We start from the raw sequence: 63043 nt of genomic DNA on the forward strand, positions 1-63043 counted from the left end.
GACGTGGCTTCAAGCTGCACCAGGGAAATTCAGGTTGGACATCAGGAGGAATTTCTTCATACAAAGACTTGTAAAGCACTGCAATGGGCTGCCCAGGGAGGTGGTGGAGTCACCATCCATGGAGGTGTTCAAGAAACAACTGGACATGGCACTTAGTGCCATGGTCTAGGTGACAAGGTGGTGATCAGTCAAAGGTTGGACTTGATGATCTTGGAGCTCTTTCCCAATCTAATTGACTCTGTGACTCGGTGACTGGGATTGTCAGTCCTGCTGCTTGGGCATGAAGTGCTGCTGTGCTGAGACAACCTCCTGTGACCTGTAGCATCTCCTTCTACAGCCAGCAGCTCCATTTCCTCCCATTTCCTACACTGTGAGCTGGAACAGCTTTTTGGTACCTCCCTGATCTCATGGGCTAGAATAAACATTCCCAGGGAAAGTCACCCCATCACTGTTGTGTAGTTTTTTCCTTTTCTCCCCTGTACCTGCCATAAACCAATTTATGCTGGCAAGAGGGTTTTGGAGTGGGTACTGCACCATTTCCAACATGTTTCTGTGGGGGGGAGCAGCAGAGTTCAGTCTCTGCAGGCTGGCAATCTGCTTCCTTTCCCCAATACTACAAACAGTTCATTTTTTAACTCTATGCCTTTACTTGCAGGCTCTTGGTATGAAATGTCTTTTGGTTGTTTGTCTAGTTTTTAGTTTCAAAACTAAAGAACAAAAAAACACTTTTAGACCTTCTTTAAAACCTGGGGTTTTTTTACTGTGAAGCAAAAAGCAGCCAAAAACACACAGTTCTGAGTAAGTCAAATTATACTGCATTCTTGTGGTTGAGTAAGACACAGAGCAACTAAAACAAACTAACATAAACAGGGAAGCCAAATTAAATACTTACATTTGTATAGTGCAAGAGGATCCTGGGCTCAGGAATGTAATTCAATCTTTATTTATTTTTTAAGTAGGCAGTGCATAAAATAGTTGAGGATCTCTGCAATGCAACTCTAAGGTAGTGGAATATTTTTGACTAAAGAATCAGCTCATACAGTATTGTAAAGGGACTAAGTGTTTGCTCAGCATGCAAGAGAGTTTTCACAAATCTAAAGAGAGAATCACTGAGTCAGCCACAGCTCTTCATAATGCAAAAGCAAATTATCAAATGGATACCTGACACCAAATGGGGAGAGAGCATTTGGGTGTCTAATGGGCACATACACAATCTGCTTAGCATTGGAAGTGTGAAGTTCTGCTTGAAGCAAAAATGATTGTGGTATGTAAGGAATGCAGATGTTTATCTATATATCATTGCCACTGGGCCTTCTCACAGCTCTCCTAATAACTCCAGAAAGAGCTTTTGGGCTTTTTCAAAACAAATCTGACCTTTCCATCACTCCGCAGTTCAACGTGCTTTGTACAAAAGAAGATACATGAAAAAGTAGCTGCAGCATAATATGGATGTTAGGAAATAACAGCAGCACTTTATTTTATGGCTGAAGATTGGGATAGAAAGATTCCATTTGTAGGCACTGCAATTCACTCACAGATTATTCACTCTCTGCCAGTAACTACTGTGCTGCTTCTGAGGTCTCCTAGCATTTTATCAGGTGCTGGCAATTGGTCCCGGAAGCACTGACAGAGAAAATGGCTATTTCCTGAAGCTAGGTTGAATTGAAGAAGATGCAATATATTAAATACTTTACTAGTTACTTTTCTGTGCACAGAAAGCCAGCAGCCACCAGTGGGACATTTTGGAAATTAAGGAAATGTGATACACATCCACAAATGAAATGGGAGCAAATCATAACCTTCATTAAACAGTGGTCCAGTTAAGGAATATGTGGGTGACTGGTACTTTCAGATTCATCTGCCTTTCTGAAGGGTTGTTAATCTCAGTAACAATATTGTCAGGAATTCCAAATCTGTGAAATCCACACCCATACTCCAGATTGCAGATGACACCAAGATGAGTGATGTGGTTGACACACCTATAGGATGGGATGCCATCCAGAGGGACCTGGACAAGCTTGAGAAGTGGCCCATGAAAATCTCAGGAGGTTTAATAAGATCAAGTGCTGGTGCTGCACCTGGGTCAGGATAACCCCTGGGATCAATCCAGACTGGGGGATGAAGAGATGGAGAGCAGCCCTGCCCAGAAGGATGTGGGGGTGCTGCTGGGTGAGAGGCTGGACATGAACCGGCGACAGGCACTCACAGTGCAGAGAGCCAGACGTGTCCTGGGCTGCATCAGAGCCCCGTGGGCAGCAGGGGAGAGAGGGGATTCTGCCCCTCTGCTCCGCTCTGGTGAGACCCCACCTGCAGCGCTGCATCCAGCTCTGGGGTCCCCAGCACAGGAAGGATGTGAACCTGTTGAAGTGAGTCCAGCAGAGGCCACCAAATAGGATTAGAGGAATGGAACACCTGTCCTGTGAGAAAAGGCTGAGAATTGGGACTGTTCAGTCTGAAGAAGAGGCTTTGGGGTGACCGAATTGTGGCCTTCCAGTGCCTGAAGGGAGTCTACAGGAAAGACGGAGAGAGACTATTTACAAGGGCCTGAAGTGACAGGACAAGGGGGAATGGCTTCAAACTGAAAGAGAGGAGGTTTAGATTGGATATGAGGTAAAAAATCTTCCCTGTGAGAGTGGTGAGGCACTGGAAAAGGTCGTCCAGAGAAGCTGTGGATGCCCTGTCCCTGTAAATGTTCAAGGCCAGGCTGGATAGGGCCTGTATAACCTGGTCTAGAGAAGGGTGTCCCTGCCCATGGCAGGGGGGTTGAAACGAGATGATCTTTAATGTCCCTTCCAATCCAAACCATTCTATGATTCCAAGATTTTCTGTGTTAGAGTTGTGTATGGAAATGTTTGTGTGGAATTTAAAAATGTTGTAATCCTAAATTATTTCAGCCTATCAGTCAATCAAAGGAATACCTGTTTTCTCTTGTTTCTCACACCCCAAGTGGCTGCAGCAAAGAAAATCTGTCAGGTTTCTCTAGAGCTTTTGTCTTTAATATTCAGTCTGCACAGTCTTCACGTAAAAGGTTACCAACCTTGGCTTTTGCTTACACAATTAATACTGGGTTTATGTTGTAATCCCACTTCAGTTTACTGATCAGCCTTACTCCATCCCCAGCTGTTCTGATATGTAAACCAAAATATCAAGATGTTCTTGTTAAGAACAGTCACCCAAATTTAGCTATGCTGGTGCATTTTTAGTCCCTCGTAAGAGACTAGATTTCTATACAGCAGTTTCTACAGAAACTACTGGAGACTCAATGGTTTTGGAAATCAGGCCCCTCATTAGAGGGGTTACATATGGATACATAGGCACATTATTACAGCTGAAAAAATGAAAAAAGTTAATATTGGAGTTATTACTAGGTATTTCCCCTCTTGCCCCTCTGTTTCATACTATGTGTTGTTGCTTTGGCACCTGTGTTACCCAACCAGCTTCAGGGCCTGAGTGGCTTTCCCACTGAACCAGGCCAGAAGTGAGTTGTCCTTTGGAAGTGAATCACTGATGACTTTTAAACAGAATCCAAGACTCTGGACTGCTCTCACCTCTCAGCTGAAGGTCATGCTGTCTGTGTATGTGTACCGGGGCTACTCAAGTGATGGACTCCAATGTGGATTTAGAAATAAGGCAGTTTTGCCTAGACATTGTGTAGATCCCATGTAAGATTTCCCCCTGCTTTTTTTTTTTTTTTTCCTTTTGGACTGATTGTGAGAACTTCTTCCAACATGGATCCTTCCCACGGGCTGCAGTTTTTCACAAACTGCGTCAGTGTGATCCTTCCCAGAGGGTGCATTCCTTCAGGACCAGACTACTCCCACATGGGTTTTCCATGGGGTGACAAGTCTTGCCAGCAAACCCACTCCAATGTGGGTTCCACACATCCACAGGTCCTGCCAGGAGCCAGTGTTCTAATACAGAAGTTTCTGGGGCTGCTGCAATTCTTGACAGGATTAAGAATTTCCCCCTTTTCTGTCAATTTCTTTTTGAGGGCCAGGGTCTTCTCATGCAAGTAATCTACACTGGTGGAGTGAGAAAGTCAATGGCTGGTAAGCATTCATAGAGTACAAGACTACATATGGACCATCACTCAAGACAGGAAGGGAAATGATTTACTGTAGTATATGCTGAGATATAAAAATTCCTGGTTTAACCACCCTCTACCTTCAGATCCAGTTAGACTCCTAGAGCTGAGTGGAGCTGATGGCATGAAGTGCATTGCACCCCTTGACACTGCATGTGCAGTGCATATGATGGGGCAGGCCATGAACACTCCTCTGTGGATACTGAGAAGTGCCAGACATTGTCCTCTCTGGAGGGCATATCCTTATACACAGGCTGAACAAGCTTCAGACCTAATGGACTTGCTGGGCCTCTATAGGTAACACACTTTTTATACTGGGTTTTGCTGTACGTGGTTTTGCTGCTGCCTGCAGGGAAAGGACTGTGCAGCACCTGGCTTGTCCAGCAGCACTGCTTCCTCTACACTGACCTGCTTCCCAGTAAGGAAACCTCCACATTCGACCCAGTGGACCATAGTAAAAATTAGCAGAGTGGATTTCCTCCTCCTCCTTGGCAGTATTCCTAGAAAATTGGGTACCTGAATTCCTCTAGGACTCAATTCTAGATATAATTACCAGTTTGTGGGGGGCTCACAGGATGTCCAGCATAATCAGTGCTCAAGGGAAAGCCATGGGAACATCTGGAGCCTTGCTCAGAGGGGGAGAGATCTATTCTGTGAAAGGTAATGGAAAACTTAATGTTCTCTTTTGGTGCTGAGGTACTTGATCTCTGTGATTATTTTTATTCTTTTCTGTTTACATTCTAAGTGCCCTTTTCTGATTTTTAGACATATATATACTTTTTCCTTCTCTCTCCTATGAGCTCCTCTCCTGTGAGGATAGAATTCTGCTGAAACCCTTCCCTCTAAAACTACAGACAAATGTAGATTAAAGGTATGTGCTTTTGCAAGAGGTCTGTATTCACATTGTCACTCTCTGGATTAAGATTGCTGTGGTTTATGTATGTACAGCTGCTTTCTAATTAAAGCCCACATCTGCCCCGGCTTTAACACCAGTCAACTGTAGTGAAACCATTAACCCTCTCTGTTACTTCCCCCCTTTGTCCTATGGGCACATGAAAGGATAAGTAGATTGAGAAATGAAAACCCAAAAGCACAGTTCTCTCTCTTGCTGGGGTTATGCTCAGTACATAGAAGAAGGAAGGACATGGAAGCCAGGTCTCTTTCTGTTGCCTCAGTCTTAATAAGATTCTGACTTTTAGTCTAATTTAGCACACATTCAAGGCTGGGCTGCAGTCCTTTATTCAGCTGCCCAAAGACTTTTTACATTATTATGTCTGCTCCCAATCCATTTAGTTGCTTAAAACTCCTGACAGGCCCCTTCTGGGAAGGATGTGCATTTGTTGAGTAAAGTGGGTTACCCTGCCATCCATCCACCCAAAGGATCCGCTGTGTCAAGGGAAGGAATCCTTGGTAATTTTGCACTTGCTCTGTGTTTCTTCAGCTGTACAAAAGGAGAACCCTGTGGTCTGGCCCTAGAGACTGTGGCCTTTGCTCACAGCCAGCTTGTACAATTCAGGAGGCCATGTCATCCAGAAGGGATGTTTGTATGATTCTCCTAAATGACAGAGAAGATAAATGAGTACCGATGAAAGTTTTCTCTCGTTTCCTTGGGACTGAGCAATAAAATAGGGAATCTGTAATACAAATTTAAAAAAAAAACCAAAACAACACCAAAACCCTAGAAGAACTATGGAAAATTTGGCCTCTCTGGCTCCTTGAGCACTGTTTAGGCTTTCAAAACTGAATCAACCCAAGTTCATGGCTTATTACGCAGGCTGCTCTTGATAACTTCTGAAACTCCATCCAAATGAACTATTCAGATCCTGGGTGGAGTAACACTAATGGTGATGTAACAGACCTGAGGTCAATGCATCCCCTCCCAGTGTGTGGTCTGTGAATAATATGTGGGCCTGTGGGTCCCAGAAGCAGTGATCTCTTTGTGAAAGAATTTGACAAAAAGGGTAGCTGTATCACAGTTAATACTCCCATTTCCTCACAGAATCCATTCACTGCAAAGAAGGAAGAAACAAGCTTTTTCGACATGTGTCTTTTCAAAAGCACTCAAAAGAAAAGGCACTCTGGCTGACTGGAGTTGTGTACACCTGAAGAAAGTCTTTTTGGAAATGAGCGCCTGCAAAATACACTGAAGTCAATATAAGATGTAGGTGGCTGATGGTTTCTAAAGTCAGGTTTTTGTTTTGATGCCTACAAATGGATTTCGTTGTAGCACATGAGGTGTGATAATCACAGACTGTAAGAGAGGGTATTGAACAATCTTTTCTCTCTAAATATACTGATGGATATTTGAATTACGGAGTCAACAATAGTTTTAATGAAGAATGCAAAAACACACCTGCTGCCTCAGTGAGGGAACCCAGACTGGAAAGGGCTTACTTGTGGATAAATCCACAGACCTTAGGAGAATGGCCACTTGTGTCCCATGAACAGGGATCCTGCATGACCAGGTTTTGTGAAATTTTGATCGTATAGCACCCTTTGAGAATTTGCTAATACCAGACTGCAAACATGGGGATGCCTTTCGCCCAGGTACAAACACTTAGAGGAATGTGAGTCAGTGATTAATAAGATTAATAAAAAGCATAGCAGCAAATGATTTTCTTTTCCTATTTTAGATAATAAAGCATAGCAGCAAGTGGTTTTCTTGTTTTAGATAACAACCAGATCAGCCCCCATTGGGGCTGGTATTTATTTCAAGAAAGAAAAGTTCCTAGAAATTTGTGATGCTTTAACTAGAAAAATTCACTGTGTTGCTAGTATTGATTTTTTTTTGTCTGTTGAAAGTATTTTTGAAGATATTTTCCAAGTCACGTTTTCAACTTTCAAAGGCTTGTTGTTGCTCTTGGTTCAAGTCTTGCCTCTTTATTGCAGACTGTCAAATAGTATATCAAATCTCCCATCCAGTGTATATTCACAGACTGGCTTTGGACCAAAAATGACCCCTTTATTTGCTCATGACACACCTTACTTATGCAAGAAAAGTGTATCATTTTCCTAATGAACAGCTGCATTTTAATTGCATGTTCTGGGAATAACCATCAACTGGTGAAATACAGTCTGCTCAGCCTTCAGTGTGTGAATGCAATCACCACTCTGGTCACAAAACCCCAAATTTTCTTGCATCTCTTTTGTCTGGAATGGTTGCAGCAACATTCCTCAAAAGAACATCCCTGGAGGGAACTAGGTCACTAAACTTCCTAACCCAACAGAAATAGCTAATGGCTTTTTGATGATTTTCAGTATTTTTTTTTCCCCTAAAGCCTTAGCTCCTAGAATAATTTAATTCTGCAAGCATCTTAGTTTTCAAAAAAAATTTCTCAAGCCCCTTGTGAGAAAAACTCAGAAACACAAACCTCAAAGACTTAAAATCTGTTTTAAAATGTCCTAGGTCAATGAAAAAGGGTGTTTGGATTTGACTTGTTTTTTAAATGCTTGAGACTGACAGTCCTTAATATCTCTCACACTTTATTACTGGTTAATTACATCCTTTCTAAAATTGTAAGAGATACTGGAACAGTAGCAGAATGTAACCACTGCCTACTTAAAACCTGCTGGCTGCACAAAAAGTCTGTTCATATATTGCCATGAGCAGTTGCTTTACTGAAGCAGAGCTGACTCACGGAGCTGAGACACCTTCTTGCAGCTGCTGAATGCAAAGGCAAATATCCCCATAACACTGCTGTGTTTTATGGGACTCTTCCAGTGCACTTACTGCCAAGAGCAAAGTAAGAGCTCTTTCCTTTAGCCTTTAATTGAACTAAGTTCTCTTTGATTCAAGAGTTAGTTTTGCCTGAGCAATGAGTGCAAAACTGGGCCATACAAGTAGTCCCAGTATAGATCAAAAGATTATTGTATGTAGATATTAGCAGCTAACATTATTGATATTAATGAAGAGACAGACTGTGCTTACCATCTGCAGATGTTGGAGTGGGTGGGTAAGATTTGGGTTTTAGGGAATTGGAAACATCCTGGGGGTTTTTTTTCCATTTGGTTAATTATGAAATGATTAAAACAGATAACAGTGACTAATTTGGCCAATGAATTTACTGGGATGAAAGACAAGTTCAGAAACAAAGCAAACAAAGAAAGGAGAAAAAAAATGTAGAAGCTTTAGCTTGTATTTAATGAGGTGTAATTGTTGTTTGTACTAGAATGAAACATTTTCCCCTACCTATTAAGGTCATTTTTCAGTTTTAAATGTTCAAGTTTCAATCAGCATTTGAACACATGATAACAATCATTGGCAGAGATTGTTGACTTGTACAAGGTGTAGAATACTTACGTAACCTGCATCAGCCAATAAATCTGTGGTTCAAAGAGGAAAATGTATCTATGGCTGTTGCTACCTATCTTATACATAACTAATTATTTAATGTTTTCTGTCCATAGGCTGTTGCATTTTAAAATTTTTAATACAGAAACAAGTCTTCATGTTGTCTTTTGTTTGGGGAGTTGCATAGATATTCTTGGTATTTCTTTCTTTTCTCTGCTGCTGTGAGAAAAATCTTCAATGTATTTCTTTATGTGCTAACTGTGGCAGAGTAGCTCTCCTGACATTTTGCCTGCTTCAAAGAATGGAAAAGTCCCAACCCAAGGAGAACACCTGTTAACCTTGGCTGCTGCTAGAGCAAGAGTCTTCTTCTAAATGGAAAGCTGACTGAATTTTCTTGGTGTTAGAAATCATGTACCATCAAACTTAGATTACAAACAGGTTTCTTTAAACACAGATAAATAAGAATCATAGCTAATTTGTAGCAGTTTCTGGCACACAGAGCCAATTTATCATTATGATTGTTTATGAGAGATTTTTGTGAACAGAGTCCACTTTGTCTTTTTTCTCTATGATTCCTCTTCCATCATCAATCCCTCGTCTTTTCTGGACAGCTTCCTTTCAGCTCCTTTGTCTTTTCTTAGGTTAGGTATCTGCTGTTTTGCTCCTTCCTAGATCTCACTGTGACTGTGCACCCTTGGGTGGGAAGGACCCACTCAATGAATACAGGTATTGCCTTGCTGTATTTTGCAGAGAACCTCTCAGTTGTAGGAGAGAACCAGTGCTGTGGTGACAGAGCAGCAAGTTGTGTCCTGGTTCTGCAAGGAACCCGACATCTTCCAGAAATGCTGGGACAACACAGCTCAGTTCAGCTTGAGCTTGGACTTTCCAGTTCAGTGAAAAATGTGGGACACTTGAGTGTATGTGGGACACCAGTTTTCACCTCTTAAATCTCACACTGTATCCAGGACTTTTCTCTCCTCCTGTACCAAGGTGAATTACCCCTGTACCTGCCATTGTCCTAGTAGACAGCTTGGGTTATTCAGGAATCACAGAATCACAGAGTCAGTGAGGTTGGAAAAGACCTCTGAGATCAGGGTCTAACCTTGGACTGATCACTACCTTGTCATCTAGACCATGGCACTAAGTGCCATGTCCAGTCATTTCTTGAGAACCTCCACGGATGGTGACTCCACCATCTCCATGGGCAGCCCATTGCAGTGCTTTACAAGTCTTTGTATGAGGAAATTCCCCTGATGTCCAACCTGAACCTCACTGGAACAGCTTGAGGCCATGTCCTCCTGTCCTGTCACTAAAGGAGTGGCACCAACAGACTCTGAAGAAGAGCAAACCAGGATAGGAAGGCAAACACAAGATGTACCGTGCTGTAGCATTGTGGGTCCGAGGAAAAAGCAGCTCTTGTTCATGTCCTGAGGCAGCTGAGAGACCTCAGCTAAGAGCAAGGGCCAAACCAGTCCCAAACCAGCAGCAGTGTGCTAGAACCCTTCCTTTCTTGGTCTGCACAGCACAAAGATGTCACAAAGATGAAGTGACCTGCTCGAGACTCCGCAGAAAATCAGTGACAGCACTGAGCACTGACTCTGCTGAGGCAAATGAGTGCTTATGCTGCAAACCATGGTGCTGCTTCATAGGCCTTCCATCAGCTCTTTACATAATGTTAGTTAATAACAATGACTGTTTTTATCTAATCAGAGCCAAGGAACCTCAGACTGCTTCGGGGAGGAGGGATGCATTACATGGGAATTACAGGATGCTAGAGCTGTCCAAGAACATTTTAAGTTGAATGTATTTGATATTATGCAGAAATAAAAAGACTGCAGGTGGCTGCTCTCTCTGCTTCACCTCTTGACTTTTGGACTGTGCCGCTACAGAGGATTTTCAAACACTCCTATGCCGCTACAACAGACAATGGAAAGCTGCCCAGATACAACTTGTGTCCTACTGGGAGGAGAAGAAATTACCATCTTCATGTTCAGCTTCTCTGTGCATGACTATTTCATTTTGGCCAACAGAAATGGAAAAGAAATAAACAAAAGAGCTACACTTTCAGTAAAAACTCCTACTTAGATATCTTGTCAGAACAAAGGGCTTTGAGCAGTATCCGTAATAAGCAAAAAGCTACTGGTTGACTGTAGGAAAAAACATTTACAATTGTGGAAATACATTACTCTATATTAGATGGATTTTTAGCTGACCTACCTAAAAAGGCACAGTATATCCATTAGGTTTTATTTTCTTTTAGGACTGCTAGAGGAGTGGGACTGAGAAAAACTGGTTTGCATTGCCTTTTTTTAAATTATTCTCATCAAATGTGTATGCTTTTATCATACTTTATTGTAGGAATAATTTTAAATTTTATATTAAAACTTCTTATATTAGACTAATCCAGTCTAGACATTGATTTCAGTGGGCATTGGAACTTTCTTAAATAATCTCAAGAAAGGTTTCTTTCATCACTGGTAAACTTGGACAGCAGACAAATGAAATGGATGAAAAATATGTATTTAGAGCATGTCATGTAAGAAAGAGATCTCAATGCAACAGCCTGTGACCAAGATATTTGCTTTTGAAGTAGTTATTTTTTTAGAAAATACTTAATTTGCTGTAAAATGTATTATTAGTGAGAAGCTTCAAAGCAAAACATTCTTGCCTCCCACTTTTGGCCATTTGAGAAAGGATTCTTAACATAATCATATGGCTGAACTGATTATGTAAAATAGCTTTTTAGCAATTAATATTTGCGTGAATGCCGGCTCTAAAGGGAAACCATAATGGATCTTTGTTGCACTCTCAAATTTACTAAAGAGACTGTTTAACTAAGCTTCTTCTGTACAAACAAGACAAGTGTGTAAAACTTATCATCTTAGGACTCTTCTGCTGTGAAATAACAGTCTCTTTGCTGGTACCGGGGCAGATTTCTCTATAATTCCCAATCTTTTATTTTGAAATATTTTAACATACTCAGTGCATTTTCACTGTGATCATAAGGTTTCATTATTTTTTTTTTAAAGAAGTTAAAAGAGAGAGTGGTACCTTCGCATGGATTTGCAACAAGCTTTGATGAGTTCCAGAAAAGTGACTGTTACACAAATATACAAGGAATGAAAAGAACTTGTTATCTTTAACAAGAGCTTGATTGGACATAATAAAAGTTCCTTGTTAATTTACTGAAGTTAGCAGCTATGCTGGTAATGAATTTATAATCAACAACATTTGATCTTCTGCGGAAGCTTTTGCCCCTTTCTCCCCCTCAAAATGTTTCTGGAGAGAGCCCAGATAATTTCCTTTAATAGGGATTAAAACTTTAAAGGAGTGTTTCTTTATAGTGACCCTTTTTGGCAGTTTATCAGAACACTTATGCAGCTGGTAAATGTAACTACAAAATTCTGTGGAGGGATGACTATTTTTCCTTAAACAATCTCTCCTCTCCCTCCCTGCCATGGGCAGCACATTGTTTACGGCAACACTGACAAAATAAAGAATTGCAAAAATGAGTTACGTGAACAGGAAAGCTTTGATTCTATGGGAAGAGCTCCAAAAATGTCTTGTGTAATGCATGTTAAATGAAGTCATTATCCTAGAACTTTGAAATAATTCTATCCAAATAGACATAACCTGTTTTTTAAAATAATAATGTTCCATTTAGAGCTCTGAGAAATTGTCTGTATTTTTAACGTGAATTAGGACTGACATTCACATGGGTCTCACACAAAGGCTGTTGAAGTGCTGTGCTGCATTTGTAGAGAAGTTTTCCTGTTGACTCATTTTGATTTTACAGTTCTTGTTACAAACTGTTATTGTTGGAATCAGTGTTTTAGTGGAGAGGTGGTTGTATGTCTGTTGTTGTTTAGTTATTTTTTTAGAAGTTGCTCAATCACCTTTTCCTTAACTTCCAACCCCTGCCAAGTACTATCCTGGTCTATGGGAGTGAACACCAATAGTGCCACAGATGGACAGGGTAGACAGACAGCCCATATAATCCATCCTATGCTGCTTTTATAAGTCTATAAAAATGCAATAAAGAAAAGAGTCTCATTAGGTAGAGGTAGGGGGTTGATCGATTTGCAGGCCACACTCAGTTTATAGCTGCCTTCTGTGTGAAAGTCCACCTTAGAGTGTGAGTTTACTCTGTTTGCCATAGCTTGTTTAGTTAGACTTAATTTACTTCTGGTAATGTTAAACATTATTCATGTTTGTGTGGTGACTTTCACCCCAATTTGGCACCTAAGAATGCACCCACTCTCATTTTGTCCTTTAGAAACAAAACCCCTTAAGCCAGAGGTCAGAAGAAAAAGCTGAGTGAAATGCTTCTACCAAGTGTGGGTTGTCTGGAAGGCAGGAGATATTTAGTTGAAAGGGAAACTTAATACTGTCAAAGCTCTCATTTCAACTCCTGTGTATTTTTCTACATTGCAACAAACACCACCTCCAAGTACTGAAAGAGGCTAAAAGAAAAAGACTTTGTACATAATCTCAAAGCAAGCCATTTTTTCTTTTGTTGTGGTAGTCTTTCCAGAGAAGAGTTTTTTCCTGTAAAAAAAAAGTAAGAGCATGTGATTTTTAAATTAGAGTTAATTTTAAATCTCTCAGTGGGGCTGGGAGAGCTGGCTGCAGCAGTGCTGAGGTTTTCTGCAAACCAGGCCCATTGTTCTCAATGCTGCCAAAGGCTGCTGCAGGTGGATTCAGGGAGAGAGGTGAATGTGATGCCCGTACTCAGTGTACTTTTTGGGAATCACACCTAAATAAATGACAACAAATTCCTAAATGTGAACTGTCGATCCAGCTTATGAAGCTGTTGATATTTTTATTCACTTATTTAATATTTCAGTAAATCACATTAACCTTTTTTTTAAATTATGTCCTATGCCTGTAAGTTCTAGTGATTCTTTTTCTGCATTAAACGTCTTTCGCTTGTAATTTTTTAAGTTGCTATGTCTAAGTTTTGTTACAGAGTCATAGAATGGGTTGGGTTGGAAGAGACCTAAAGATCATCTAGTTCCAACCCGTTTGTCATGGATATTACCAATTAGTGGATAATACCAATTCATAGTAAGAAGAACAGTTCACAAACATTTGTAATAATTTAAGGAAAGGACCAGTCTTAAATTAAAAATACTTTATAAGTCCAGCTAGTGGAAATTATTTCAAAATGTTTAGGGTTAATAAAGTTCATAAAAAAATCAACCTTAATCTGTCTGTCATTTGGATAGCTGAAAGTTCTCACCATTTACATTCAGATTTTAATTTTTTTCTTTCTAATGACTATCTAATAGCGTGTCTTTAAGAGATTAAAATAAGAAAATGAGCAAACTTAAAAATAGGTAACTGTATTCTTTCAATAATGATAAACAAAATTGTATCATCATACCAAAACAGATCTGAGTCTTGAGTTCAGTCAGAGAATTCCAGTTACCATTATAAAACCTTCCACAACGTTTGAAGTCCATTGGGAAAATCTATCTGGCTTTTTAGTTCAATCTCTATTATTATTATTATTATTATTGTTGTTGTTGTTGCTATTACTGTTATTACTGTTATTATTGTTGTTGTTTTTGTCATCCTTCTCCCCAGTTCCTTTTTATTCAAACAAACATGCAAGTGACTCCCATGTGATGCAGTGAACCATACAACTCATCCCTACTCTTTGATACTACATATTACTCCCACAGAGCTCATTCTTCAAAGCCATTGACTGGGTTTGAGGAGCCAGTTTCTGTTAATTTTAATGGGGATTAGACATCCATCCCCTAAGGCAGCTTTGAAAAATCTCCACCAGATTCTTTATGGCTCTTCTTGGAGGCAACAATATGTTTACCTAGTTAGGTAGCTGCGTTTCCATTTAATTTCTACTGAGTCCTCTAAATGACACAGCTTCAAAGGGATTAGTAGATTATCATTTTTGCATGCAAGAAAAAATAATACCTTGTATTTTGATATGTGCCTTGTAACAATCAGTTTATACCCTGTTCTTCTTTTCTGGAGAACACTGACAGCCTTCTTCAGAAAACTGATTTCTTTCCAACCTGCTCCGAATGATGTATTTAGAACATGTGTCACCTTAAATATGCAGGCTTTCAAAACAAAATTGCTGAGTGAGTGGGAGAGGAGAGGAGAATTACCTTTTCCAACAGAAACAAAAAGCAGCAAATGCAAACCCAAACCCATTTTCCATTCATTGACACACATCCCCCAGCAGCAGTCTGGATTCCCTTTCTCAAGCACTGCTACCCTATCTGAAGATTCTGGGAAATAATAAGAGCAAACCTCAACTCTTATGTTATGCAGATACTTAGAAGTATCTGCTCTGCAAACATTTCCTTTGAAAAAAGTAAGAAGTTTGCCGTGGATATAAACAGAAGTGTTCTTCGTTATAGCAACATGGACGGCTGCTAAATTGCATTTAAATTGTCCTTGTTTAATTTATGTTCTGTGCTGTCTGCCTTGTATAAATCCCTTAGATAGGTTTTTGTCAGTTTTGTTTCTTTAAATTTATTATAAATTTGTATTTCCCTCATAAACCAGTCTTGAAAAGGGCATCTGTACTGGAAACTGGTTTTAGTGACTTGACACTTTGGCTCTTTTATGTTGTGAAACGAGTTTTAATTTTCTTAACATAGGCCAGGCATGGTACATAAACCTCTACCCCCCCAGGGAGGCTTTTATGTTTGATTCCTTTAGTGGCAAAGCTTTTGAATTTCTCCCCTTGATTGACTTGATTATGATCTTCCCAGTATATATCCTTCATGCTGATGAATTCCTGGTAGGGATCCTCAAAGGACTTTACAAGCTTCAATACTAGATGAAACAGAAGAATTAAATTATCCTTGCAAAAGCTGCTCCTAGTGAAAATAGGAAGTTGAATATTAGTGCTGCAGATTTATTTATTCTTTGAGTGTCTAGTTTAGATACTGGGGAAAGATTCATTTTTAAAGAATAGGTGCACTGAGATTTCTGCCAGGTGACTGAATCTGCGCAAGCAGAACCCAGTTTGAAAATGTAGGACAAAACCCCTGTGAAAGTTCTTCTGGGTTACTCTGCTCTTGGGCTTTGTCAATGCTGGGATGGAGTGGATCTAACCATCCTTGATGGAGGTCTTCTTCTCACTTAGGAGGAAACTGTTGGTAGAATCTCACGCTAGATTGAGCAGCTACTGCATAATAGTCCATAAGAGAACTATGTACCATGTAGCCACCATTTTACAACTCTGAAAAAACCATTCTGCCAGAAAGGATCCTGCTTGGAGTATATGCATGGCAGGCAATGCTTCTACCTTGTGCTGCTCGACATGCTCCATCAGAAGAAGCTGGATTTTGCCCTGGGAGATATGTTTAAAACTTTGGAATATGTTCGGCTTCCTAATAATTGGTTCTTGGCAGGTCATTGCTGCCCAGCTTCCATTTGTCTGTAAGCATTACACACAAGAAGGCAGCTCAGGTGTGTGTGTGTTTCCCACCCTCCCCTCCCCCCCCTTACTTCTTCTCCCCAGTTTCTAGGGTGCCATTTGGTCTGAGATACCCCTTGGATCAGTTGGGGTCAGCTGCCCCAGCTCTGTCTCCTCCCAGCCTCTTGCTGGTGTGGAAAGGAAAAGGCCTTGACTGTGTGTCAGCACTGCTCAGCAATAAGGAAAACATCCCTGAATTATCAACATTGTTTCCAGCAGACATCCAAACCACAGCTCCATACCAGCTACTATGGAGAAAATTAACTCTACCCCAGCCAAAACCAGTACAGTAAGAAAAGAAAACCAAGTGGAGAAAGGCAGGATGAATGTAATATTTTTCACCCCTCCCCCCCCCCTTTTTTTTTTTTTCTTATCAGAAAACTACAGTTGGGGTTTTTTCAGAAATTAACCCAGATAGACTGGAGTTATTAAAAGAGAACTGGGAAGGCAGGCAGGAGAGACAGAGGTATAGATTTCCTGAAAACAGGCATAAATTTAGGAATGGAGGTCTGTGTGTATAAATTCTTCTATAAACATGTAAAATAGAAATGATACAGAAATGCAAATACAGGAAAGCATGAATCCCTCAGTGCAGAGCTCTCCCTCCCTCGTACACTGGCTTTAAGGCTCTCAGCTGTCATTTGTCGTTGAAGCTGGCTGAAAATTGTCTAAATTTTATGAAAACTATCATGACCTTTTTTCCCAACTTGACAAATAAAAAGGATGTTTTTTCAGGGTGGGGAGAAGTGTTATTATCTGTAGTGAAAGCAAGTTTATTTTTTTTAAACTGTTTTAATGGTAGTTGTTTCTATTTTGGTAGATCTGTGTATGGAAACTGATGCCAGAATGCTAACACTGCACATTGCCAGAAATCAGTTCAGATTTTCTTCTCTCTTGCTGTCACACTATAAAAATGATTAGGGGTTTAAATATTGATTTTTCTTATTCACATAAGTTTCTAATCTATTTTTAACACTCTGGACTCCTGTGTGGGGTCTCCTGCCACAGTGGTTTCAAAGACTGCTGGCAGAAGAGATTTTCTATTTTACCAGTTTTGAATTTGCTGCTGTTCTCTGGATCAAAGAAGGAGAGAAGCAAGGTTTTGCTGAGATCTTGGGGTGTAAATAGTTCTTGGTGGTGACTGCTTGACATAGTGAGACACTTACATCGCATCCATACCCGTTGTCCTGGGGATTCTCTTGCTGACTTTTGCTGTGTATTGAGGCAAATCCACACTACAGAGAACTGAGACTGTTCTTCCTTCCAAATTGAAGGTGATTAATTCTGAATTATAATCAGAACATATCTAATACAGAGCTGTATTTTCAGATGCCAGGATTAATAAATGATTGTGAATTACATAAAAATAACTTCAGTGGGAAAACTCTTTCATTAGCCAAATTTTTTTTTTTAATTTGTAAGCCAGAGAAATGGACAGTGTGAGAAAATATTTGTCTGTCCATTTTCTGGTGAGGTTCTGATGTTTCCAGACCTCCAGAGATAATTCTGGAGCCCCCCAAAATGAAATCCAGATAGATTCTGTGATTTGCATTTTTGGAGTGAGACCACAATGAAGTTTGAGATGTCTTGTTTGTTCTTCTCAGCATGTGCTGGGGATGATCTGCTCAACAACAGTGAAACATGAGCTGTAAAAGCTGGGGCTTGGCCCAGTATAGCTCTTATGATAGGACTGGTAGATATCTGCCCTTCTCCCCAAGGCATCATGCCATTACTATGCCATATATACTGACATTTGTGAACTGTTTAGGGAATGGCTTCTTTTGTTGTGACCAGTCTTGTGGCTGTGAATATTTCATAGTCCACTCTAATGGCTGTGGTAGGGGAAGGCTGTTTGGAAATCAGGTTCACCCTACCCAGAACTGTGCCAAACATGGGAGCCAAGACCACAGCTTGCATGAAAACAAACAATAAAGTGCAGCACAGGAAACTGCTCAAGAATTTGCAAAGTCAATCAACCATAGTTGTGCAGCAAGACACAAGACAAGACTGGTGTGGTGGTTTCTTTACCCTTTCTTTTCCATTACAGAGCCTTCCCTCGTGTTTGCTCTCTGCACAACTGGAAAAGTTTTACTTCCCTCCTTCTCACCATCTCCTATCAAGAGTGATTATTCATGTCTCAAAAGGGCAGATGTGAGGAAAGCAGACTAACCACTCACAAACAGCCAGCTCTCTAAAACCACAGGTGCGTTGTAGGGGTTTCAGTCATTGTTTTGCCTCATTTTATTTCTCCTTTCATTTTTCAGGCTTTTTAACAGCAGCCCTTGCCAATAAGATGAGACAAAAAAACCCACACTGTTCTCCTGTAGCCTTTGGCATTTCTGAGTTGGTGGCCAAAACTAATTGAATTTGTGGAAGGAGAAAATAATGAGGAAAAATGCAGATTAGGTAGGGGAAAACCTTCAGGGACTGGACTAGAATATAGATGAAGCAAGTAAGATCCTGGGAATAGTCAGCTCTGGAATGGCTTTGACTTTATTAATGAGTGGGAATTGAAAAATACATATTTATTATGGCTTTGTTTAATGATGTAACTTGTTAACAATATAACTGTCACCTCGAGACGCTTTCCTGAACAGCAGGATGGGCTCGTGGGGCTGGTGCCTGCCCCCTGTACAGTGTGACACCACACTTTCTCCCTTCAGCTATGCTCACTCTTTTTGGCACATGTTTATTCAAGAAGACCATGCATCATCACTGCCTTTTCACTGATTAGATCAATTGCATAAGTAAGATGTTTGAAAAGGAATGTGCTCTGCAGTCTGAGGGGCAGAGGAATTGAAAAGCAAGGAGAAATGGTAAGTCTAGGGAAAATGATAAGGTCTGTTAGCAGGAGTGATAGGGCAGGGAATGAGGGTGAATTGTACGGGACTGAGGCAGCTGGGCAGCACAAGAGGTAGATGGCTGAGTGCAAAACAAGAACACACATTCAGGAGTAACCTGTACTGAATAGCAGAAATATCAAATTGATCCACAGTGAACATGTGATTGAAGTAGCTGTGCTGGTGACATGGAGATTCTTTAGTGCTACAGCTTCTGCTAATTCACATAGATGAAACATATACTCCACAGGGCTGCCTTCAAGTACAGTAATCCCCCTATCCTCCCCAGTAAATCTGCCTCTCATATAATAAGTTAACAGGTTTTTAGAATTTCCTGAAGTCTTTCTTGTTGGTTATATCACAAACATTTTGGTATATTTTGACAGGAAGGTTCCTGTTTCATTGAGAAAATGAATATTTGAATAAAAACTCAACATAGAAATTACATAAATTCCCACCATGGTACTGGATGTCTCTTGTAGTTCTCTTCCCCCCATCTCTGATCTCAGTGGGGCAAGTGAGATGAATCTTTCAGAAGCAGCATGGAAGGTGCTCCTGTAGTGTGTCTTCTCTGTGAGAGCAGGTTCTGTGTGATGGGCAATGTGATCTGATGAGGGAGACTTAAGGAGGAAAGCAGGATCAGAAAGCACTTGGACTTCAGCTCTCACAGGGTACCACAGAGATCCTCCCATGTTGTAATACACCGACTGTTGGTTTTCCTCCTGTGCTTCCAGATTTTATGTGGAAAGCTTTTATAGTGGCAGAATGTTTAGCTTTTAAACCACGACATGTGTCTTTATTATTTTTGTGTCTTATTCTGTACAACTTTCTAGCATTCTTGGACTCTCTTTTTTCATGTATGTGGGTAGGCTCAGAGTGTTTACGTAGCTACCACTTATCTGATTCCTGGGACCCACTAAAAAAGGGTGTATTTCAAAACAGTCAGCTTCTGTTGGGCAAAGGAGAAATTAATGGTAAATCCTTCAAAAAGTGAAAGCTTTCACCCTTTGGTCCTTTAAAACCCAGTCTCCATTGGTGCTAACTTCCCTTTCATTGAAAGATAATGAACCTTCACTTCTGTGCTGTGTCCTCACCTTCAGCGTGGGTTCTCTGCATAGCTCCCGTCGGGGTCAATTATCTGGCAGGAGAGGCCCCTGAGAGCAGAGACTATTGCTTAATTGTTACTATGGGATCCTTGGGCAATGTGCACTTCTGGGGCTCATTTACAATTCTAACACATCCAGCACGCCCTGCATCAGGAGCCCTGTGAACTGGACAAAAGTTAAAAAGTGGCAGCGCTGTTCCTGGCCAAAAGCTCATTAAGATAGACATCTTCTGCTAGTGAACATCACACAGATGACACAGACAGCTCACTCCAAACGAGAAACATTCTTTTGTTCTGTCTTACTAGGGCTTTCAGATAAAAAGAATTTGAGGCCAGCTGTAATATGAAGGGAACAGGTTTAAAATAGCTCTCAGGGGCAGTAAATGCTTAATGATCAGATCTTTCATTGCTCTTGGAACATTTGAGGAAACTCAGCCAGCTAAAATTCTTGTTGATTACTTTAACAGAGGCCCTTTGTTCATATTATCATGCAGAATAATTAAGCCAATGCAAGCAAATCCTTAGCTATATACATAATTAAAATGTTAGGCTGTGATTAAACAGACAGTATTGGCACAGACAGAACCTATTCACTTCATAAAAGACTTCCATCATTACCTTAAGCTTGTTTTCACCCTATTTTATTTATTATTTTTGAAAAATAAATTTTATTAAGATTGTGGAAGATGATATGTTTCCAGTGAGGAGTTAATGAGATTTTATAATGGAGAAAAATGATACAAACATATCCAAAGTAGTTAGATTATAGGGCAGAATTAAAGTGAAAAAAAGAGCACTGAATCGGTTTTAACTTACTTAAAAGTTCATTTTTAAGGGGTTATGTCAAATTTTCTCATTTCCTCCATGAGTTTGGCATCTCTTGTGCAGTGGTCAAATCTTCAAATGGAAGAGTTTATGTGGCACCTGAAAGTTTGTCAGAAAAAACCCCTTTGATCTATAAAATTTTTTTTTTGAATGCACTTTCAACTTACTGGACTACCAGTTTTTAAGTCAAAAGTTTATTGTCAAACATTACATCATTCTGAGCTATCCTAAGCCTAATCACCAACTTTCTTTTGGGATTCTCTCTCAGATGGCAATTGCTGACAATAACAGTTATGCTGTTGGCAGGGGCAGACTGGCTTTTCACAAGCTTTTTTAGAAATGGGCCAGGATCCTTTGTAATTTCCCAGGCAGCAGAGATGGAATTTTACAGAGTTTCTCCCAGCGAGGTCATCAAAAGTTCTTAGGAAGCAGATTTTGGCTCTTCTGCTTTTTTGGGTCACAAAATCTTGTTTTACCAGGATTTTTTCACAGTGGAATAGGTGTCCCTAGCTCTGGGACTAGAGGGAAGCTGATAGAAATATGATATCTGATAGAAATCAGGTTATTTTGATGCCAAGGAGCAGTCTATAGTTCTTGACTATTTTTTGTTAACATATGTTAGGTAACATATTCCAGAACAGTAGCAGCAGTCAGGCAGTCGATACACCAGCTGATTGAGGCAGCCCCAGCAGTGATCCCGGGGTTCACCTTGACTACCTTTCATCTACTGGACCAGAGCAATCTTTTTTCACAAGCAAGGTCTTTGGATGTGATTTCTGAGATGGAAATAAAAGTTAGTCTGCTGTGTTCAGCCCACTGCCCTGAAGCAGAAGTCAAAGTGACTGCTGCTCTACTCTCTTTACTAATCCTCTGGGCTAAGCAGTCCCCTGAGAACCTCTGTTTGGAAATCTATTAAGATTTCACAAGTTGTTCAGTGGAAGTACCAATTAATGATTTGCAATTTAAAATGAAAATGGGAAATGAGAAAAGTCTTTCTCCTTACTCTTATAATAGACAATGTCATATTTTCCCTAATTTTTTGTGCCTTCTCTCCAGATTGAAGTGCTTCTTCCTCTGTTGGGTCAGATGTCCCTCTAATGTGCAAATAGACTGATTTGCACAGAATTTGATCTAATAATTTTGTTTGAAATCCCACTTGATGTATCTTTTTCCACTGAATTTCACTAAAACCTTCAGAGGCTATTATGTGGATTTATGGAGAAACGTATCTTAAGGGAACAGTGGCAGGCAGTGATTTTCTGGTATATTTGAGTTGTGTAATCTAAGGATTGGAAACCCCATTTCCCTGTTACTGAATTCTTGGCTTCAAGACTCTTCTAGTAGATAGATTTTTCTGGAGCTTCGTTCTAGAGGTATTGTTCTAGCAGAAGCTCCTTGCAGTATTTTAATCATAGCAAAAAACCAGTCTCTTAAGAAATGCACTGCTTGGTGGGGAGGCCAGGAAAAAGAGCTGCAGGTTGCAATGTTCAGTATTCAAATGCAGTTTTGAAGCTGTCAAGAGTTTCTCTGCTCCTCAGTTTCTCCAGGGTTTGCTTAACTGCTTGCTTGAAAGGTCTATTTTCCTAGACACTCTATGCATTAATGTGAGCCACAATCATCATGAGCATGGTGGTTATGATAGTTTTATCTTAATAAGAGTGATCTCATCATGGACATCGTTTAGATGGGGTAAATAATTCCCAACACATGCAGACTATAAAGACATTGGGAGCTTGTTACACACTGATGTCATGGGAAGACTCTTCAGCAGGGACTCATCAGTGCGAAGGTCTCTAAAAGATGTCTGACTTTGAAGTAAGAAGAAAAATCAGGGTGGAAAAAGTTGCTGTAAATTCTTAAGTCTGAATGGACTCTGATCATTATTATCAATTGAATATTTCAGCTCCTTATGATGGCAAAATAAAAGACTCTAGGCCGAATTAATAAAAAGTCGACTTTTTTTTTTGTTTTGTTTGTGAAAAAAATCCATAATTTATAAACAGAGTCTTTCAAACAAAACAGCAGGAGGAGTTTTGTTTCCAGAAGTCTAGCACATTTGCTGAAGCTCAAAACCACTCCTTTTTTCTTTTTTTTTCTTTTTATTTTGATTTCATAGTGTGAAGTGAGTGAGAAGGACTACTGGTAGGATTGATTGCATAATTTTACACCTGGTTTGCATTAATATAATGGCGAAGTTAAACAGTGGATAATCAGTTATGATTGTAAACATCCTCTAATGCTTTTTAGTGTTGTCATTGGACCATTTTTGAAAGGATGCCACTGCCTGGCTAGATGTAAACCTGAAGATTTTATGAGACTTAGCTTATATGGCTTTATAATATGGCACTCAAAGCAAGGAAATATTTTCAAATAACACAGAATTGAAAACATGATCTCAGATATGGAAATTCAGCTTTCTGGAATGTATCATCACTTGGATCTGTATATGTGTCTCTAAGAACATTTTTTTTTTGTTAACTAAATAACCACATTTAGAATCTAATCTTCCTTTTTCTAGGAAGACATTTGTGAAGATTGATTAGTTGGTGACTGTTGTCTATTAGTTTATGGATAGCTATTCAGCCATAACTATAAATACTTCTACATAGTGTCTTTTTATTTCACTAAGGATAAAGCTGGCCCAAGAGCTCATTTTTCTTGTTTGATGCTTCTATAACACTTCCCATTCCACCCTAAGTACACTAAGAAAAGTTTGTGTAGAAACTATTTCAGTCTCTATTGAACTGCAGCTACCACAAACTGTGTTTTTAACAGCATAAAACCTGGCCACGCTGTCCAACACTTTAGTACAGGAAATGAAAGTAAATGCCATGTTAATGTCAAACTCGATGTGTTAACTGGAACATCTGGCTCTTCCCTTTTAGAGATGTGGAACAGAAATACCCCAGTACATAAACCTTAAGCATCACTAGACTTCTATTTATACCTCTATAATTAGAACTCAAATTCATTGTCCCATCCTAGCTGTTGGCAGAGGAGAGAACTGAGCTGGGGAGAACCAGGCTAAAGCAACAGTTCTGGCTAAGGAACATGAAGTGACTGGGAATCTGTGAAAAGTATAAAATACAACTTTGGAATTTCTAGAGCAGACTGCAATGGGTTTAATGCCAGTACAGTATGTATCAGTATGACCCCTTCTTAAAGAGATTGGAAGTTTTGCTGTTTCCATCAGTGGGAATAGAATACAGTTTTAATTTATTGTGGCCTTAACACACCTGATTTTGTAGTGGTGTGATCCTGAAACAAACAAATAAATTAGAGAGAAACAGAAATATAAATCTGTAGGAGATAGATTTGATCTTGGTGAAGAGATAACTCTCTGTGTGCTGTTTGTAGTAGTTAGTTACATGTAAATCTTAGTGTGATGTACTATCTCTGTCTCTTGAGCTGAGGTCACTTGAGGACAGATTGGGAGTTTTTACTTTAAGTGGTAGTGCAATCAGGCTCACTGCATTTGCTGAACATGCTGAACTATCATCCAGTGTGTCTACATTAAAAACTGTTTTGCCGGGTGAAGATCAATTATTTGTTTTTGCTTTGGATGCTTTGCATTCTTGCTCACAGTTGGGTTGGTGTTATGTGAGAAGGGAGGGTTGTGGGTTCATACTCATATACTCATGTAGTTGCAGACATACTTTACCCAAAAAGTAAAACAGTCCAAAACCTCAGATCAAAAGATGAAGACATTTTTCAAACCTCAAACAAAAGCAATAAATGGAAATAAGGATTAACTTTGTCAATTTTCACCCCTCCCACAATAAATCACCAAAATCTTGGCTTTTATCTTAGATGGATAACACAATAGGCACTAGAGCACACCAACATTACGCAAATACTTCATGTGCTATCAATTATTTTGGAAGGAGTCATCATCTGAATTGTGAAACGCTTTGACCTTTTTTTTAATGAAGAGTGTAGGAAGATGAGAGTGTTAGTTAGGCTGACACATTGCTTCTCTTGTATTTGTGTGGGTATATTTCAAAGTATTTTCAGAAGAACACAGCAGTGAATAGGGCTCTCATCTCCATACCCAGCCCGTCCTGGCCTGTGGAGTCATGTGGAGCCAGAGATGATCCCTGTTACATGAGAGGGGGATAGGAGTGAAGTGAGAAATAAGATTTAGTGGGCTGCTAAAAAGAATTTGGTTGTTATGAAATCAAGAGAATACATTCAATGGGGATGTAGCTGTGCAACCCTGACTGTTAATGACTTTTCAGTCTGCAACTAGTAGGAAGGTGAATGCCCCTCACGGAGTTGGGAGGGCAGAGCAAGCCCATGTGCCTAGGGTGTGTTCTCAGGATTCTCCTAACAGATTTCTTGCTAAAATGAAAAGATGGTCAAAATGAATATACAGGGTGTGATGAAATAACAGAAATTAATTTCATTAGAAATTTCCAGAGATATCCTGGATTTCAGATTTGATGTACTTCCTGATTCGAACTGATTTACTTTGAACACTCATCTTTGCCAAGGCTGATACTCTCCATTTTAGTTACACTGCTAGCTATGTGTGAGTTACATTTTCTTTTCTTATGTTTCTGAAAACCATCTCATTTTTAGGCAGTAGCACAGATTGATTCCATCAACATTTCCCCAATTATTTTGAGCTTCAGAATATGTATTGCTTAAGAAAAGAGTAAGTCCTGTACTGTTCTCTCAGTTGGCAATGCTTGATTTCTTGTTTAGTTGGTTTCCATATATGGATGTCAATGCTTTGATTTTCAAAATTAATCTTGCTGGGTAGGTGAAAGCTGAATTGAAATGGGTATTTCCCAATCTGACTCTTCCATATCTCAGTATCGATTTCACAGCAGGCAGCCATGCACTGCACCCAGCTGGGCACATGGCTTCAGACTTTCTCTGAGGTGGCAGCAGCAGGACTGCAAACAGGGAACTGAAACCAAACATCTTGACCAAACAGCACCCTATGAAAACCACTGTATTTTATTATCAACTTCAGAGTTTATTAATTTATCAAACCAGGTCAAAGTGATACAAGTACATAAATAAGTACCATAACAGACATACATCTCATTAAGAGAATGCAAAACATGACACTGTGTATTTCGTTGTCTTTAGTGACCAGAAACTGAAAAACGCAACACTGCATTTTATTAAATGATGCTTATGATTGTTCTTTGCTTTTCTTAAGGAGTGTTTATTATAAAATAAATACACAATCTGGATTCCACCAGTCCTGTCACAAATACAAAAAACAGGTTGCCTTCTTTGTAAAAAAAATTACAAACGCTGTACACTTTCCACTTAGTCTTTTTTCACCAGCTACTTCTACAAACAGACAATGCCTGTTAGGTGAGAAATCAACTGCTGGTCTTCTCACCAGAACACTACAGTTCCTCAGAACCTCTTCCTAAAGATTTATAATAAAATTTTACAGTTTTGCAGCACATTTCAACCCATTAGATGCCATGTGCAATCAGTGATGCTCATGCCAAACTGCTTCTTCTACAGTTACACTGCAGCTCTGGTGCAGTGAGGTCTTAGGGCCTTGGTTTGGATTTGCTACACCCCTTTCCAACACCAGGACAGGACTTATGGAAGCTACAGTGCCCAGGAAATGTGGCGGGACAGTTCACTTAGCTCTCTTTTTAATGAACAGTGATAGAGCACTTCTCTTAGCCAGGTGTTCCTGCGTTTCAACTTGCTGTGCTTTCAAATGGCGAGTATGCTCAAATATTATCTGCTCTCTGTCCAGGCCTAGGGACAGCAGGGTGGTCCTGAGATCACCCTGTATGTTTTCTCCTAATTCCCTTCAGACTTTCCTTCACCTTCATGTCTGTTCTCCTCACTTGCTCCTCTTCGTTGAGAAGCCCTGCATCCCACTCGTCCTGAGGCTCAGGCAGCACAGGCAGGACCTGGGTGCCATGGAGAAGCCAGGTCATGAGGCCTGCACTGCTGATGGAGACTGCCAGGGTCTGCTGCCCAAGCCAAGGATCCCCTCACGATGGTGAAGCTCTGCCTGAATAGGCTTTTGGCATTCAATACCAACCTCTCCCACAACTTCACCCCTTTAGGAATGTGGACACCCTAGAGTACTGTCACTGGCAGAATGACAAACCTCAAAATCCTTGCTGTCACTGTTGATTTCACTCCCTGTGAAGCTCCAGCCCCTGGTCCAGGCCATTTCCATAAAGCTTTGTTTCCTAGCATGTGTTTAAACAGCAGTATTCCTGTCTGCTTTTGGAGTAGAAAATGGGAGCAAAAGCAGGCAGAGTCACTTGCATCTTGAGATTTAATCCAACATTGCAGCCACAGGGCAGTACAGGATTTTGGTGAAAACAGTTTTTAAATTGTTACAATTGTTCTGCAGATGAGAGTCACCTGTCTTAAACACACTGTAGATATGCTATACTAAATTTAACAGAACTGCTTAGATTTGGTTTTTTTCCCCAAAGATAACAGTTGTCACAACAAGCAGTTGCTTGTTGTGCTCTAGAAGCCTATAGCTGTTTGGTGTTTGTCATGGGAGAGAGCTGTCCTTGAAACATGAGAATTGAGAGGCCACTCTCAGAAAAATGCAGATTATGTTTGTAACAAATCAGAACAAGTAAATTAAGTTCTGTCACAACTTTTAAGGCATTATGAATTGTGAGTTTTAATGCTTTAGGTGTTTTGAAAACACTGCAAGTACTTCACTACCTTCTGCCACGTCACTTTAGAAGGTGGTTTACCAGCCAAGAGCATGTGTAAATAGGACCCAGAAGAATGAAGTTATTAGGGCTGTGATAGGGAGCTAACACTTTTAGAGAAGTGGGTGGAAGAAAGAGTGAAAACCACTTAAAAGTGAACATTTGCTCCAATTGCTACAAAAATATAGTGATTGCCACTAACACCTGCTGTTCAGATTATGGACTTTGTTTGCTCAACTACAAGACATCATCCCAAAGGCAGGCTGCTAAAGAGTTTGTTAGTTTAAATCTGGTTTTTATGTCTCCAACATGAGTATTGTATCACTTGTATTTTTCCTCCATTACTACAAGAAATCCATGAGTCATTTCAACATTAGAAATGGTATAAATTCAGCACAGGATAAAATGCTCTCCATAGCTCCTGCACATTTATTAGGTGTCCTTCTTTTCATTAGTTTGAATAACTTGCCAAATAATAATAGTAAAAATGTTCTGTTTTCTCTTTTTAACTTGTAAAGAAATGCAACTCTGGGAAAGCACAGTCTCTCTTTCTCCTTCCCTCACCAGTAACACAGAGCCTTCTAGTCTTTTGGAGGAGATATTTGAATGGTTGACACAGGCCACTACACATAAAGCAGCAAATTTGCTGTGCATGATGTGAATAATTACTGCATTATAGTTTTGGGGTTTAGGGCAACTGTTGACTTAAGCAAAATAAGCCTGCAGTCCAGCTGCAGATCCAAGTTTTCCTAAGTTTTCTTATGTTTCTCCCTCCAGTGCTGTCTCCCTTAACAGTGACCCTTTTCAGACTTTTCAAGGTACAAAACCTTTACCAAATCCTCGAGCTCAGTCCTGCACACTCTGCTTTCACACATTTGGCTGATCTGAGCTTCTCCCTCGCTAAATATTTTCCACTGGCCTGAAAACAAAAACACAAAGGAGAAAGATATTGACTTAGAAAAGGGCACAGGGACTTTGAAGACATTTATAAGAACTCTGTAAACCAACTGATTCACAATGGTCAAAGAGGGAATGTCCAATCCTCCCATGGAAAATATTCAAAGCATCTTACAACCATGTAACATATTCCATGCAAAATAACTTTGTTAAAAATATAAATATGGATCAGAATATTACTATTTTCTTTTAATTAAGTAATCCTGTAAGTTGGCTCTGTATATTCAACCCTTTATTGGCACTGGATACCCTGGTAAACCAAAGTATTTAAAAGTTGGGAAGCAACACAACTAAATGTTTCATGTGCTGTGAACTCTTCCTACCTGTGTATAATACAAAGTGTGATGGAAATTAACATTTCTACACATTTTTGATGGTATTAATAGAAATGCATGCTGTCCTGGTAAGTGGAATACTACATTACAGATAACAATGACAAGCTTACAGAAGGCTAACAGCAAAAATTTAGGGAATTTTTAATATGAAGACTTATCTCTATCTCAATAGGTCTGTAACGATTAAGAATATATTATTTCTGGGAAAAAGACTTCTTAACTAGGAAAAAATTATAGAAAAAAATTATAGAAAAACATTACGAGTTGTAATGCAAAAGAACTAGGAATTAAAAATATCTATATCTTAATTCAAGTAGCAAATTAGCTGAATTAGTAATTGTTAACTACTGTCACAATCCCAAACTGGATGAAATACAAAAACAAAATTGAATCAAGAGTGATAAAAGAAGTACATGTCTTTCATAAAACACTTTTCAATAATGAAGATATTGTTAAGAACATAGGAATAGTCTTTCAAATATAACATAAGTGTATGTAGAACCCCTTTAATAACATCTGAATTTTCTCCCTTCTAAATTACTTTCTAAAACACTGCGGTAACTTGACCATGTTACATAAATAAATCCAAATTTTGCTGATGTGCTGACGTTATTTCAGACTTATGCTAGCATGGACAGAAAAGACCCTATATTGTACTTTATCAAAATACAAGAGACTAAGACAGCATGGACATGAACTACTGTTATATGTATCTATATTTTAAATTGCTGTATTTTGATTACTTAAAACTAAACTTATCAAATATTGTGATCATGTACTGGAGGAAAATCCAGTACATCCATTTGACTGTGCTGAGTAAGAGAAAATTTTTCATGGCTATGATTATATGGAGAATATAAACTTCAATAGGTCAGAATTTTACTTACTAAGGGTTGTTCTTGTTATCAACTTGAAGTAAGGAAGTTCTTCAAATTCTCTCTTGGACAGTTTTTCAACATAGAAGTGACGCAGAATCCCTTCAGCAAAGAAATGAGAAGTGCATGTTACTGGAAATGTGCCCATTGTTCTGAAGCTGGTGTGCTGGCCTGCATTTTTGTAAAATTTTCAGTCTATTTTTTTTTAATTCTGTTTTTCCATCCCCCCCCACCCCCATTTTTTTGCTATTCCCCTGTAAATCCTCCTGTGAAATTAGGATTGCAGTGAGTTTGTGAGGGGTGTGAGAATTAGCCAATTCTTTTCCAAAATAGATGAATGCTTCCTTATTATGATTAAATGTAAGATTACAACAGAAGCCAAAAGTTCCAATGTCTTGGAGAAAACCAGTATAATTTTGCAGTCAGATACCATTTTGAGCCAGCAAGCAACATGACTGTCAAATCATTATGAGGCTTTGTGGCTTCTTAAGACACAGGGTAGTTGTGAACCATCCAAAGCCCTGTGATTTCTTTTCTGCTCCCACTTTGGCCTTGGCTTTCTCCTTTAAAGCATCTAGGGATGTATCACTTCCATGTAAAAGGGTGCTCTATGTGAGCACCCTTTTCCTATGAGGAGCATATGCTTTTTGCTTGAAGTAGATAGAGGAGAGAGGATTTTTATGAGGCTGGAGATAATTTTATTACACTGAAAGTTCACAACTTGCAGTAGTGCTTGGGCTTCTGAATGCTTCTCTATTTTGTTCCGATTTTACCAGTTAGTCTAGTAAAAAATACTGTTTCCATCCTTAAAACATTTTTTGCCCATATTCGATATATACCATCATGGGTGTATCATCAGTATGGCAGATAGGGCAGACTGATTTCAGTGGAAAGCTTTTTGGGTCATCCTAAGTAACAGCCTCCAGGCACTTGGTTCAAACCCTACTACCCACTTCTCTGCAATAAATTACACAGAGTAATACTGAAAACCTGTTTGTCATTGTGCTTTTGCTGCCAGTGAAGGGTAGGAGTTAGCAGAACTACAGCTTTGTGTGTTTCTGATGGGTTTTGTACAGAAAAATTAGAGTATGTTGGAAGTGGCTGTAATAGTGATATCCTAAAGAGCCAAAAGAACAGCAGTCTCAAAATCCTTGGATCTGTAAACTGTCCTGGGATGTTAATGGAAGATGATACACTGTTTAAAGAAAGAACTTGCTTAACTCACCTATTCTAATTGTCCACACATGTATTTCTATTTGAGGTGGCTTTTCAATCTCTATTGCAATTTTCCTGATGGTTTCTCCTTCCTCTGTGAAAATGGATTCATAGACAGGAAATGTCTCTTTCCCACAGAAGTAATCCTTGTTGTCAAAGGTTTGACTTGGCACTTCTTCTGTTTAAAAAACAAGAAGGACAGAACACATACTACAGCTATAATCAAGTCCTCCAGAACTTACTTGGCATCAATAGCCAAGCATGGCTAGTTTGAAAGTAGAATGTTCATTTGTATGGCCACACAAATCCATCTCCAGCTGTTAACACAGACAATTAACAGTGCTCTGTTCTGCCAGGTTCTGACAGCCTGTCCATGGTGGCAAGACAGTATTTATATTTCTAATCCAGTCTCCTAAGGAAATGAGCTGTGTGGTCTGGGAGACTCCTCACAATTTTTGAACCTGTTGTCCATGTTTCAAGCACATTTGAAATAGTGTTAGAAATCTCAGGGTAATAAAATAACTAAATTAAAATTGGTGGTTGGTTAGAGTGAAGAGACCCGAATTAATGTTTTGCTGAGGAAAAGAATCTATGAGGTTTGCATTTTGCTTGGCAGCAGCCATGTGGCCAGTGCAAGCCTGAACCACCCACAGTGCACATTATCTCTTGCCCACCTGGTAAAGCTGTAGAACATATAAGCAGAAATTGTAATTATTCTGTTTGCAATTGGAAGCTGGACAGGAATATAAGAGAGATGATACAACTTAGAGGCTCAGACCACTGTTTGTGGAAACACCTAATAATTAATACATCACATATACATGAGACACTTCAGGAAAAGGTTCAGCTTTCTTAAAAACGGGCACATAGGATCTCAAAAAACAAGGCAGTAACTTCCTTTTTGCCATTAATTTTTCTACTGAAGCCTGTTAGCCAGGTTTTGTTGCCTGTTTTACCAATGAAAGCTGTGGATCTCTGCTTCACAAGTATCCAGAAGATCTAGATACACACCTCCTGCCTGCCTACTGCCACTGCACAGTGTTTTTTCCCACTGAGCAAGACTAGCAAGAGAAGATGGGAAGTGTGCATTCTACGAATGTTTCTACATATGGCTGAGCAACTCATTTCCTTAGAACATTTGTGCCCAGTGCATCACCAAACAAACACACAAATGGGTACATAAGGGAACTGTTTAAAAGCACATAAGGGAACTGGACACTCCTTTACCTTTTGTATCACATGAAACATGGCTTGTCATTTGGCAAACCATCAGCAGAATCCTTTTAGCAGATTTTTCACTAGCTGTAGGCATTTATTTTAGTAATGTCTACAGAAGTTTTATCATTAGTGCAGCATAGACACAATGCTAAATCTGTGATGTTAGTATTTACTTTAAGGATTAAGTTATGTAACTGACACCAATCAGAGTTTTGAATCCTTCTGGTACATTTTGAAAAGCAGAAATGATGTTATCTCCATGTGGATTTCCGAAGCTAGAAAAAGGATTTGAAGGTTCTGTGGGCACTCTGGTGGGGGAAGGACAGGAGTCTTTTGGCAGTAATGAACTTTCTGTATACATTTCTGTAGTACTCTTTGGAAATGAGCATCAGGAAGTCATGTTAATAGCAGAGAGAAAGGCAGTGACTGCTCAGAACACGTGCCAGCAGCATGTCCCCAGTGTGAGGAGCAGCAGCAAGAGGAGAGCTGGCCAGGCAGCTCTGCCTGTCTCACACTGAGGCCTCTGCACACACACACAGGAACATGGCACAGCTGCTGCTGTTCACATCGGAGCTTAGTGTGATCCGGAGGCCTGAGCCAAGCCCTTTAACATGCACAGCAAAAAGGTGGTCTGTGATCAACTTTGTTTTACCTGGACAAACTTTACAGCATTTTCCTTCTACTTTCTGAGGGTATTTGCAGGGATATTGTTCTGGACAGTGAATTTTCTTACATTCTTGTTTGGTGATGTTGCAGGTGCACAACACACACTCTACAATTCCAAAGGCCCGGAGATTGGGATGCCAAGATTCACCATGTGAGTATGTTTTGCCATTTGAAACACAAACTGCAAAGGAAAAGAAAAAGAAGAAAAAGTACAGCTGGAAAAGGTATGGTCACTGGCTACCTATCTATAAATATTCATTTGATTCATGCATATTTTAAAGATATGCATACATACTTTAAAGCAGTGTCTCTGTACATCATCTGTGAGCGTCTCAGATCCATTTCTCTGCTTCTTAATTTTAACTTGGAGTTCCTTTACTTAAAATACTCTGAGCCCGTGGTCACCTTTTTCTGAGCAGTTTTGCATTGATTCCAACTCTGCTGATGTCCATTATATTTTGAGGAAAAGAGTGAAGGTGTCTGAGTCAAGTGTCTGACTAGCTCCCCCCTGGTTCATGCATTTCAGTTGTGCATTAACCAGCTTATAAAACTCACTCCTTCCCCTCGTATTCTCAGTCCACACACAGGACACAGCCTGCTACAGTGGCTTTGGCTGCATTTGAATTGAATTTGCAGATGACAGGTTCATGTCATTTGCTACTGAATTCATCTGCACAGCTCCAGCCATTAGCTGAACACAGCCTTTGCAGTGAGAGCAATGCTATCAGCTGAATGGATTAGTGCCACCTGGGCCTTTTATTGCTTTTGCATAAGAGTTTTGCTACGTAGAACACAGAACAAACCACAGAATACTTGCGAAATGAAGTTTAACTCCTTTGCGGAAATATAAATGTCGATAGGTATATAAAGTAATTTGGCTTTTGGAATCACAAGAAAACATTAACATGAAAAGATGCATATGGGACTGAAATCTCATTCCAACAGCTTCTAAGAACTTCAGAATATTTATTCAGCAGAGCCCCTGGGAGTCAGAGAAATACAGCTGACACAAAGAGAGTGGAAAAATCCATGCCTGGTAGAAGCCACTTTGGGTCACCCAGCAGTTGATGGGAATTATATCACTTTACACCATGTTTGCATTTGTCCTATAAATCCTACTTCTTTCTTTTTAAATATTTTATAAACACAAAGAAAAATGCAAACTAATCCTAACAAGGTGAAAGAAAGGGCACCGCCTGATTTCTAAAAGCAACAAAAGTGAAGCTGGGATATGTTGTAAATATTTCCAATTCTTCTAATATGCCATCATTTTTATTAATGTTTTTATTTGTGAAATGTGTTCCTATTTTGCCTGTAACTTTCAAAAGCCATTTAATTTTTATCTGTAATCTGAAATTTATATCTAACTGGTAACAGATGTAACCAACTGGCTTATACTTTACTGAGTTACTGAGATTTATGGGGAGTGTTTTTTGCAATGTCTTTTGTGAGCTTATGCTATCACTTAGCTCATAATTTGTTGCTTTTTAACTCTTTCTTAAGACATGGGGGTTTTTAGAGGTAGGAAACAGTTTTGTTTCTCAAATAAAAGGGAAGTTTTATCTGTATACTTAGAACATGGGAGAAAAAACTATAAATGAAAAAACTGTTAAGTACTCAGCTGCTCAGTAGGCTTCTTACATGCTCAAATAATATGGACCTCTTTTCCCCCAGCCAGATCCTTTATGGACATAAATACTGTCCAAGTTCTCCCTGACAGGGGAAGGGATGATACACGACACTGTGTGGATACATACTCTCTGTCTTTTAAGAGTTGATTAACACAGAAAAATTAAATATATACTCTGAGGTAGCAGATGAAGCCTCTAGCACAAGCCAAATAATGGCAAATAACTTCTGGTTACCCTGTTTTTAGTGCTCTTCATGTTCAGAATGATAAATCTGTATCCACACAACCACGTAGTACTTGCATGTCAGGAGAGCTGTTGTGTGGTCATTTTTTAACTTGTTGAAACGTGTCTCAAGGGACAGGTGCATTAATTAATAAAACACTTGTTAGTTGTGCAGGAACAAAAGAAAACAGTTGGTCAGCATTCCTTTTTCCATCATGGGGATCTCTCAGACACTCTCCAGGCAGTGAGTGAAGTTATACTGCATCCAGAAATATGCTGTTCATCTGTACGTTCTTTATTTGCTGAAACAAGTCAGTTAGAAACTCCTTTGATGATGTCTTCATGTGTGAATTACATGTCAAAGACATTGCACTGCGTGGAGATTCCTGCTCCTAGATTCAGCATAAAACACTGGCATAATCTGAATGCTTTTTCATGCTTGTTCAGGTGGATAACAAAGATCCTATAGCCAACATTCCTTCTGTTAGTTAATACCTCAAAAGATTAGTTGGCCCTAATACAAGGGATTTTAACTCTTTGTGGGTAGTTTCTAAGTGTATGCTGACTGGTATTTGTGGCCCCCTGTGGGAACTGAGCATCCCACCCTTTTTACTGTACAAAACCTGCTGTCCCACTAACTGGTGAACTGGTATTTTCCCTTCCTGTAGTGCATGAGGAATGTGACTTGAATATGGTTTGCCACATGGGCTTAAAATTCTGCTGTCCCCAAAATGTAGCATGTCCTATATTCTATTAGCAGAAGGCCCTAAAGGATTCTTAGAGTAAGATTCATTACATTGGTTAAATTTGCCTCTCTACAGCTCAGGCATCCAGTACAGGCTAATTGCCTACTCTGCCCCTTGTGTTAGTCACAGGGGAGGAAAAGCAACCCTTGCATCCCACTGTATAGGAAACTAGTTTAACGTGAGGGAAGACATGAGACTCTCTTTCATGAGAATAATTTCCTAAGTCTTGGAGGCAGAAAACCTCCTAATACTGTGGCAAAGCTTTATGGTCTGAGATTTGCAGGGCAGTTGAAATATAAGCTGTTTAAAGCTGTGAAAGTTACAAAATAGGAGAGAGTGTAAAGAAAATAACCACAAACAATTTCCTCCAGGACAAGTCACTGTGTGAACAAATTAGTGAATCTAAAGGCATCAAAGGCATCATGGTGTCCTTTGTGGCACAAAGCACCCTGGCAGCCACTGCACGAGCTCTCAGAATTGTGGGGCACAATCCCACAAAGTAACTCAGAGAGCAATACTGCCTTTGCAGAGTGAAATGCACTGTTGTACATGTAGCCAGAATTTATCTCACTCAAGAAGGAATTTCATATCCTCAATAGCTTATTGCTTTTGCCACCCTGATTTGCATTGGATTTCTTAATACCAGTGTGAATTTTCAAGATTCTGCTGTATATTTTGAGAGGTTTTTTGAGCTCTAGGTGATTGATTCCTGACCCAGAGCAATACTGTAAGAAGTGCTTGTCTTTACCTCGTCCATGCTTATGCTTGCTGTTGATGACGATTTGTACTATTGTTCCTGAGGCCTGCTGGGGATCCGTTAGGACTCCACGGTTACTCCTGGCATTGGCAAATCGTGGAATGTTGACTACCTGCCTGGCAGAGCTGGGTGACAGGTCGTAATGGGAGCGATGGTATGAGTGTCTCTGTTTGGGGACAGAAAGAGAGCACAAGAGTAAATGTCTCATTCCAATGGACAAGGGGAATGTGTATTGCTGGACTAAAGTAGTAGTAGTAAGAGGAGGAGTAGTAGTGCATAGCATGTTTTCTAGAGCAAAAACACTGGTTTTTTTCACAGAATCATTTTCCAAAATGCCCATGATCCTGAAGGTTTCATATTACAGCCCCTATTTTATAAGACATGATTCTTCCCACTCATCCAAAGATCTGCTGGTTCATTTATTTAGGTAGTGCCCCTAATGCTTAAAAGCCCTTCAGATTCTCTCCAAATGCTGTTATAAAAATCATCTCTTGAGCAGTAAGTTGTTAATGGATACTTTTAACCACCAAAGACAGTGATGCCCTAAAGTAAATGTGTATGTGAACTGGGAAGCTAGTGTTTGCAATTATTATTTAAAAGCAATTCTTCCTTAGCAAACAAATACTGTCAAATCTTATTCTTATAGAGCATACACAGCAAAAACCAAATCCAGAGACCTCAGGAGCTCCTCCTGACAGTTTCTAATTCAGCATTATTCATGAATTCAGGTTGAGTGAAAGAAACCTATTTTGGGCTAGATTCACAGAACCCAGGATGAGGCAGTAGGTATTTAGCCCATTATCATCCTTTTCTCTTTTTTCCCTGATGTACTGCCATGCACAGCACAGCAAGAAAGTATGTCTTTAAACTGTAGGTCCCACTTACAGCTTCCCTGTTGGCTGGCTGCCGGAAGATGTCTCCGTCAGAATGTTCCCATGATAATTCTCCATCTCCTGTACATGAAGTAGAACAGCATCAGTTAGAGGAGTAACTGTGCAACACCTTGGGAGATACAGAGGGAAAAAGTCTCACCTGGCTTTACAGCTATATTTAGGGTCTAGTCAGTAGCAGAGGAATGAATATGAAAATCAGCAAATTTTAATATTAATATATTTGGCCACGCAGGGAGCAGAAACTGACTCACAGTTTCCTCCCCATGAGCTGTGCTAAATCTTTACAATATTATGTTTAGGTTTGCATTTCATAGAAATCACAGAGGAGAGATAAAAGAGCTTCTGCCATATTGAAAAGGACAAGCTAGATTATGAGATAAATTATCAATTTGACATTTTTAAGTCAGAGCAGTAGACAGGAAAATACATTTAAAAAGCCCTGCATCAGTGCAGACAGTGAGTTGCCTCTGGTACATAATCTGATGTAATCTCACCTCTCATATGGAAATGCTAATGAACTGTTTTCTCATTAGTGACTGTGTCTGAAGCGACTGATTTCTCCAGTGTAAGGCTGGTTTACTGCATAGCTATGTCTGATACTTTGTACTTGGAAAGTCAGATTGATTTTTGTAACTGGAAGAAGCTGGTTTCAAATACAGCTCAAATAACTACCTGGTAACTGACATCATACAATTGACAAGGATTTACTTTAATTAACTGTCAATGTATTACATTTAAAACAGTATATCACTGTATTTCACCCTGGGAACAGGACTATCACTTTGCTTGCTAGAGATCAGGTGGCTTCACAAGTAGTTTGCCTGGCAAAAAGTTTCAAGATTTGTAAAGATACTGTGGAGTAATATGGCAAAGCAGCAAAGAATGAGGAACAATCTCTATGCAAAGGACCACTGCAGAGAGATCCTCATCCTTGTTTTGTCTGAGGTGACATGTTCATGCAGCACAGAGCACTGCCCTCCTGAGAGATCAGCTCAGGTCCTCCTCCATGGTGCCACACATAGGTTAATTACCACTGCATGTCCCCAGGGTAAGCAGCTTTGTCAGCCTGCTGCACTGATGGGACTACACAGCTTCTGTGCAGGACCTCATTCCTTCAAATTGTGCAGGGCTTTCTGCACCCTGCTGCTTTACTAGCACTGATGCACTCTCAAGTACCTTCTTGCTGGCTTAGCCCTCTGCTGCTCAGAGCTTTTGATCCATTTTGTGCACTCAGTCAACTCCTCAGGTCAGGGGCTGTGGGACTATGCTGGTTAGTGTTTTGCAACTCTTAAACCAGAGAGAAAATTATACAACCAACTATATAATACTCCTTATTTTTACCATGCAGTTGTACTGAGTTCAAACAAGCAGAATATCAAAAGAATACAGCAGCACAAAGGTGCAAGCAGGAGAGTTTTTCAAAGCATCCTGGCATCACTGATATCAAGAGTGGCACTTCTGAAAAGTGTAGGTACCTTTAAGTGCCTATCTGCATCTTTGAAAACAGGTCATAGATGCTTAGATACCCTGGGAGTGGTGATTCAAGTGCCATTATACTAACAGTGAGATAAAATTTATCCAGAAATTCTCAGACATTTTGGACTTTTAGACAGACCATTAGGTTTAGACATTCAGAAAGGCTGGGAAGGCCCCTAGAATCAAGTGTCCTGTGTGTACAAGATCTAAAATGCAATTGCTAGTAAAATCCTGAAGTCATATGAGTATTGTCTGACTCATTTATATTGTAGTAATTGCCCTTGCCTCTCAATTGAAATTCTCGTGTCTTGCACAACTTGAGTAGGTCTGGTAACTTGTCAGAAAGAAGCCCATCTTTTATTACAAAGCTTCTCTACCCAGAGTAATGGCAGCTACTTCAATACATCATTTGAAGCCTCAATTTACCTCATTAGGGGGATGCAACTTCATCATCAGTGCATTCTCGCCTTATTTCAATTTAGGAAAACAAAGGTAACAATGTTACCTTGCTGGCACTCACAGGGTAATTTCCCGATGTGCATTGGATTGTAATTACATGGAAAACTTGCAGACAGTGTCCTGAGTGACAGTACTGGTGCACAGACAAGGCTCTGAAAGGGGAAGGAGTAAGCCTGTCCTCCTGTGGCTGTGCTTGAACTTACCTCTGCAAACTGGACAGCAGGACTCCGGAACAGAAACTGGGAAAGAGCAAGTTAATTTGGGACAGGTCTTCAATCCACAGTACACATTTCCTTCCTGCCAGTAAAACACAAAGGGGAATTTAGAAGGAGTTGTCGACTGTCTGGTACTGTATATTCATTTTTTATGGACATGCTTAAATCTGTGTTTACATAAATGCCACTCTATGCAAAAGCAGAATATTAGATTAGAACAGTCTGTTCAGTACTTGTATTAAATTCTTAGTTCATGAAGAATATGATGATGATGATTTTATGAGAGGAAGTACAGAGGTGCCAATAGTCGATACTGAAGAGCTGGTGGGATTGAGAGGGATGTTCTGGTTCAGACACTGTCTCTGAAGAGTCACTGCGTGACTGCTCAAATATACAGGATTTGAATTGTGACATCTCAGGAATGGCTCTGTGGCCCAATGCCAGTTCAGAGCTGTCCACTCCCGGCCTTGGGGCTCTTTACTTATCAGCTCAGTCTAAATGAAATCAGTCATTGGCTTAGTGCTATGTTTTCCAGTTAGGTTGAAGGGAAATATTCTATATATGCCAAGCAGCAACATTTTACCTGCTGCCTCTGCATTGTAAGCTCACTTACAGCAGATGCAGAGTATGCTTTGTGCACTGTGTTTAAGAAGTCATCTGGCATTTGTTTACCAGGTGCTGCACGCTGGCTCTGAGCACTCTCATGAGTTTCAGCATTAATTCTCAGTTCTCAGCCTTTGCTATGTATTGCTTATATTTCAGTGTCACATCTTCTAGAAAGAAGAACTGGAGCATAGACCGAGCAGGGTTCTGTCAAATCATGTTACTTACTGAGCAGCTGCACTGGGCACACTGGTTTGCTTGCCTGTTTTGGAAAAGGCCCTCAGCCACAAACATTTCGCCATGGTGGTAGGTGGTGCCATTGTATTCACAGGATTTCCCGGTGATTTTGCTGCTTACTGAGAAAAGGGAGTCTTCTGGAAACAATGGGAAAGGAACACTTCATGCAAATATTCTTGATAATTCACAATGTCATAAATAAAGGGGAAGAAAATCTCCCCTTCTCCCTCATTTCTCTGTATTATGTAATGACAAGTTTTGTCATGCTGCAAAGTACGAGTGATATACTGCTACCTTGCTGAACTTTGGTAATTCACACTTTGAGATGACTGTTCCAGTTAATCCTAGGATGCTGATGATCAACTGCAATGCCAGCACTAATGGCCCTGCCTCATGCTGCAGTATTTTCCCTTGTTCTGTAGCATTTGGTGTTAGGACAGAGGGGTGTAGTTATGCACCTACTTGTTACATGTACGTGGCTCTTTCATGCTGTAATGTAAAAGGCATTCTGTGCATACACACAGAATCCCACTATCAATAGCTCTGTTCTAGCAGGGTTTCCCACTTCTTAGTACTGGGTACTGATTTTTTTTTTTTTTTTTAATGATTTCTAGTATTGCAGCCCAGAGAAGACTTAATTGCAGGTTAGCAAGTTGTGCCACAGGGCATGCATGATTCCATGCCATGCACAGGCACAAACCCTCTGGTAGAGGAGCAGCAATACTGATGATGGGACTGCCAGACTAAAGCTATGTACTAAGCAAGTGTTTGTTCCTAGTGGCCTTCACAATTCATTGCTGCTGTTGTTTGCAAAATGGGCAAAACTCGTCAAACGCAGATGCCAAAAGCTAGCCAAAAGTTGATTTTTCTCTGACATGCATTTTAATGTCAGAGGTGCAACTGAGTGAACTTTGTTTGCAGAACTTGGTGCATATGACAAAGTGCATGTGATAGCAGTGTCAATTCAACTCTGAAACCTCCTGCTTCAACTCAGTATCATATTGAGTTCTGCACCACAGGGGTTAAATGTTTTTCTGAGACATAAAGCTATCCATACCTTATGCTAAAATATCCTCTAGATTATTTAGCTGTTAGCAGTTGATAAACTCTGCAAAGGGATTACACTTTACCCATGAAATGCAAGTTACCTGATATTGCTTGGGCAGTGAACCTGGCACTGCATACTTACATTCACATGACTTTAGCATCTCAGCATGGGAAAAGACATTTCAAACAAGGGCTCTGTGGAAGTAACAGTGGAGTGTTTGTTCTCTGGAACCCAAATCACTGCAAATTTCTAGGAATGCAGCTGAAATTTCAATCAGTGGGTTTGGGCTTTCATGTAAAAGAAACCTGACCTGAAAATTCAGGTTTTGCTACACTCCCTTTCATTACCTATCAGATAAAACCAGAGATATTTTTTTGTGAAATCATGACACCACAGAATGTACATTTTTCAGCTGTGAGCTCAAGTGAAAGAGCAGTTTTCTGCTGGCATGCACTGGCATGAAACACTGTCATTTAGTTTTCCATAAAAGCATACATTAATTACATTGGTCCATCAAATATTAATATTTTAAATGGTAAATGTCAAATCTGTCTGTATACATGTACTACAGTATTTAAAAGTGTATGGGCTCAGCAAAGTCCATTCTGTAGGAGACTGGCAGAAGTCAGCTAGCTAGGGTTCCTTGCCTGACATTTCATTGCCTGACACACTTGGTGTTCACACTTCCACCTTTGAAGCACTGGATACATCATTAGTTCAGTGCAATCAAGAGAGTCTAATGATACCTTTCCAAAATCTTATAAAGAGTACAGAGCCCTGACAACACCTGTGTTTGGCATAGAAGTGCATTGCTTTCAGCACTTTCTGTATGGCTTGCTAGTAATGCACAGTCTGAAATGGAAAGATGTATGCTCTAATTAAGACATCCTTTGAAAGTCATCAGCAAAAGATTCAGTTGACAAATTCAGCTACTATTTAGGCACAAATATTGGAAAACATGGATGAAGAGACTTCTTAGGACTGTGCTGCCTCCCAAAACTTAAATCTCCTTCTTGGGCTTTCTGAGAGACATCTCACGGAAAGCAGGAGGAAAGACCGACAAACCTTTTGTTATGTCCTTGCCCCTTGGGCAACTGGAAGAGCAGAAGAACTGGAAAGAAATGAAAATGGAAGGAGAAGTGAAAGGATAACATAGATGGTGCTTGACCGGATACAAGGCCCTGTTCACACAGCCTCTGCAGGATATTGCTGTGCCCATGTGGGATGCCTGTCCAAAAGTAGTGTGTGGCTTGTGGTCTGACATTTGCAAAGACCAATACCTGAATGACTCACCATGACTCTTCAGAGTGTTGGATGAAGAGAGTAAATTTTACTGCAGATTTACCTTGGTATATGCCACAATACTCAGATCTGTAGGAAATTACCAGATGCCCTTAAACTGTGGCTTCTAAATCAGGAAGGAGGATGGTGAAACTTTTATTGCTTGTAAAATGATGGCAGAGAGTTGCACTATGTAGTTGTTTTCATCTGTTTCTTTTAATTGATCACAGAGTTGGGCCTGTAACAGCTAAATCATAACATGCAGCCCAAAAACATGTACATCTGCCTGTCTGGAATATGGGATGAAATTCTATGGCTATTTTAAACCAGAGAATCACAGGATCATTAAGGTTGGAAAGGACCTTTAAGATCATCAAGTCCAACTGTCAACCTAGTACCACCACCATGTTCACCACTAAACCATGTCCTCAAGTGCCATAGCCACACATTTTTTGAACACTTCCAGGGATCAGGACGCCACCACTTCCCTGGGCAATCTGCTCCAATGCTTCACAACTCTGTCTGTTGAAACATTTTAAACACATCTAACGTAAACCTGCCCTGGTGCAACTTGAGGCCATTTCTGCACATCCTGCCACTTGTTACCTGGGAGATGAGACTGACACCCACCTCACTACAACCTGCTTTCAGGGAGTTGAAGTCTTATTTGATGAAATAATTTTAAGAAAAGTCAGTTTCAATTACAGAACCTAAGACCGTGGTTTAAGTCCTATGCTGCACAAACCTGTCCATATGATCATCTGTTAGCACATTAAGTGACTGGACATATTTCATTATTGCACAGTTAGGTCTAGAAGAGGTTTTCAGATCAAGACCACATTACTTGTTATTGCAAAAAAATATATAGTCATATATTGGAGATGGCATATTGGAGAGCACAACTGATCCTCTCCAAACACAGTATTTGCCTGGAGCTGCAAGGAAGATTTGTTTATATTCTGTGTCCAAATATAATTTGTCTGGTGCAGTTTCTCTCTCTCTAACTTTGCTGGTGTGTGACTGACTTTCTTCAACTCGGACTTGGTTTCTTTCTAATGCTTTTTAAATTATGGCTAATTAGAGGAGTTCAGACTCCCCCATGATATCATATTCTCCTGTAGAATGTGAAATCAGAGTCATTGTGGTTTGTTTTAATAAGTGCCACGTTTGAGCTTTGAAAAATCTTGTCATTAATATTGATATCAGCATACATTATTCTGTGCCTCAGTGAAGACTTGTTAGAATCAGATTAATTAACTGCAAATGTACTGCATTGCTCAAAGCTCTATTTGTAAACCTTGCTTCCTAATCAGGATTGTTCTCTAAGCTTTATCTGGCATTTTAATGGTGCTGACTAACATTGCTTTAATTAGCTGCCTCTGTAAAGTACCAGGCAAACCATCTGTGTGAATCCTTTCAATTAACTGGGTTCAATCTGAGCTTTTTTTTTCTGGCATTCTTAGCATGTCAGTGGAAGCAACATACAACGTAAAGACATTATAGCATCAATTGAAGAGGAATTATCTCTGTTTCTGTGGTTGGCATTTATTCTCTAAGGGCTCAGACTTCCATATAGAAGTTGAGAGGCCATGCTTACATTTGCCTACAACTTTAGTGTGGTCAAGATAAGACCATGAGTCTGCAATATGGATAGCAGTGATTTATCACCAACATTAGCATGAGGTAATGGCAGGGGCCAAGATGTACAACCTGGGCTTCACATGACCTGATATCGATTTGAATTTATCCTGTAAGTAACTTCAGAGGTTAAACCTGGCTGAAAATATCCTTCAGATTTTAAAAACATACCACAGAATACAACTGTATCAAAAATTCATTAGCTTCAAAAGAATTATTTTATAAAAAGGAACTGGAGACTATGATGGCTATACCTGAATCCTTATATCCAAATATTTCTCTTTTCCAAACACGGGATTCTGTCCAGCTTCTTTTGTTTGCCTGGGCTGTTTTTCACTGATGTCTCATACACGCAAGGTAAGTTCCAGCCTCGATGAAGCCAATTCCAGCCAAGGATTCAGCCAATGTATGTGCTTGAATGCTTTTTAGAAATTGATGCTTGTACTGTGAGGAACTGCTGATGTATAAAAACAGGCTTTGTATCAACTAAGAACTGTAGTACACCTCAATGTGAAAGTTCACTATGAACTAGAAGTGCATACAGGTATAGTTCACAGATTCCATTAATTGTGGTTCATTTGACAGAGCATGTGAAGAAACAATATGGCAAAAAGTTTGCCATGAAGGGATGCTACCTCAGTGTGAACTGCAGCGCCAATGCTTTCCTGATAGTCTGACAAAAAAGTGTTAGATATGAATTTCATAAACCATAGACATTATATGGAAATTTTCTGGTTCAGTGGAATCTGCTCCAATTACACATTTTTTCATGGAAGCCTGTTGGGTTCCTGATGGTCTGCCCATGACTTGAGGTGTCCAAGGGCCAAGGTTTGAGGAAGAGTCAAAAATGTACATATACCCGGCCTTCCTGGCTTCTGGAGCTTTCCAGCCTTCTGGGAGAAACAGATGCTGTGTCACATGGATGACAGTTTTGGAAACATCATCTTTTCAGCTTTTTATGTTTACAATTCTATTCCTTCCTGGATTGTTATAAAAACTTGGTCCTGAGATGTTTTACCCTTACTTGGATGTGAAGTAGAAGAGCATCAGTTATTTGCAACTAATCCCTTGAATAGCTTAGGCAAATTCCATGGGCAGTTCCCGGTGTTTGAAACAGTGGTAACTTCTGCAAAAGTATTTATGTGCAGAGAGGGAAAAGCAGTAACCAGCTATGAGCAATCTAGCCTTTTGGGAAATGGGAGCTGATTTATTTGAGAAATGGCTTTAGGATCCAGTCTTAACTACAATCAATTAAGCATTGAACTTGGATCCTTCTGGATAAAGACAAGAGGTGTAGGTATAATTACTAACAGACAATTTAGGACGCTACCTAACATACTGCTAAAACCACGTCAGAATCAGTACAGTCATGCCATGATAATCAGTGAAGCATTTATGATGTGACATCTGAAAGACAAGAAAATCAGCTGCTTATGGGCAGTCCTTGCCAGTGGGGACAGCGAGACCTCTTGGCTTTCTGACAGCCGTGCTGAGTTGTATTGACCTGCAGTCAGTAGCAGGTTGAAGTGAGTGTACTCCTGAAATGGAGACTGCACACGTTGGCCAAGAAAGGTGCAGGCAAAGCTCATGCTAGTCATAACCCTCAGCAGGATCTGCTGGGACCCTGTACAGCCCCTCAGGAAGGGTCTGTGGGGTTTTATTGCATCTCTATGAGGCGCTTTCTCGTACAATATTCTGTCCATTTGTGTTAGTACTTAACACTCTCACTATTGCTTATTTTAGTATCAGAACATCTGGCAAAGAACATTTTTAAAAAATTCTACAGACTCTTGGCTTGCTGACTTAGAAACTATTTTTGAACTGCAACATTCAGAATCACCTAGTGTCATTTACTGAAAAAGATAGGCTTTTAATGTCCAGCAGAAAGACTGGGTGCCCAGCCTGGCTTGGGTTTTACGGTTTGTCTATTTTATTAACCACCCTTATAAAAACAATCAAGTGCTAAACAGTATGAAATTAATCAGAAGGTCTAATGCCTTAAGAAACTTACCATACTGGGAACTGTTTTGCAGATAGTCTGTTTTTTTTTAAAGCAGACAGATGATAGATTATGAATTTGAATCCAGAGAGGATTTTATTAAACATGTTTTCTGAATCAACACAGAGCATAAGCATGTACAGACCAAGAGACTGAGGATTGTTTTGGAACTGTATTCACTAGAGAAGCAATTGGATTCTGCTCTAACTCCAGGACAACTGCTTGCACTGACATCTCTTCTGCACATTTCTTTGTATTCTCAGTGAGTTTTGCTACTTAATGTACACAATTGAAAGTGTCAGTTTAGTTGCAGTGCAGACTCTAAGCTCCCTAGGCTGTATCCTGGTGCAGGAAACTGTCTTTGGACACCAGCTGACTGGTGATGTCACATGCTGCTTTCTGTACATCTCAAGTTGTAACAGCATAATGCAAGGCTGCATTACTTTCCTTGTAACTTAAAATTTGCCTAAGAATTATGAGTTACCTATTCAGAAGGCACACATAAAGAGCCATTATGAAATAAAGCACAATTCTTGGAAATGTGCAGACCACAAGCATTTCTAATGCCAGAGGGGAACAGGACTAGAGTATCAAAGTACTTCTTCCTTCTTTGCTTATCGAAAATTCCATGAAACCTGAATCAACTTAGGCACACACATGGCCCAACAAAAGTGGGCAATACTTTGATGACCTGACATCTGCTTTTGCAAAACTCTTTGTTGAGGTAGAACTTGCACATACCCCTAGGTCTCTGTGTTAAAAAAATATAGTTAATTCTCCTCTTTCATGGAGTCCAGGTCTTTTCCTAGAAACAGACTATTCCGTAGGATAATGTACATGTAGAAAATATAGGGATGATTTTTGCATACCAAGTGGTTTTCATAGCAATGTTAAAGGCTACAAAATAGGCTCCATGCTCCACTGCAAAAGCTTCATTCCAGGAGGCCCCAAAATACTACTACCTGAAGTAGTCTGGAATAACAGTAATGAGATAAGTTATTCATGTGCAAATTCTAAATGGGAAATGGATTCAAACTGAAAGAGAGTAGGTTTAGATTAAATATTAGGAAGAAATTAATTACTGTGAGGGTGGTAAAACCCTGGCACTGCTTGCCCAGAGAAGCTGTGGCTGCCCTATCCCTGTGACTGTTCAAGGCCAGGCTGGACAGATCTTTGTGCAACCCGGTCTAGTGGAAGGGATTGGAACTGGAAGACCTTTAAGCTTCCTTCTAGCCCAAACCATTCTATGATTGTATGAATTTACTTTTCTAGTTACTTTTGATTGCACAGACAGTTGAAACATGTTTGGATCCTCTGTCAGCCTGAAGGTCAAGAGGAAAACACAGAGTAAGTCTAAGTACTTCAAAATTCACTTTGTGAGGGGACCAGGGCTGAACTCCTCTCTCCATCTTTTAAAATGCTGTATGCCTCTTCTGGTTGCTGGAACAGCCACTTTGACAGCTAGATAAGCATGTAAAGATGTTAACAGTTGTTGAGCTGCTCTGAGTAACAATGTCTGAACTAGCCTTCTTTCACCTATGGAAACAGAGCTCTGAAAAAGTGGTAATGAGTCCTTTGACTTCTCCAGCCTTGGTGATGTGTTCCAAAGGGTTCAGCCAAAGCTCTCCCCAGCCCTGGAGAAATCTAAGTGCTAGTAAAAGATTCCAAGTAAAAGATAAAGAAGCCTGCCTCCAGGCAAAAATCCTCTATGTTAGGCTCTTCCCTCTCCTACATACAAGACAATAGAATATGGCTGTTGTATATAAGGAACAGCTATTCAGTATGAGACATATTTGGAACGGAGGAATAAATATGTGTTGATAATCTGATCCTTAAAAATTCAAAACAGAGTGGTCTAAGACTTAAAAGAGGTGAGGGAAGCATCCTGCAGAGATTATGCATCTTTCTAGGAGAGTGACAGTGAGATTTTGATCATAGTTATGTTGAATAAATCTGGAAAAACTCTGTTGATTGAACTAACCCTGGTGCTATGTGTACAAACCAAACCATATTTTTAAAATATTCCTTAAAAAAAGATCTTCATGTTTATATGGAAAAAAGATCACATAAATTATACTCTTCTGTGTTTATGCAGTGCATTTCATGCAGAAATAGTAGTACTTTATATAACACAGAGCACTTGCCTATTTTCCTGCAGTTCCAGTGAAACTAAGATACAGTAACAGCAGTTGGTTTGCTTTGTACTCAGAGATCCAATTAATGTTTGTCTGCTGACCCATTTGTACCAGAAAGGCCAGTGCAAAGAAGCAGATAGCTGGCTCATTCTGCTGCTGTGGTTCACATCCCCAAAAAGACCTTCAGTGCAGGAAACGTTCTGTGACCATATTTTGGCCACTTGGGTATGAGGTGCTATGCTGGGGTTACTTGGTGAGAGGGGCCAAATGCAGAGGTGCTAAAGAAAAGAGAGTAGACAGGGAATCTCTGTCTTACAGGCAGTGAGGGACATTGTGGAGCACAAGTTTCATGGTGACCTGGAATAAAATATGCTCTGTTTTTTCCAGAAATTTTCCCATCTACCAAACTTTCCTCAGTATCTGTAAAAGCCTCTTGCATACCTTTGCCTCAAAAAGGCAGGAAACCTGTCAGCACCATCAACTCAGTTCTATGTATTCTGGACTTGCTCCTAGTGCAGCTTCAGGGCTGGATATCTAAACTGAGCCCAGAGAGCCAGCAGCACATGGGGAACAAACTGCTATTGCAAACTGGCTGTTTCAAGGTCAAAACCACCAGCTGCTGAAAGGAGACATTTTTTTACAGTGGTAAAAAAGTTTTTACTACTGTCACATCAGGTAGGGTAAAACGCAAATATTCTAGAGCTACTTCATCACCAGGACTAGGTCTTGATTCATCATCTCATAAAAATACAGGAACCTCAGATAAGAAAACCTCTTACACTGTTTCAGTGCAGGGTTATCTTCTAGGGGTCAACTAGGACTATTTTAAACAACTTTTGTGGCTGGAGGTCCTTGGGGATTTGTAGCACAGCATAAGAGACCAAATGGATTTCTTTCCTATTAAAAATTCTTTTTTTAAATTTCTTCCCTCTAATTTTGTTTCCACTCTACACAAATGTGTCACCTCAAGGTCTGATCTGAAGTCCATTGAACTAAATAGATTTGGAACCTGGCCCAAACACCTACTCTGTGTGGCGCAGCAAAGAGGCAGTTTCCCCTTTCATCTTCTGTCTCGTATTTCTACCATATTCCTTAGTATTTCTAGAGAGAGAAAGTCAGTAGTCAGTCATAGTCAGTAACTGCATCTGTTCTCATAGAAGACTGAGTCCAAAAACTATCAAAGTTAATAGAAATCTGTTAATTGACTACAGTAGAATGTGGATCAAGCTTCGGTCCGTGTGCATTTAGCCTTTTCCCTCAGTCATGCATCACAATCCAAATTATTACAAATCTGTGATTTAAAGAAACATAGATGATGTGTGAAGGTTCCTTTAAAAAACAACCAAAGCTGTGCAATGAAGTCGTCTTTAGAGTAGTGGTGGAGGCTGACAATAAATGTGGATGGAAAAGTTGTGCACTATCCAAAAACTGCAAACACAAGCTCTAAACAAAATCCATATGTGCCTCTTGGAGGTGCAGGTGTCAACGATATTAAGCCACAAAATGCTTTACATCAAAATAACTTCAAGGACCAGGTTAAGCTCTAAAAACTCCAGGGTAATTCAGAGTTAATCACCACAGCTAGTCTTTAATATGGTCAGATGGCAGAAAGTGTATGAAATTCATTGCTTGAAGGAACTACTAGCACCTTATCTAGACACTCTGAACTTCCATACAGATTCAAGGCAAAGATGTAGTTTCAGTTTAAACATTCAAAAGGCTGTTGGTTGTGTTTTAGCTTTCTAGGGCTAAGTCAAGCTCTTCACATTATTTTAATATATTTTCTGCAGCTTAATTTCCTGTGTTTTCTTTTATAGTTGCATAAAAAATTGCCCATCAATTGCCCAGCAACTCTGAAGGACTCATAAAACACTTTCTAGGTTGCTCTACTTTAATTCCTGCTCTCAAGTTAAACGATTATATGAATCCACCAATCACTCCCCTGCCAAGGAAACAAATTAAATGAAGCTTTGGTGTATTCTGAGTCCTCTCTGAAGCCTCTTTGAAGGTCTTGGAAGTTATCTTGGAAAAATTCTGAGCAGCTTATCCTATCCTATCATGTCAGTCCAAAGAATGGAAGTTTTGTCACCCATGTGGGAAGATATGTATTCTTTCAATGCATTTTGGATGCTGATATACAGATAGACTTTTTTTGAATTTTTATGGTCAAAAAAGCAGAATGGAAACAAGTGATAACCTCAATCTGGTTGTGATAGCAAACATTCCTTGTGAAGGTAGTGACAAAGGCAAATCACAAACCAATACAAATTATCTAAGAACACATCAATAGGAAAGAATTAGACATCTCCTTGGAATGCCTATGCCATTATATTTCTAAACCAAATTTACTTCCAAATAAATACTTAATTTGAACTATCTGACAACTACCCGTTGTTAGGACTCTCACTTGCTGATGTGAGAAGGATAGATGGTAGCAAGAAGAGTTGCATAGAGAATGGAAGAGCTGGGCACAGTATGCCTTCCTCCATCCCAAAAATGTTTGTGAATGGAAGGGTAAGAAGACTAGAACTGAGAGCCTGGGAGCTCTGGTGTGTGAGCTGGGTAGGACCCAAAGCCTCTTCACCAAATGGTTTTATGTACATTCTGCAATGGAAAAATCACCAGAGCATTCCAACAGTCAGGGTTGAAGATTTTGGTTGTAATTCAGTGCGAGATGCGCTGCACTACACACACGTTCTGTATCTACTTATAAAATGTCTGTCAGGTCAACAGGTGCTGTACGTGCCCTGCACCTTGTAAGGCTGAATCTTTATCTACACTGCAGAGTGCAGGGTGTCACCTGGACTAGCTCAGTTACTGAGTGAAGGTAGCACTGAGCTCATGGCAGGCACATTTTTCCTGCTTCTTCAGCAAGTTTTGCAGTGCAGTGAGTTGCATGCTGTCCCAGTATCTAAAATAGCTAGTTCAAAGATTCAGGTATTACTGACTCATGCTGCAGTCTACCCTGCAGACAGAGCCTCACTTATTTTTAGGTGATGTTCTCAGACCACTGTTGTGAGACGCCTCATCTGGTCCATCTTTAGACCAGCTATGTATATAGGTACCACCTGGCATTTCTGTATCTAAAGAAGAACAAAAGTACATCAGAAAAGTGGTTTGAATTTGATAAAGAAAAACCATAGTACCAAAGGAGCTTAAATTTAAACATGTTACTAATAATGAATGTTCTTGGAAGGCAGTGTGTTTAGTCGGGGCAGCAAGCTTAAAAAACACTGGAGCCAGATGGGCTGATTCATACATCAGCGTGCAGCCTTATCTGCTAAGAAATCAAACCAGCAAGTGGAATGTGGAAAACTGTTCTAAATCCTGCAATTGTCAATCTTTGCTTCTGATGTAAGCTTTTCTTAGGTTTACACGTTTGATCTTCAACTAGACTCTAAATGCTTTGATTCATAATTGTTGAATGTAGAAATGATACAATTTACAATAGATGTTCCAGCTTTAAAGGCACTGTCCATAGAAGTGCCATAAATGACAGCTAAATGCTCAAAGAACTTGTACATGAAGTTTATTTTCATGACAGGAGTCAGAAGCTCTGAGGTCCACTCTAGGTAAAGAGCTGATCCAGATCTAAAAATGACAGTGAATTCTCTCCCTGACTACAAATCACCTCCCCTCTGATGATGCCCGGAGCATACTGAGGTGGAAGGAGGGAGACCAAGCTCAGAAGCATGTGATGTCCTTTGGGTCTCACTGATGTGCAAAAAGAGTCCCAATTCATGTGACCCTAGTATTTTTGCTTACGTATGTGTGGTGGTAAGAATACAATTCAGATGGTAAACTACTTTTCAGAGGTTCAAAAGGAAGGAATATCTAGATCTTTATAAGACACAAGGTCTGGAATTTGCCAATGCTAGAAAGAATAGGTTTAAAAAAAAAGAAAAGTTAACAGTGAATCTATGGTAGAAGCTGGTGAACCACTGATGAAAGTAGAAGATGCTTCATAACATATGTCTAAAAACTACTTAAGATTCATGGTATCTGGTTCCAGGGAGACAGGATACAAACACTGCATCTCTTTGTGTCAGCAAGTCCAGTGTCGCTATGGATGTAGGAGACATTAATTCCAGGGGGAGAGCAGTGCCAACTTTTCTCAAAGGAATCCCTTCAACAGGTCCTCCACTTAGGTAGCTAAGAAGTTCAGCATCCAATGAAAGTTGCTGCCTCCTGGCATTACCTCTACTTCATTAAATAACAAGGCAGTGATTTGGGCAGTTACACCCTACAAGGCCTGTAGAGAGGCAAGAGAAGAGCCTCAGGTCACTCTGACTAGCACTACTCATTTCTATAATGCAGCTTGAGAAATGGAGGGGAAACATATGTAACAGAATATAATGAGCATTTATGAGAATAATTCACATGGATGGCCAATGGCCAAAGCTCTCACACATTCCATTAAAAAATAACCAGGAAAACTAGAGAAGTGAATTTCCTGCATATCATGGCATGTTGCACAAAAGACATTGTATGCCAGACACATAGAAATGGAAAGCTGGCCTAAGATCTCCAAGAATGCTTGAGATCCTATTCAGATCGAGCATGAACATTTGCCACTGAAGATAGAGCACCAAATATGATACACATAATCACTGCAGAAAGCAGAATGCAAATAACCCCTGAAATCACAAGAGGCTACGCATTCTCTTTTGCCTAATATTGTTACAGATTCAATTAGGGGAAAAACAGACCTTAGTGGGACTCTCATTTTTAATGAGATAGTGCACAGCTAGCAATGTAATGGCCTGTCATTTGTAGCAGATTGATTACAAATAGACTTTAGGAGCAGCTAAGAGAAGATAATATATCACAGTTCAGGAAAGGCTCATTCTGATAATTTTCCATATTTATCAGTTTAAACACAGAGTACAAAATTCCAGCTGAAATCTATGAATAGGAAGAACTTAATTTGATAAGAAGGATTTGAGAGTTTACAGGGGGCCTTACTCTTCCTTACTAGACCACTGTAGAATGTTTTGAAATCTTAATAGATATCATGAAATTTGCAACTCATGAACAGAAAAAAGCCAAAACAGTTCTTTGCCAAGGAGCACTTGAAGCAAAACCAATCAATCTAGAAGCGTTTATGATTCTATAGTAGATACTGTACAGAGATACTAAAAAAAGAATAGAAAACATTCCTGACTGAAGATGCCAATTATTGAGTAGGACTTCTGTGATTTAATTTAAACTGTCAAAAAGTAAGCATCCAGTGTAAGCTGTTTTCCTGTGCTCCCTCAATAATCAGTGGAGAGTGACAGGCATCTCCAGGGAAAAAGTCTTCTCATTCTGGGTAACAGGATGAATCACCCTCATGTTTCCAACAGCTGTAAAGGGCATCTGGATGATTGTCTTGCCAACTGAAGTTTAGATTAGCTGAAAAAACAGACCAGATTTTGGGCACACCAGTACACCAGTCCTTCTTTTGATCTGGAAACAAAAGAACCAGCACCTTACCATTTTACTAAGTTATAGTTGGCCAAAGAAAGCATTCTGCCTTACAAATTTTCTTTCCTAAGTATTAGACCATCATAGATAAAACTCCAGTCATCAGCTGGATGCCAAAGAGTTGGATTTAAAGTTGGATGGGCTCAATCTCATCCTAGGACACCAAAGCAGCATCACAGCATCAGATGAGTTATATGCTAGAAATGGTTCTTCCTTGTCACTGGTTAAAAAGGCTTCTAGATACATAGATCAGATATTGATACTCAAATCTGATAGAGAGTGCATATAAGTGTCGGGGAAGATGAATCCTACCCAAAATTGATGTGTGGATGCCATTTATTATCCAGTAAGTGCAGTAAACACATCCATCCCAGCTGAACAGCAACCTTTTGTGCACTCATGTTCCTCTGCCATTGTGCACTTACTGCCTCCTGCTCACAGGCTTTGGTCAGGGAACAGCTGTTTTCCTCAGACAATTAAACTCTCTGGAGAAAGTCAAATAAAACCCCTTTCTATGATGCTGCATGAATACTCTTTTATAAGTGGAAATGTGGGGTGCCACTAAGACAGACATTTAGGGAAAAGCTCCAGTCAAATCTACCAGCCATTAGGCCATGTCGGGAATGCTGGAACAGGCTCGTGAAAGATCCTGCTTAGTCTCTTTCATACAGTGGCTCTTAATAATGAGCATATAATAAATGTACAGTCTGGAGAATTTACTATACAGTATCCAATTGGATTTATATAGTCATAAACTTCTACAGCACTGCTTCTATGATTTACAACACTCTCTACTAATTATGAAGCCATGCCTGGACCTGAGATGTAAAAGGCAAATGTTACCAGACTGGTTGTACAGTGACACTATACAAATTCATGCTTGCCACAGCAATTTTGAATTGCTTGTTAACAGAGAGCCATTGCAAATAACCTTATATTTTGGTCTGCTCTTATGAAAAGCACCAAAACCAGAAACCTAGGAAATTTGTGGGATGGTGTTTTATTGTGATAGAATGTAGAGACAAGGAGTCAGGAATGGACAGTCGATGAAACTTCTGCTACTTTCTGCCTGGATTGTAGGGGATTGGCAGCTCACCTGATCCCTTCACAAATCTATATTTCTGATTTCCTAAACAGAAAACACCATGAGAAATACTGTAACTTACTGTAGGACAAGCCTCTCATGACCTAAAGGGATACAGGAGGATGTTTACTTCACAGAAGTTTTCCAGCACAGATATTTAATTTTGTTGTTACTCAGCATATTAAATAACTATTTCAGAAAGGACTACTTGTCACTAATAGGAATTACCTGGGCATCGTGGGCAGCACAGCTGTGGTACATGCACAGGGGAAGCACAGTGTAGACTTGGGCATCTTATTCTGCTGCACAAAACATTTCCATTCTGCAGGTGGAACATAGTACATAGTATTTTAATGAAATGGGCTGTCTTACAAATCTCTGTGTTCTCTATTCTACATCCAAATATTTTTTTAAAAATGCCTTTTTACAACATTCTGGTTTCACTCATACCAAGGTAAGCCCAGATACTTCTATTGCCTTTGAATTTATGCTGGAGGTCAGAAATCCTTACAAACCTTAAAATCAGAGGAAGTGCCTAAAAATGGATGGCAACAATCTCCATTTCTCTTTTAATTTCCATTTGTCTTTTTCTTTTGAGCAGATTATGCTTAGGAATTGCATTTCCAAAACTAAGGCATGGATAAATGGTAGGTCTCTGAGATATCCCCTACTGAGGGTTAGTTCAAGACCACAAGAGACAATAGCGTCTGTAATTGCTCCTGAAAACGATGGAGAGTCTTTTGTTTTCATTTTATTGCTTTCCCAGTAGACAAAAAACACCAGTTGGTAAGTAGCCATTTTTCTAAGAAATATGAGTTAAGTCTTGGGAATAAGGTTCATTATTCATGTCATTAACATAATATTCTATTTGACCACATCTAAGTTTGATTTATAATTAAAACACAGGGAATTTTCATTATCCAGTGTCTGTAACCAGAAAAGACCATCAATTTCAAATTCCCATTTCCCATCTATAATTCATCCTCTTAATTTACCTCTGAGTTGCTCATGTTTATAGCAAGAAAGATCTTTCAGCATGAACACTGACATTAAGTTATGACTGTAGTTTTAGGTCGTGTCAGGACTAAACCCACTTTATTTTCATATGCCTTCTGGAGCACTGAAATGTTTTCAGTGGATGTGCAGACTTCCATAGACAGCAGATATATAGGCCTTTCTAGTCATCTCTTTCAAAATAATTCATTGACAAGTATCTGCAGACCACAGGCTGGAATCCTACTATTAGATCATTGCTAGCCACAAACTACAGTTGTGCATCTGCTTTGGAAAGAGACACTAAAAATGACATCACCATCTGTTTCCAATGAGAACTGAAATGAAATATACTGATTTTGTAGAAGAGGAGCAAATTTTAGACTGCAGAAGCTTCACAGAATAGGGACTATCCCTGGTCTGCACAGCTCCTTGCCCAGCAGACATGGGAGCCTGTGAAACACTGCTGTAGAAGAAAGGCTGGCACTGCCTGCTGACCTGGCTCCATGTTGCTGACTTGTCCAGTTCCATGACCTCACTCTTTTTCAGTTTAAGTCCTGCGGAATCTCCTGAGGGGAATGTTTACTTTCTGTACATGGTCAGCTGTGATAAAATTCTGCAGGCCAACTTTTCTGCTCTGTGCTGCTGGCCAGACTCCACTGTCTGCAGCAGGACAGAACTATTTTAACTGATCTTGTGCTTAGTGAGACTGATCTTACGCCTATATTCACAGTGATATTTGGGAGAGCAACCCCACTGACCAGAGTGGGACTCAAGCACTGGTCAGTCTCTCTGACCCAGGGCCAAAGTCACATTTTTGCATCAGGTACCAAAGAGTGTTGATGCATCTCTCTCCCCAAGCTGGGCTATCAGTGCTGAGTGTGGAGAGCAGTCATTTAACCCTGCAGATATGACTGTGAACACAAGCAAAAGCAAAAAGCTGCTGTATTTTAGGAGTAAAATAATGATCTAACAAATTGTGAGTGCTCAAATTTACTTGACAGTAACAGTCAACAGGCTCCACTGTGAACTGGGGGGGAGGAAGGGTTGTAAAACGAAGGGGGAACAGGGCGAGAACACTGAATTATGTATAGTTTTATTCTGGTTTAAGTATGTAAGTTATAACTTGTAAAAATACAATACTATATACACACAAAAACAGGAAAGCTTTTTTAATGCCAGGCTGAATAATTTGGCCTCTGTTTAGTTAATTTGTCTCACCTTTTTCTTAAACATCTGAAGAGTGTGTGCTGGGGGGATGGACAGACAGACTGTTTAGAGACAGAGCAGAGATCTCTGTCTGCTGCCTGGCTGATGTGACTTGTTTTGTGCAGACATCATGCAGATCACAATGTTTGTGGCGAGCAAAGACATTTTGATCACACTGGCCATGAAGACCTCTAGGGATTTTTTTGCTTTTCTCTGCAGTGTGAGGGAATCAGTCGCTGCATCAGACTCTATATAGATCCCTCGCCTACCTGACAGGGAATCATACATGGTTTACACTTAGGTCTCTCTTACTTGCTATCTGTGGCACACTTTACTTTTCTCTTTTATGCTGTCATATTTGGTTTATGGTCTGTGCTTGTGCTATGTCATGACATGTCTAATGCCTTTATTTTGTTAAAATTTTAAATCATTGAGGGATTCCTGAAGGAAACCTCATGAAACTAATGAAGCTTCAGGAGCTTTTATTGTAGGTCAGTGCTCTGAGGACATGACTTTGGCCAGGACAAAGCTCAAATGAGTGGTTGGATGCTGCAGTTGTTATTTGGAATCTTCCTTCCAGACAACAAGAGTCACATCCAAGAGATCCCTCAGCATCCTCACTGCTGAAATAATCCCAGGTTACATTTTGCACCCTCATGGTACACCAAAGGTAAAATATAGCAGACAAGGGAGTAGAGTCCAGTCCACTTCTGAGCTGCATGTACTGGGAACTACCATAAGCGGTTTCATTCTTTACTAAACCTGCTGCCCTGAACTGTCACTTTGTCTTCCGTGCCCAAGTTAAAAAATAAAACAGACTTTTTTTGGAGGCTCATAATGTGTGGGTGTGTGTGGGTGTGCCTGGGTCCCAGCAGTGCTGTTCTCTAGAGGAGCTGACCATGCACTTTCCCATCCCTAACAGCTCCCTAAAAATCATCAAGCAATTATTCAGAGGAGCTGACCATGCACTTTCCCATCCCTCCAGGCTGTCTAACAGCTCCCTAAAAATCATCAAGCAATTATTTGTATCCAGATCTCTAGGGCTTCCAGTTAATTTTTTCCCACCCAAGACACATCCTTCCAGTGATTTAATGAGTGTTTTAATCCACACAGACTCTGAGGGAGTTTTCAACTTTGCATATACGTCAACAAAAGTTGACTGGATACTCCTTTTTGCTCTAAACAAAGATTTTCCTTTCTTCCTACTACATTGGTTTTTCTCGCACAGCTGCATTCTGCAGCCAAACTTGTGGGACTACTGTTAGTGCATCTCTGCACTGAGTTGTAGTAGCAGATTCCCTCAGAGCAAATGCTGCACAGGGGCCCAGTGTTTTACACTTGCAGGGAGGGAAAATAGCCAGGAATACTTTATTCTGCATTAAATACAGCAGACAGAACTCAGCATCTGGAGTGTCTCATGTGTTAGTGATTAAGATCGCTTATTGTTTATTTTAAAGTACTCTAAGGGACATAAACTGCCCTCATTTTTGTGCCTCCCCCCAGCCATATATGACATACTATGGGGATCTCTGACTGCTGTGTTTTTGCATCAGCCATCAACTGATGGGAGCCCTTTCATGTTTTATCCAATTCTCTCTGCTCCCCATAACCTTTTCTCATGTTTCATCATCTCGTTCTTCTTTGACTGACTTTTACTAACAGCTACATCCAAGCCTGTTCCTTCAGCACTTTAGGGCAGCAGATGCTTTGACTGGAAGATGTTGGCACTGTACACAGATCAAAGTACCAAATTCAGGTTCAGCATAATTGTCCATATTGGTGGAACTGCAAGGATTATACTTAGGTAATAGGGCCTGATCTGTCAAAATGTAATGCCCAGCATCCACAAAGCTTCTGGCTAGTTAAGGAGCTGTTTTGTCTATGCTATGTGAGTATTATTTGCCAGTATTGGCCTTCTCTGTTAGTATTTTCCCTTCACTAGGATCACCTGCCTTGATTTCCTGCAGCATGACCAGGACCCATGAGTGAAACAGGTTTGGGCTTTGTCGAATTGTAGCTACAACGGAAAGGATTATAGTCAGTGAAGCAAGTAGAAGTTGTAGGATAATAACTCAGCAGTCCTACCTCTGAGCAAAGACAATTAACGCAGTAAACAAGGCCATAGGGTTCTAGATAAGGATGCCATCTTTCTCCTACACGGTACTTCTTATCTTGGAACACACAGTATGTATCTGAATCTGTAAAACAATAAAGAATTGAAAGAGCTATGAATGAAAATTTCCATTCCATGCTTACAAAGTGTATTTAGGTGTGCAGAGTTTTCTGTAAACTAGTTTTTCTTTTCCTGGAGAATCACACAACAGAAACACCCTTAATTTCACATGCTGTTTTTTCTAACCTCCCAAATCAAAATAAATGACATGGCCTCCCATTCTTCCAAAATTGCAGCTCCTGAAATGATGATAAAATGGCTTTCATACGGGTGACTTTATCCTTTCACCTGTTTAGGTAAGAAAATTAAAGTGCCCAATCATTCAGGCAGGCTTATAGGAAACAAAACCTTTTCATTGCAAAACCAAAGCAATTGGTCCAACTGAGGAAAATCCCAGGTTGTACTGCAGAGAGATGCTGAAATAATTGATGCATCAGCTTTCAAAATATTTTAAGATCTTTTTGTTCACTAAGCACTTTTGATCTTGCAGTTGCAGATTTGCAGAAATCCACATACCTGTCAGACATTGTTGTCCTGTCTCTCCCTGTCACATTGAAACCTTCAATCTCTACAATAAAAGAGTGTTTCTCATGTGATTCTGTGTGGGAATTCCTTTCTGTTATCTTAATGATATCCAAATTCAGTTTCATCCATTACCCTCAGTATAGAAGATGCTTCAGGATATCTTAACAAAATACTCATCTTCCATGTGATAATCCAAGCCAGGGACATTCTTCACATTTACTGGGCTAGAAGAAGCTATCAAGAGCTAGGGACTGTTAGTAGAAACTGTGATCTGCTTTCCCTTCACACAGAAGCATGACAAATGAAACACATGATACGAAAAAGCAGACAACTGGAGTCTGGTAATTTCTCACACTGTTCTTTCTTTGAACAAGGTTCCTTCACACTCACTCACTTCCCTGTGGGTGAGATCAGTGGGGCAGAGGGCCTTTCTGGAACTCACTCTTTTTTTTTTTTCTCCATCTAATTCCTTGGAAGCAGAAGCTGCTGAGACTGAGGCTAAAAATTTCAATGACTTCTCAAGGGCAAGCAATGTCTTTTGTAAGAAGGAGGCCAAAACCCAGCCTGTGCAGGTAGGGAGAGCATTCCAGAGATCTAGTAACAAGGCTGAAGCAGTCAATAACTCCTTGACTTACTTGGGTAGCTATTCCTCCATGCCATGATTTCTGAAATGTGTTAACATCTCCCACGGATGACAGGCTTTGCAGAAACGCTCCCTTTATTTTGTTTGTATTCTTTTCAATTCTTCTCATCAAGTTTTTGACAGTGCTTAGACTCTTAATTTTCTCAAGGGATGTACCTAATCCAGTTCATATGAGGTTGTTTTTACAACACAAGAGAACAGTCTTGGACGAGCTTTACACTAGCTGAAAACTTCAGCACAATAGTCTTACACATGGGACAGATTCCAGATAATCTGTCAGATGTTTACAGAGGTTACTAAATGGAATCAAGCACACTCTTGACTCAGGATATTTGAAATAAAACAGATTCTCCAACTGATGTGTTATGTCCTTTACAATGCACTATAACCTGTACAGCTTTAGGAAAATGTACCCCAAATGTGGGTGTGACCTGATTCCACTAAACACAGGATTAGAAGGAGGAAGAATGTTAGAAGGTTTAGGACATTCCTTCCTGAACCACATCTGAAAATAGAAGGAAAATGTCTAATTTAGGTGAATGTGACAGCTTTGTTTGAAGTCTACTTACGTTTTATTTGTTCTAGTTTACCTCCATCTATGAAAAGGAGGCAGAGCACACCAAAAAAGATAAAATTAAAATCCTCCAATATCCACTTTCTTTTCATCTTTATCGTCAAAAGGAAAAGAAAGAGCCTCCAAGTAGAGAATGTTGAGCTGTTGGGAAAAAAATATTAAATTAATTAAAGTAAAATCTTGTAAGATACTTAATGATTTCATCCAACACACAGAAATCCTAAACTGCCAGGACAAAAAAAATACGTCTGTATCATGCATCTACCTTTTGTGGAAACAGCTTTGCCTTCAGATCATTTAATTTCTTGAAAAGGAGACACATTCCTATTCATGAAAGCTGAAAACTGGATATTCCTTCTAAAAATGTCCTTATTTTATTTCCAAGCAATCTGGCAAGTAAGCAATCTAAATTCTTAAAAGTTCTCTTTCCCAAGAAACTAGTTTGAGAGATGTTCTTGTAGAGCATCACTTTCGGATGTATCTTTGGTGTCATTTTTAACGTTTGCTTCATCCTAAAGTTAACCTTGGGTGTCCCTGGAGTACTGGCCCTGCACTGTGGAAATCCTGGGTGAGCCAGTGGCCCTGCTGCAGCCAGTGGGAGTTTTCCTCACCACATCTAATAGGCTCCCACCACTGTTCAGCTCGCCCCTTCGCCCCTCTCCCAACCACTATTGTTCTGGGACTGTGTATAATTAATTTTTCTAGAGTTAACCCTTCTGCTGCCTTGATAGCTGAGAGCAGAATGGGGGAATGACTTGTCATCTTCATTCCTGTAGATCTTTAATGTCAAAATCTTGCATGTGGGGCAAAGCTTAATGTATTCTTCTCTGTGTGGTGCAGAACTGGTATCATCCTTGCTGCCTGTGCCATTCTATTTATCTTTTTCTGGTTTTTAACGAGTGAATTATTTTAGGAAAATAATTAACTAATTAACTAAAGTAGATTTTTTTTTAATAAACCCAACTTAAGATTCTACTATTTTTATGTGTCAATGTTTATGAGCATTCATTACAAAAGTGTTATCTTCCCAGAGTGTACTTGTCCATAACTTACAATGTTGGAAAGATTTGGGTGTTATTTTAAAAGCCTTGATATGGATTTGCTATTGGTTTTACAGAAGTTTAAAAAACACAAAAAGAGTGACTATTGGAAAAATGAACAGTCTGTTTTGTAAACTAATTTGGCCTCTTCAGATCTCATGTAAATAACAGAACTGTACATAAATACGTTCAAACTCTCACATAATCAAGGCAAAAAGAATAATTTATATATGTATATTGAAAATTAAGTGGTGGGTAACTCAAAGAAATGAAACAGTAAGTTAAGAAGCCCTTAAAATGAAAATCTTCCTATTAAGACTGTTGAGACCTAGGATACTGTAACAAAGAGTGTGTGATCTGATTTTATCAGCGGCTTCATTGCCTTTACTGTTCAAGAATTCTCTGTATTCCCAAACCGCAACCACAAAGGACATCTTCCTTAACTAATCAAACCTGTGCCACTACTCTGTACTCAGTAAGCTCATTCAAAACAATGCAAGTTGCCTCTGAAAATGTTTTAAAACAAGCATTCTTTAAAGCACACTCCCTATTCAGTAACAAAACATAACTTTCCATTTATTTTGCAAGTTGAGAATAATATTTCAATTTCAGAAGAAGAGTTTAAGTAATTTTTTCCTTTCAGCATATTCAAATCACATAGGACATTTTTGAAGCCAAACATCCTTTTAAAAACCTGTTTAACATGAAAACTTTATAATTTAGTCCCAGGACATCATGCATGCACTGAGAACAACAGTAGCACATCGCTGGGGATAGCAGAAATGTGAATGTTTAAGTATTTCAGCCTTCTTAGAGATTGCTTAAGCAAACAATAATTATAAATGGTGCATGATTATCCTTTGTGCAGCACTTTATCTGTTAGCTACGTTGGTTAGTTGGAACAGAAAGGCTCAGAAATCCACCCATTTTAAATGTCAGGTCTTCAAAAGGAAGAACATTATAAAACTTGGACTGCTTGTGCTCAGAAATGCTGCACAGTAACATGAGATGGTGGAGTTAATAACAGAAATGGGATGGAGACTTTTGATGTCTTTCTTAATTCTCTTTAATTTCTGTATTGTTGTTACTCCAAATATAAACACATACTTTTCACTATTAGCACACTCCCTTTATTTCCCCAAAGGGCAATATCCTAAAAATATTCCTGGATTTAAATAATCTCAGTTAGGATTAACCTGTTAATTATTGGTGTGTTTTCTGCGTTGTAGAAACAATGGAGGTGATCCACATCTTCCACGAATTACTTAGTGAAATAAGGCAGATGGGGCTCTGTTTAACGCCTCGCCCTCCAAAGAGCCCGGTTTGGTAACTACAAGAGGCAATGTCCGGCCTCGCCACGTTTTACTATTAGTGAAAAAAAAACCGCAAAAAGCAAAAATGGCAGTGCCAGGGGCAGCTGGCAGAGGCTGCGAGGCGCGGGGCTGCGGCGATGCA

General features: G+C 39.7%; 1 protein-coding gene across 3 annotated transcripts; it reads right to left on the bottom strand.

The window, feature by feature from the left end:
- Positions 1 to 25553: 25553 nt before the first annotated feature.
- CHRDL1 (chordin like 1) lies at positions 25554 to 60686 on the bottom strand. Of its 3 annotated transcripts, none has more exons than XM_017743165.1 (11): positions 60544 to 60686; positions 58719 to 58831; positions 54660 to 54753; positions 39772 to 39914; positions 38929 to 39022; positions 36783 to 36850; positions 35889 to 36063; positions 32528 to 32722; positions 30668 to 30835; positions 29455 to 29544; positions 25554 to 28194 (listed from the first exon to the last, which is right to left on the bottom strand). In XM_017743165.1, the coding sequence occupies exons 1-11, from the start codon at positions 60638 to 60640 to the stop codon at positions 28064 to 28066; spliced, it is 1368 nt and encodes a 455-aa protein (XP_017598654.1). In that variant the 5' UTR covers positions 60641 to 60686; the 3' UTR covers positions 25554 to 28063. The 3 variants fall into 3 exon arrangements, with proteins under 3 accessions (XP_017598654.1, XP_017598653.1, XP_017598652.1); XM_017743164.1 differs by having other exon boundaries at positions 30668 to 30832; positions 39772 to 39917; XM_017743163.1 differs by having other exon boundaries at positions 39772 to 39917.
- Between the last annotated feature and the right edge of the window lie 2357 nt (positions 60687 to 63043).

The sequence above is a fragment of the Corvus brachyrhynchos genome, unplaced genomic scaffold (genome assembly GCF_000691975.1).
Source record: "Corvus brachyrhynchos isolate BGI_N302 unplaced genomic scaffold, ASM69197v1 scaffold398, whole genome shotgun sequence".
In the NCBI taxonomy this organism is placed as follows: Eukaryota; Metazoa; Chordata; class Aves; order Passeriformes; family Corvidae; genus Corvus; species Corvus brachyrhynchos.

What these genes read in the sequence shown, in the direction of transcription:
- CHRDL1 (XM_017743163.1), bottom strand. Translation starts at nt 60,640, where the DNA reads ATGAAAAGAAAGTGGATATTGGAGGATTTTAATTTTATCTTTTTTGGT. An exon ending in GTGCTGCCCACGATGCCCAG is followed by an intron (nt 39,918 to 54,659) that starts GTAATTCCTATT and finishes CATTGTTTCCAG; the next exon opens with AAGACTCCCTTTTCTCAGTA. An exon ending in CTGCTGTCCAGTTTGCAGAG is followed by an intron (nt 36,851 to 38,928) that starts GTAAGTTCAAGC and finishes CTTCATGTACAG; the next exon opens with GAGATGGAGAATTATCATGG.